Consider the following 72089-nt stretch of genomic DNA (forward strand, 5'->3'; position numbering starts at 1 on the left):
ACCATAGGAATTGACAACTCCCGTTCCTGAAATCCTGGGTTTGTTTGGATTGGAAGGAATGACCGAATTCGATATACATAACTTAGATAAACCTTTAATTTGTTTAAGGGTTTATCGCCACAGTCTCAAGGCTTGGATGTATGCATATTTCACAATACCGCATAAATGTTTATATCAGTAGAGCATGCATTGTTCCACAAAACATAACGTTGATTTAAACCATGTTTTACTTCAACACCTTGTTTTGTGCATTTTACATATGGTTTAGTTGATACATTTCACTTACCATACATGATATATTTTGGGTACACATTACATGATCTACATTAAACATAAACATTTTGACATTGTTATACACATTTGGTGGTTTACATTGAACATAGACATTTCGATGTGGTTTACACAATGACACTTGACATTTGATTTATACATGAACAAATTACATGGTGGTTGGTTTGGGTAAATGGTTTGAGTAACGTGGCGTATGTAATATGATACAAACATGGTGGATACGTCGCTGGTACTTCCTATATATAAATGCTTGTATAATATTACATATCGTAGCGTTATCTAAATCATTTCAATTTAGACATACTACGTTTTATACAAATAACATACTTTTTACAAGACATTGCTCTACAAACAACTTATCTTATTCAACTCATTTTACTTGGTTACTCGTTTAACCTTACACTTATCTATACATATCATCTGATATTATCGTTTTTCAAATGGTTTACAAAGCAAGACAAATTACAAGGTTCATGACTGACTGTTATTAAACACTTCTTTAAACTCAAGTCATGAATCCCACTTCCACAAAACCTATGTATCTCACAGGCATTTTTATGGTGACGTACCTACTTTCACATGTGTTTTCAGGAGCTGTTCCATAGGATGATGATCATGACACTAGGGCGCCTTAGAGACTAAAAATGAAGATAGACTAGTTTAATTTTGTCGCGAACTCTTTGTTTTCCTGTTTAAGACAATGTATTACGCTTGTTAAATAAATAAAATGTAACTTTGGTTTCCATGGTTATGAAACAATTTAATTCTGTCCCAACACTCCCCGGCGTTTCCGCCGCGGTTGCATGTTATACGCGGCCGGGGTGTGACAAAAGAGTTGGTATCAGAGCCAATGGTTATAGGGAATTAGGTTATTAGTAATGCTTTGACCTAGACTATAACTTTCTAGGACCCTAACACAAGTTATCTTGTGTTTAGATTTTAAAACATGCACATCACCTATCCTTAGGTGATAACCACAATGAGAATTTCGATTCCGAATCCACTTTGAAAATTAATCATCTGTTCTAGGATGATTGATTTCTAGGTTTTGAACCCTCTGTTATATGGTTTTGAACCCCTTTGAATTTTCAAAAATCTCGTCAAGGTTTTCGGGTTTTAATAGTGTGAACACGTGCGAATTGGAAGAGTGAATGCCTGTACCCTGAGTTTTCTGTCTAAGGCTAGAGTGTTCGTACAAATCCACATAATCGGACCAGTCACTCTTACCTGGGAACTCTTGGGGTGAGTGTTCACTTATAGGCGAACATGTCTTCGCGATACATTATTTTTGACCCACTTACTTTGACTAGACATATCGTGTCGCTTGTTTGCTTTGCGATGCGTAACCACCATCTTTGCTTTTGTTGATTCTGTTTCATCTCATTCTCTTCATCCAATCATCTCACTCGTTTCCCTTCATGTTTTCCTCTTTTAGAATGCCTCCTCGACGCGAACACCAGATAGCAACTGCCGAGCTGGCAGAAAATATTGCGCAACAGATGGCTGCTCAATTCCCAAATCTCTTTGCTCAATGGAACCAAGCCAACAACAACAACAATGGTACATGCAATTTCAAGAATTTTAACTCGGCTAAACCACTCAAGTTTAGTGGTTCTGAGGGAGCAACTGGGCTTCTTCAATGGTTCGAGAGCATCGAGAATACTTTTCGCCACGTGTAGTGTCCGGATAATCGCAAGGTCGAGTTTTCTTCGAGCGTGTTTCAGAAGAGGGCTCTTACATGGTGGAATGGGGTAATGAGAGACCGTGGTGCAGATGTTGCTCTAGCACAGACATGGGCTGAACTGAGAGCTCTTATGATGAGGGAGTTTTGTCCTCGTCATGAACAACGAGCGTTGGAGAAGGAGTTTGATGATTTGAAACAAGATAGTGGCGAACACAGGGCATATACTGATAGGTTTGAGGAGTTGAGTCTGCTTTGCCCGACTATGGTTGCCCCACTCGACAAGGCTATCGAAAGGTACATCGATGGCCTGCCTGACTCAGTACAAGACATCATTACTGGTAGTAACCCTACCACACTCCGTCAGGCGATCGAGTTATCAGCGACATTGACTGAGTCGCAGATTCGGAAGAATAAATTACACTGGAAGGGTGACAAGGGCAAGAAACAGTCGTCTGACAAGGAAGATAGCAAGAAAGGTCAAAACAAGAATGGAAAGGAGTCTGGTTCATCAAAAAGGGCAAAGAAGCATAAGGCTTCCCAAAATTTTGCTGTCACTCCTAAACCCTAAACCCTAAACCCAAGCTAACCAGGCAGCTCCCAACCAACCTGCACAGCCTCCAGCAAAGAAGCCCTACTCAGGAAGTGCACCTTTGTGCAATCGATGCAACAGTCACCATCAACCGCAACATCAGTGCCGTTTCTGTACTAACTGTGGGAAGTCAGGTCATCTTGCCGATGTTTGTCGGTTTGCTCAAAATCGCGCAGTTCAGAACCCTGCTCAACAAGTTGCTCAGCCTCTTGCTCAGCAACAGGGTCAAGCTGCACGACCAAACTACCTACCAGGTGCTTGTTATAACTGTGGGGATCTGACCCACTACAGAAACTAGTGCCCAAGGCTAGCAAACCAGAACCAGAATCAGAATCAGGCTCAGGCTCGAGGGCGAGTCTTCAACATGAATGCTCAAGAGGCACAAGCAGACAATGAAGTGGTGAACGGTATGTTCTTTATTAATAATCAGCCAGCATCTGTTCTTTTTTATTCGGGTGCCGACAAGAGTTTTGTGTCATTGTCTTTTAAGCTAATGCTTCGCGTGTCTAGAACGAAACTAGGTAAACCTTTGACAGTAGAAGTGGCAAGCGGTGAACCCATTGTTCTTGATTCTGTTCTCCGCAACTGCCAGTTGAACCTTAACGACCATATTTTTCCTATTGACCTCACGCCAACGCAACTTGGAAGCTTCGACGTTATAGTAGGTATGGATTGGTTATCTAAGCATCGCGCAGAGATAGTTTGTTCTGAGAAGATTGTTCGTGTGCCGCTGTCGACAGGCGAGATCCTACAGGTTCGTGGTGAGAAGCCTGCCGGTGGTCTCAAACTCATGTCTTGTTTTAAAGCACGGAAGTATCTACGGAAGAACTATGTGGCTTTCTTAGCACATGTTACAACAGATAAAGGCAAGGGTAAGTCTATTTCAGATATTCCTGTCGTTCGGGATTATTCTGAAGTCTTTCCTGAAGAGTTACCTGGTCTACCTCCAGCACGCCAAGTCGAGTTCCATATTGATCTCGTACCTGGTGCAAATCCCATTGCCAGAGCTCCATACCGTCTTGCACCGTCTGAGATGCAAGAGTTATCTAAGCAGCTTCAGGAGCTCTCTGACAAAGGTTTTATCCGTCCTAGCTTTTCACCTTGGGGTGCTCCCGTTCTTTTTGTCAAGAAGAAGGATGGATCTTTTAGGATGTGTATCGATTATCGTGAGCTTAACAAGCTCACCATCAAGAATCGATATCCCCTACCATGCATTGATGATCTTTTTGATCAATTACAAGGCGCTTCTTATTTTTCAAAGATTGATCTTCGATCTGGATATCATCAGCTTCGTGTGCATGAAGAAGATATTCCCAAGACAGATTTCCGTACTCGTTATGGACATTATGAGTTCACAGTCATGCCATTCGGTTTGACTAATGCTCCTGCTGTTTTCATGGACTTAATGAATAGGGTCTGCAAGCCTTATTTAGATAAGTTCATCATCGTTCTCATTGATGACATCTTAATTTATTCCAAGACGCGAGCTGATCATGAACAACATCTTTGTCTTACGTTGGAACTCCTAAAGAAAGAGCAACTTTTCGCCAAATTCTCCAAGTGTGAATTCTGGCTTAAAGAGGTTCAATTCTTGGGACATATTGTCAACGAACAAGGTATTCATGTAGATCCCTCCAAGATCAGTGCGATCAAGGATTGGGATACGCCTACTACTCCTACTGAAGTTCGTTCTTTTCTTGGTCTGGCGGGTTATTACCGCCGCTTCATAGAGAATTTCTCAAAGATTGCAGTTCCTCTAACTGCTCTAACACAGAAGAACAAGCCATTTGATTGGGGAGTCAAACAAGAGGAAGCGTTTCTGACTTTAAAACAAAAACTTTGCGACGCGCCTGTTCTAACTTTACCCGAGGGCAATGATGATTTCGTCGTTTATTGCGACGCATCTAAATTAGGTCTTGGCTGCGTCCTGATGCAAAGAAACAAAGTCATAGCATACGCATCGAGGCAGTTGAAGATACATGAGAAAAACTACACCACTCATGATCTTGAGTTGGGTGCAGTTGTCTTCGCTCTCAAAATCTGGAGACATTATTTGTACGGTACAAAATGTGTGGTTTTCACTGACCACAAAAGTCTTCAACACATCTTCAATCAGAAAGAACTCAACATGAGACAGCGACTCTGGGTGGAACTTCTAAACGACTACGACTGCGAGATTCGCTACCATCCTGGTAAGGTGAATGGCGTAGCCGATGCTTTGAGTCACAAGGAACGTACTAAGCTTTATTGTGTTCATATCCAATCTATTATTCAAGCTCAAACCGATATCTAAGCCCGTATTTCTCAGGCTCAGCAAGCTTGTGTTTCACAAGGTTTGATGGATAAGGAATTTCCTTATCACATAACTCCTGCTCTTGAACTGAAAGACAATGGATCATATTACTTCATGGACCGTTTGTGGGTCCCAAGCCAAGATAATCTTCGTACCTTGCTTATGGATGAAGCCCATAAGTCTCGTTATTCTATTCATCCTGGCTCAGATAAGATGTATAAGGATCTTCGTATTTAGTATTGGTGGCCTGGTATGAAGAAAGACAGTGCCTTATACGTATCCAAATGCCTTACTTGTCTTAAGGTTAAGGCTGAACATCAGCGTCCTTCCAGATTATTGGAACAACCAGAGATCCCAGTTTGGAAATGGGAAAACATTACTATGGATCTCATTACCAAACTCCCGCGCACAAAGAAAGGTCACGATGCCATCTGGGTAGTCGTTGATCATCTTACCAAGTCAGCGCATTTCTTGCCAATCCGTGAGGATTTTTCGGCTGACAAACTTGCTCAAATTTAAGTAGATGAAATTGTAGCTTGACATGGTGTTCCTTTGAACATCATTTCTGACAGAGATGCTCGTTTCACTTCTCATTTTTGGAGAACCATGCAATCTGCTATGGGGTCCCAACTTAATCTGAGCACAGCTTATCATCCACAAACAGATGGTCAATCTAAAAGAACAATCCAGACACTGGAGGATATGCTTAGAGCTTGTGTGATCGATTTTGGTGGTAGTTGGGATTCACATCTTCCATTGATTGAATTCTCCTACAACAACAGTTATCACTCCAGCATCAACATGGCTCCTTTCGAGGCTCTCTATGGTCGAAAATGTCGTTCACCAGTCTGCTGGAATGAGATTGGCGAGGCTCAACTTACTGGACCTGCCCTCATTTTAGAGACAACAGATAAGGTAAAGAAAGTTTGTGATAACCTTCAGACAGCTAGAAGCCGTCAAAAGAGTTACGCAGACCTAAAACGCAAGCCCTTGGATTTTCAAGTCGGTGATCGTGTATTACTTAAGGTCTCACCTTGGAAAGGCGTGATCAGATTTGGAAAGAAAGGAAAACTTGCACCAAGATACGTTGGACCATTCAAGATCGTCCAAAGAATCGGTAAGGTAGCCTACAGACTTGAGTTACCTCCTGAACTTGGAAATGTTCATCCAACCTTTCACGTGTCCAATCTCAAGAGGTGTTTAGCTGATGAGAACCTCCACATACTGCTTGACGAAATTCGTGTTGATAAAACACTGAAATTTGTTGAGAAACCGGTAGAAATCATGGAATGTGAAGTCAAGTGGCTTAAACGCAAGCGCATTCCTTTGGTCAAGGTTCGCTGGGAATCTAAACGTGGACCCGAGTTTACTTGGGAACGTGAAGATCAAATGAAGGCAAAATATCCGCATCTTTTTCCACGAGTTTCCTCTAAATAAATTTCGGGACGAAATTTCCACAAGTAGGGGAGACTGTAACATTTGTGCTTGTAATCATTGTGAACAGTTCAGTTATCAATAAAACAATGTTATTTGATCTGTTAGTGCACCTACGTCTGCTGACTACGTCATTCATCAAGTCTTGAAGACTGAACATATCAAACATGACACGGAATCCTAGAATTAGTCTGAATCGCTTATATGTACAATCTAGGATCGCTTTTATGTAAGTTTTAGTGTCTGGATCGCTTATAGGGTAACATGTATGGATCGCTTATACGGAATGGATCTAGGATCGCTTATATGTCATGTCATATAAGCGACCCAGAGCTTCTATATATAGGTGGGGCGATCCAACACACATAGTAACGGTGTATGCTTCCGGCAAGCCACGAAGTGCTGCCGAAGTGCTGTCAGAACTTGTAATTGTGCTTGAAATCAATACAACAGCAATATTAGAGTGAATACGGCTTCAATTGCACCAGATTATTAGTTTCCGCCTCTTAATCTGGACGAGAGCTTCTCTGAACGACTCAAACAGGTCGGAATACGATCCTACAAGTGGTATCAGAGCTCAGGAGGAGGAGTTCTTGCCATTGTAGCTGCTATTCTTCTGATTTTCTACACTTTTTTCACTTTTTCAAAATTTTTTACGGTGAAACCGGCTTAAATTTGCACAGTATGCTCGGAATCATGGACTAATAAAGCCTTGAAAGTTTCAGATTCAAATTCGACCTAGAAAGTTGATTTTTAGGTGAATCGCTTTTTCAGGATCGCTCAAAAGATGACGTAAGCCCTTGAACCGCTCAAAAGTGCATGTTTGGACCGCTCATTGAATCTATTTTTAGTGGACCGCTCGAAATTTTGTTTATGGACCGCTTTTAGTGACTAGCTTGAACCGTTCGAAAGGTTAATAGTTGGACCGCTCGAAAGACCAACCCTTGGATCGCTCAAATTGATTCTGTCTTGAACCGCTCAAATTAGAATTTGTGGACCACTCGAAAAGGTGTTGAACCGCTCGAATAAACCATGTGTGAACCGCTCGAACGAGTTGTGTGAGCCGCTCGAACGAATCTCGTGGACCGCTTATACAAACAACTTGTGGACCGCTCAAAGTAACACGGTTTAGACCGCTCGAACGAACAGCTGTTAGATCGCCTATTTGTCATTTAGTTGGATCGCTGATTTGGACATTGGTTGGATTGCTTATTTGGTTGGCTCGCTCGAACGAAGTGTGTATTGGACCGCCTATTTGAACATTTAGTCATTTCATTGGGCCGTTTTTGTGAACAGATTGCATAAATTTGAAAATCTTTGTGAATTAGTGAACATTTGAAAGATGGATACTGATTTTTATAATGCTTTTGCTACTCCGACCTCGATTACTCAAAGTGCTTTAATTGAAAATGAAACCGGAACGTCTCAAAAACCACCGAAACTCATGGATATTGATGATTACAATGTGTGGTCAGAACGATTCGGAAATTGGGTTGAAGCTTATCATCTTGATGCATTGGAACACACCGAGGAACCATATGTTAAACCAGTTAAAAATGGTGTGCAACTAACACTTCGAGAGATGAGTACAGATGAGAAAAAGAAGTATCGAGATGAGAAATTAATGGTCAGTCTACTTCAGCAAGCGATAAAAGAAGATATCTTGATTTTGCTTCAACACGATGGAACTGCATATTCGATTTGGACAGAATTGGAAGCAAAGTTTACAGGAAGTGATGACATGTTAAAGAACAAAATGTCTCTCATGAAGAAAGAATTTGACTTGTTTAGGGGATTAAAAAATGAAACCACCAAACAAATTATTGATCGATATTGTAATTTGGTGAGAAATATGACAAAGTTAGGTGTTAAGAAAGATACTGATGAATTAATTGAAAAACTTGCAGATGCACTTCCATATGAAATCTGGGGAACATTCTTGATGATGCTGAAGTCTAACAAAGTGGAATATAAAAAGATGAAACTCGGAGACTTCATAAAGCATTTGGAAGCTCAAGAGATGGAGCAGAGAAAGATCGCTAGGATGAAGAACTACGATGGAGAGCAGGATATCAGTCTGTACTACAAGCATGGTGCTACTGATTCAACAAAGTTCTCTCCTAAGATTGAAACTGCTTACAGTGTCAAAGATTCTGCTGAGAAGACGACACCCCAGGGATCAAGCAGCAGCACAAGATTTTCATCTTTTGATCCTAACATCTCTGTAACAAAAAATGGTAGAAAACTTCAGTGTAACATTGTGTTAAGCCTTGAGAATGATCAAGACTACACTGAAGATATTGCAAAAAATCAAATGTCTTTGTTAGGGATGATTTTAGAGTCTTATAGTTGTTTTGTTGCAGGAAAGATCGGAAATCCAATGCTCACGAAAGAGGATTACGATCAAATTGATGCTGAAGAAATGGAATTGATGGATATAAAATGGTGTATGGCGAGTGTGATGAGACGTGCTGAAAAGTTCAAACAAATTACCGGCCGTGATGATTTTCGTGATGCAAATGTTTCAGCTTTAGGTTTTGACAAATCTAAAGTTACATGTTTTCGTTGCAGGGAGAAGGGGCATTTCAAGAGGGAATGCAAAAACCGTGAAGCTACCGGTGCCCAGAATCCTTTCGGAAACAATGATTATCACAAGAAGGCCATCTATCATCAAATCACTCAACCAGCACAGCAGCATCAAGCACAAACAACTCATGGAAGAGATGTGGTTGATAAAAGGGCATGTGTTGTGAGTCAGGGAAAATATGATAATTTTACCTGGGAAAAGTATCTTCCGAAAGACAGCAAAGTATGTTTGGCTGAACAAGATGATGAGAAGTTGGTAGAAGGTTTTACTTGGGATGATTTTTGTCCAGATAAAAATCTTATGGCCAAAGAGATGTCTAAAAATACTTCTCATGCTTTCTTTGCTAATGCTTATGATCTAAAATGTGCAGAACGATGCAGAAAAGTCATGGAAGCTGCTGAAGAGAGACGAAGAAAGATTCAAGAGGAGGCTGAAGAGGAAGAGAGATTGAAGGAAGAAGCAAAAGCTGAAAAATTGAGAAGAGCTCATTTTTTAAATTCAGGCAGGACAGTGAAAGAAGTTCCTGAATTTGAAATTAAAGTGGATGCTGAACCGGTCATGGTCCAAGAAAAGTGCATGAACTGTGATTCACTAATTAAGCAGAACAATGAGTTGTTGCACAATATTCACAAGCTGAAAGAATCATATGATACTATGAACAGAGAGATCAACAAATACACAGATTCTGATGGTGAACAAGCTGAAGCTATGAATACTTTGAAGATAGCATATCTGAGACAGCTTGATACAGCGAACTATAACATAAAGAAATGTGCAGATCTCGAGCTTGAGTTGGCAACACAAAAGATAGAAACTGAGAAAGTTAAGAAATTATTAGACAGTTACTCATGTTCTACTTTTGTTGTTGACAGGATTTATCCAGTTGTGAAAGATTTGAAGACTTTTGAAGAAGTGAAGATATTTGAAGAAGAAAAAACCGTGACAAAAGATGAAGAAAAATTGAAGATTTCTGGTAAGAAACCGAGTGTATCTTACAACAGATGTCCGCCCCCAGTCGAAAATGGATATTCACCTCGAAATCCAAATTCAGAAAGAGTCAATCAAGCAATCAATTTGAAATGGGAGTCTGGGTCGTCGGATAACTTACCAGAAAGTATTGATGTCACATATACGTCATCAGACACTGATCATGAGTCAAAGTTGATAAAAAGTGTGGTCGATCAGGTGTTAGACACAGATGACAATGAAGAATCAAAACCGAAGTCAAAACCGGAGTCAAAATCTGAGTCCAGTGCGTCAAAGCCAACAGTCAAAAAGGACAAACGGGTTTATGATAAAGAGTTTTTACTTTCAAAATCTAATTTGAATGATGAATCAGTCAAAGTGGCATATACTTTGAAAGGTTCTGACAAATTATATTCAGATGAAAGTTTTCCAATAAGAAGTGTCAGAATTGAAATGATTCAAAAGGTTTTCAAAATCACAGAAATTAATATTTCTGAAATAAAAGATTTTAATCTTAATGGAAAACCTAAACAATACACTTCAAGAGATCAACAGAGAACTAACAAGAAAATGGGTTACAATTGTGGTTATAGTTTCCAAAAGAAACCAAACCATGATCGTAATTACAAAAAGAAAGGTCTTGGTTTTGCTCCACAGAAAAACTATAAAAATGAAAAAGTTTATAAACCAAAAACAATGTTTGTTACAGGAAAAACTACAGAAGCTGAAAAAGAAAAATCATTCAGAAATCAGACAAATCAAGAATTCCTTGCTAAGAAGCAAGAGGGCATGAAGAAAGAAGACCCGAAAAAGGTTGAAAAGAGATCTTGTTTTCAGTGTAAAGCTGTGGGTCATGTTGCAAAAGATTGTCCAAAGACATTTCGACCAAAACAAGAAGTCTCAAGAAAAATGAAAGAAAAAGTTGTTGAGAAGACTGAACTGTCAACCCGGAAGTTCACAGGCTTTGAGAATTCGACTTATGAGAAAGGAGAATGTTCAAAGAGTGCTTCCAAAAGAATCGACAATTCTACAAATCAGAAATGGGTTGTAAAAGGTTCAGGTAACAAGTCTGGTGATGAATCTGATTCCATAAAATCAGAGGAGCCACGTGTTGAGAAAAAGATTGAAAAGAAAGTTCCGAAAGTGGACGATGTGAATTTTCCGCCACTAAGTGCTAAAAAGTACAAATCTAAAATCGGAAAAGTTGACATTTCAAATCAGTTTTATTCTGACAAGAAGAAAATTGATGTTGAAAAAACTTTCAACGGAAATGTAAAATGCATCTTTGGAAAAATGGTCAGTGGTAAGGCCCAAAGCATTCAGGATTTTTATGCTTCCAAAGGATGGGTTTACAGGTCGGTTAAAAGAAACAATGAAAACGATGAGGTTACACCCAAGGAAGGTCAGGCTTGGGTGGATATATTTTTTCAAGAATGAACACCTGACTTGCCGAAGATCCCAAGATGGTATTGCGGATCATGAATCGGCATCTTTCTAAATCTGTTTGTGAAGTTGCAGGACTTGCCGGAACTCCTAGGTTTGTAAGCGAGGAGTAGGAATCGGCATCTTGAGAATTCAACCTAAAGATGGTAATTGGTTGAAAAACAGGTTTGAAGAGCTTGAATTGCTAAACTTACAAGTGGTTGTATGGTAGTGATTGGTGTAGATCTTACAAGTGGTTAAATCAAGGTCATTGAATTGGACTTGATTTAATTATCATTCATGAAATTGGTAAACAAAGTGATGATTTGAACCCCATTTTACAAAAGATAAAAACAACTAAACTTATTTTCCGGAAAAACCATTCTGATTAAAACAAACTTAAGTGTTTTGAAATCATTATGGGAAAATAGTTTGTTGTGAGGGGGAGTTCTGATTGTATAAGCCAAACGGATGGAGAATTGAAGTGTTTTGATATCAGTTGTCATGTTCTGTATAGTTTGTTTTCAATTTTCTTTAGATGTATTTGAATTTTAGGGGGAGTAAGAATTTTTAGATTTTTTAGAAAATCCAAATACATCAGAAAATTTGAAAAAGCCAAAAACATGATAAAATTGAAAAATGAGTTTTGTTGCATAAAAGAGGAAATGATAGTACATCAGTGAACTATCACGGCACGCTAAAGAAATGTAAAGTTTAAATGTGATAAACAATCTTACTGCGGATGTGTCAGTAGATTTTCGCACATTTAGTAAATTGAAACGAGATATAAATCTAAATCAAACTTACTTAATTCGTGGGTAACTATTCTTGGATATATGGGTAACCCCCGAAATCTTGTTTGAAAGGTCCCGTATTCTGAGATACTAGGTCTTTATGCTCAGTGATATCTGGGGTATTATTCCGGGACTTCTGCTGTATGGAAATACTGACCTAGTCCCCGAATAATACTTTCTGCAAAAAGCTTTGAAATATAAGCGCCGCCCTCAGCAAACTGATTAAACAATAAAATTGGTAATCTTTGCTGTTGTAACAAAAGATCCTCTAAAGGGGACCCACCAAAAGTCGAAGCCGTCATCTCTCTGCGTATACGGAAGTATCGACCTGAGCTCTCACGGCCCTCGCACATTACCCCTTTACAGATATCATCTGTGGTATACTCACCTGTAAGACTGAATATTTGGGATCTGGATACGGGAGTATATTCAAGTGGAGTAATACACAATTAAGTTTAAGTCTTTAAAACATTAATATCGTATCTCGAATCGATTGAAATCTGTGTTGAAAATTTAAGTGGACAAACATACTGACAATCTAGGAAAATTGTTTAGAACTTATCATGTAATCAAGCTTAATGGTGCTTGTGATATGTTTCAAAACTGATATGATCCTCTTGCACAAACTCATAAAAATATTGTTTGTAAATATTTCATTTCTGCATTTATCTTTCATTCAGTAAATCCAAAAAGATTTTCAGTATGTTTTAGCATAAATTTTGAAAAAATTCAAAAATATTTTCGACAACTGATGTTGAGATGCTGATTTTAGAAATTCAAAGTGCTAAACTTGAAGAACTGGTTTGGGGAGTGTTTGAGAGTTAAATGATGAAGTTGTTTTTGATAAAAACCAGTTATGTTCTTGCAAAATCATTATTGCTGATTGGTTCTATATAGTTTTAAAATTGTTGAAAAGTTTATCTTTATAGAAACTTATGGTTGGGTAGAGATTGTGCAGGTGTTAAAGAGCCAGGTTTCGATCTAGAACCTGATGAGAGCCTGTTAAAGATCTCAGAACCAGTGAAAGATTGACTTCCAGACTACGATCCCAGCTATGTGAGAGGGGGAGTCTGAAGACACCGAGTCAACATTCAAGAGAGAAGAGTTTGTTGATGATGAAGATAGAGAACGAGGATGCTTGAAATGACAAATATTTCAGAGGCAGATTGTCGACTGATGAAGCTTGTAGATTGCGGACTGGAATGAAGACATTGATAAAGACTCCGTCAACATCCGAGGGGGAGTTTGTTAGTGCACCTACGTCATTTGACTACGTCATTCATCAAGTCTTGAAGATTGAACATATCAAACATGACACGGAATCCTAGAATTAGTCTGAATCGCTTATATGTACAATCTAGGATCGCTTTTATGTAAGTTTTAGTGTCTGGATCGCTTATAGGGTAACATGTATGGATCGCTTATACGGAATGGATCTAGGATCGCTTATATGTCATGTCATATAAGCGACCCAGAGCTTCTATATATAGGTGGGGCGATCCAACACACATAGTAACGGTGTATTCTTCCGGCAAGCCACGAAGTGCTGCCGAAGTGCTGTCAGAACTTGTAATTGTGCTTGAAATCAATACAACAGCAATATTAGAGTGAATACGGCTTCAATTGCACCAGATTATTAGTTTCCGCCTCTTAATCTGGACGAGAGCTTCTCTGAACGACTCAAACAGGTCGGTATTCGATCCTACATGATCCCAATGTTTGTTTGATTGTGTTTTACATTTTTCATGTTTTGACTTTTGTTCAATTTCAAACTCTACATCGCTTTCTAGAGCTTTGAAATGGGGTTAACGGGGTTTAAACGTGTCAAAAATGCATCAAATACCAAGTTTTGGAGCTGCAGGGACCAAAACTGTAAATCTGCCAAACTAAGGGCTTACGGACCGTAAGCCATCACCCATACGGTCCGTAAGGCATCCCCAGTACAGCAGATTCAGCTTTAAATGCAGTTGCCTCTTCATGAAGTGAAAGGCCAAGCTTGCTCTTGTCTCTTCCAGCCAATAAGGGGCAAAACCTGCTGTACCATAACATTGTGACAAGTGTATGGACAAGATCATGGCACGATATTCGAGAAACGATCCTAACGGTTATGCTTTTCCTATAAATACCCCCCCATTCTTGCAAAAACCCACAAGAATCTGATCTAAAACTCTAAGTTGGAGCCTTTGCTTCATACCTGAGTTCCTTGGATCAAGATTAGCTTTCGGGGACCCTTTGTAAGTGTTCCTTCGTTGTTTTATCGCTTTTCGAGTCCGAAAGTCGAACTATGTTTGACTTTCTGCATTGACCAGTTTATGGTCGATGCGAAGTTCGTTGGAACTTCATAACGTGAGCATGATCACGATGGTTATAGTCCGTAGTGACTATACCTACTGATTACCACGTTATCTAGGCTCAGTGACGAGTCGTAGTTTCGGCCAAAATGCGCATTCTTGCGTATTTTGTAACCAAACTACTCGTGAGCATCAAAGCCGTTTGTTTTGATGCCAAACCTGTTTTCTAAACTTAGTTAAGCATGTTCTAACATGCTTAGCTCGTCACTTTTAGTATAGTGCTTATATAGGGTCGTAAGGCAAGCGATCTAAACCATCGCTTATACTTTCGAACCCGACCCATTTGGTCGATCATTAGGATCCGACCAAACACATTAGGTGACCATAGCTGTAACCTTCCGAGGTTATACCTTGTGGTCACGATGTTAGGCGTTCCAAACGCGTTCTACGCGAACGACGCGTTAAGGTAGCATAAGCTACCTAAACGGGTCGTAATAGGCCGTAAGCACTTAGGTTAGGTTTCATTTTAGTATGTAGGCTTTGTTAAACCATATTACACGAGTTTCCATACTCGTTTGGTTTACGAACCCGCATACTATCCGATCCTTCCGATTTTGGTCCGGTATATTAATATAGCTACCTATTAGGTGCCGTTTGATATTCCGTGATCTCTAGCATTATCTGGTTATTATACAAGAACTCCAAAGCAATCTCAGGTGAGTACATTGAACCCCTCTTTTACTGTTTTCCAAACTATTTTGGGGTGAAACACATGTGCCTACTTGTTACTTTCATGCTTTCCATGTTTTCACATCATATGCCTGCTATGTTCGTTAGTACATTATAGTACATGATTTCATTACATTTCATGCTATGTATGCCCATTGTGTGCGTACTTAGTACATTGCTTTACATTACATTTCATGCTATGTATGCCCATTGTGTGCGTACTTAGTACATTGCTTTACATTACATTGCATGCTATGTATGTGTTGGACTCTGTATGCCCAAGACACATATTAAATTGATGTGGCTAGTACGTTATGATCCAAGTCGAGTCATACCCAATAACAAGCTAGACAAACACTTATATTATTTATTTGTGATATGATCAAACAAATAAATATTAACACTTACAATATTTAGAAATTGGTTTTCTAAATAATTACACTTGAGAAACTAATAAATTATATGGATAATTTATTTTGAGAGAATATTTTATTTTGTTATTTAATGGGTTAAATAACATTATAAAAGATTACATAAAGTCTTGCAAACATATGGTGTATAATTTTATAAAAGTTATAAAATTAATCAAGACTTAAATTTATAAAAGAAAGATTTGAATTTTTTTTTATAAAAATACAAGTGGGCCGCCCCCCCCTCATGGGAATTCCCAAAAGATTTTTGCTCCAATAACATTTCATGCAAGATGTCATATTTAGATGACTCTTGATTGGGTGAAAATTTGGTCCAATAAACATACATGCAATTGCATGGATTTTGATTGGGCATGTAGGGTGGCAATTTCTCTCACTTCCTTTAAATGTATTTTGTATGACAAAATGGACAAGAGAGAACTTGGAAGACTTGTGTTATTTTGCTCTCAAAATCGGCCATAGAAGGGTTCCAAGGAGCTTTTCGGTTTTGATTCAAGTGTGAGAAATCCTAGCTAAACCCGTGGTGTTTGTTGGAAGCTTGGGGTATACAAGCTTGAGGTCTTCTACTCTTGAGGACAACCATTCTTGAAGCATCATCCATTTCATTCTCATTACTCCAAGAAGGTAGTTTTGCTAAACACCCTATGGTTATGTTTGATAGTATGCATCTTCATATATGGATCCGGGTTTTGGGACTTTGCATATAAATGGTTTTATATCTTACAAAAGTAACATGTTTTAAAACATTATTTCCGCTGCGTTTTTATTTCATATGGATGAAATTGCTTTGATAAACATGTCAAAATCCCATCAATGGCATCTAGAGCCGCTTATGTGAGTGCATACTTCAATAGATTAAAAATTTCGGGTTTCGGGTTTGAGGAAAACCCTATGGCCGAAAATTTTAACATGGTTAACCCTTTTGTTTTTCAAGATTATTTTCTTACATGCATAAGAGAATCTTGAAAAATTTATTTCATATGGATGATTTGTTTGTTTGGACAAAACTTACCTTTTCGGTTTTTTGAACATAGCCGAAAATGTTTATAAAAGGGAACCATTTTTTTTATGCTTCTTGAAATTAATATATATATATATATTTGGATATATATTTTGGTGCATATAACCTAGCCATGACCTTGTGTTGAATGATTGTGTTGTTATTTATTATTTCAATGGGTTGTAATAATTATTTTTTTTTTGTTCTTCCATTACAAGATATGTAATTTATTTATTTTCATTTGGTATGTAAAATAAATAGATTAGGTGCATTTTATTTTACTAGAAAAATGTATTAGGATATATTTTGTAAAAGAAGATGCACACAAAAATGAGCTTTTGGTTTGGACCATAATATTCGGTCCAAAGAACTTCATCGTTCTCAACGGGATTTTAACCCGATAACCAAAACTCATTTTTTTGAAGTCCAAAGGAGTTTGGAGCTGAATATAAAAGACTTTTGGAAGCCCAAAGAAGGTGTAGAAATCACAACACAAGAAGGAGACTTGAAGCATTTGGATGCGGGATCAAGTGGGAGTTCAACGACACATAACTTGTGTCATTTTTCACCCCTTAGGAAGGACCTTTTGGCACACTTGTTTCGGCTAACAAGTGTTGTCAAAATAGTTGGCTATGGTTATGCACCTATTATTATGAATGATGTGCTTGTTTGGTTGCTTATTTTGTTGTTTAGATGATATGTCGATATGCATGACTTAACAAACTAATAATCAACAACAAGCGTAAAATTGGTTCTTAACAAAATCATTAAAATGGTTAATAAAAGGTTTTATTAAAAATTAATGATTTTTATAATAAAATGGGTTTTATTAAAAGAACCTTGAAAATTAGTTTTCACCAAAGTACCATTAATTTGAATGCATGTAAATGTATGGTACATAATATTTTCTAACTAGAATTTTGAAATATTGAGAGCCCTTTTATAAAACAAGTCAAACACCATCCTTTTATACAACACTCGAAATACTTGGGAACTCTTATTGTGGGATAAAGGTCACCTAACCACATTTGAGGGAACTTGTATGTTCGAGGTGGGTTTACCATGTTTGTGGGATAAAGGTCACCTAACCACTTATGTGTATAAACTCACACGTGTGTGTAAGTTGGACGACTTGATTTGGAAACCATGAACTTAGGGTCACCAAAGCATGGGGAACAAAGATGTTGATGGGATTAAACATGCCAACTAAACATAAAGATGTTTAACCGATCCCATATGGCTAGAAATTGCAAAGAGTTGCATTTGTCAAACGTTGACTACCTTGTTAATTTAAATAGAGGGATAAAGGTCACCTAACCAATATTTAAATGTAACGTTGGATTCTAGATTTTAATTATTAATTGTCTTTAAGACACAAAAGGGTATTAATGATTAAAATATAATAATATCGAAAATACTAAAATTGAACTTGTTAAATTTTGTAGATGGCCGCTAACAATGCAAACCCGATTACCCAAACCGTCCGAAACCTATCACTAAGAACCATCCTTGAAAAGGATCGTCTCAACCATAACAACTTCATGGATTGGTTTCGAAACTTGAGAATCGTTCTCAAGCAAGAGAAGATATCCTATGTGTTGGATGATCCTATTCCTGATGAACCTAACGTGGAAGATGTGGAAGCCTATAACGATTGGGTTAAGTATACCGAGGACTCCATGCAAGCCTCATGCCTCATGTTGGGAACTATGATTCCCGAAATTCAAAAGGATTTTGAACACCACGGGGCATATGACATGATTACCCAGTTAAAGGAAATGTTCCTACAAAAAGCAAGGGTAGAACGCTTCGAAACTGTTCGGGCGCTTCATGCATGTCGAATGGAGGAAACCCAATCGGTATCATCTTATGTTCTCAAGATGAAAAGCCACATTGATCGCCTCGAACGGCTAAATTGTCCCGTCTCCAAAGAGTTGGCTACGGATTTGATCCTCAACTCTTTAACAAAGAAATTTGAGAGCTTTGTTATGAATTACAACATGAATGGATGGGACAAGAGCATTGGTGAGCTTCATGCAATGCTTAAAACGGCCGAAGCAAGTATGGGCAAAAAGGCTTTACCCGTCCTTGCGATCAATGAAGGAGGAAATAAGAAAAGGCCCCACCCCGAATCTAAAGCAACCTATGCTAAAAGAAAGGGACACGTCAAGGGAAAGGGAAAAGGAAAAGCTAAAGCAGAACCCGCCAAACCAAAAGAAAAGAAGCAAAAGGTTGCTACGAATGACCCATGTTTTGAATGTGGTGAGATAGGACATTGGAAGAGAAATTGTCCGACCTATCTCAAAGAGTTGAAAAACAAGAGGGATGCAGGGCAAACCTCAGGTACTATCTTTATGATACATGTTGAGCTTAATGTTATTTCTTTTAACACATGGGTACTAGATACCGGATGTGGAACTCATATTTGCAATTCGTTGCAGGGGTTCAAAAGAAATAAACATTACAAGAAGGGGAACACTAGTCTCTTTATGGGCAACGGAGCAAAAGTTGAAGTCGAGGCTCAAGGAGACTACGTTTTAGAACTTCCAAGTGGTTTGGAAGTTATTTTGAAGAATGTTTTGTATGCTCCTAGTTTGACTAGGAACATAATTTCAGTTTCCCTTTTAAAACAATCTGGTTTCAATTTTGAATTTGTTAACTATGACATTTATGTTTCTAAGAATGATGTGTTTTATTTTAAAGCTATGTCTTTAAATGGTATTTATGAATTAGATCATGATAGCGCATCATATGATAGCTCAATGTACCAAGTAACCAACAAGAAACTCAAAATGGATTTGAGTGATTCCTACCTTTGGCATTGTCGCCTTGGACATATAAGCAAGAATCGCATGCATACACTTCAGAAAAATGGTCTTTTGAATACAAATGAAGATAATTCATTTGATGTATGCGAGTCTTGTTTACAAGGCAAAATGACGAAGACGCCCTTTAGTGGAACATTTGAAAGGGCTAAGGACTTATTAGGTATCATACATTCAGATGTATGTGGTCCTTTTAAGCCGATGACTAGGAATGGTGAAAGATACTTCATTACCTTTACCGACGACTATAGTCGTTATGGTTATGTGTATTTACTAAAACACAAGGATGAAGCATTTGAAATGTTCAAAGACTTCAAAAGTGAAGTAGAAAATCAACTCAAGAAAAAAATCAAAGTCCTTCGCACCGATAGAGGAGGTGAATACCTTAGTGGTGTTTTTCAAGATCATCTTAGGAGTTGTGGGATTATCTCACAACTTACTCCACCTGGAACACCACAACACAATGGTGTATCTGAAAGGAGAAACCGAACTCTATTAGATATGGTTCGATCTATGATGGCTAGAAGCACATTGCCTCTATCATTTTGGGGTTACGCTTTGCTCTCCGCAGTCCGTATATTAAATATGGCCCCAACCAAGAAAGTGGAAAAGACACCTTTTGAAATATGGCATGGAAACCCTCCATCATTATCATTCATAAGGGTTTGGGGTTGTGAAGCTTATGTTAAGCAATACACTCCAAATAAATTGGAAGTCAGATCTACTAAGTGTATCTTTGTAGGTTATCCTAAAGATGATATAGGATACTATTTCTACGACCCAACTGAGCAAAAGGTATTTGTTGCTCGAAAGGGTAAGTTCTTAGAAGCTAAGTTCCTTATGGAAGGAACCAGTGATAGAACAGTGGAACTTGAGGAGGATCAAGAACCACAAGACGATACACGTTTGGTTGATACTAGCACTCAACAAGAGGTTGTTGAAAACGATCAAGAGGTTGATCGAAATACACAAAATGTTCGCAGATCTGGTAGAATTAGCAATCCACATGAAAGATATGGATTTTTCATGGATGGATGCTACGTGGTAGATTCAGATGAACCAACCACATACCATGATGCAATGTCAAAATCCGATTGCGACAAATGGCTTGAAGCCATGAACATAGAGATGCAATCCATGTATGACAACCAAGTTTGGGAATTGGTTATGCCACCACTTAACTCTAAAGTAGTTGGAAGTAAGTGGGTTTTCAAGAAGAAAACTGATATGCATGGTAACTTGGATACTTACAAAGCAAGACTTGTAGCAAAAGGTTTCACTCAAACTCAAGGGATTGATTATGATGAGACCTTCTCGCCTGTGGCGATGCTAAAGTCAATCAGAATATTATTTGCCATAGCCGCATATTATGACTATGAGATCTGGCAATTGGATGTCAAAACGGCATTTCTCAATGGATATCTTGATGAAGATGTCTATATGGTTCAGCCTGAAGGTTTTGCCGATCCAAAACATCCTGACAAAGTATGCAAGTTAAAGAAATCAATCTATGGATTGAAACAAGCATCTAGAAGTTGGAATCACCGTTTTGATGAAGAAATTAAGAATTTTGGATTCATCAAGAACGGCGATGAAGCTTGTGTGTATAAGAAGGCTAGTGGGAGCATCATCACTTTCTTAGTACTGTATATCGATGACATTCTACTATTTGGGAATGACATTCCAACCATGGAAGGTGTAAAAGCTTGGCTTGGAAGTTGTTTTTCCATTAAGGATCTTGGTGAAGTAGCCTACATTCTGGGAATAAAGGTCTATAGAGATAGATCAAGGCGCTTGATAGGTTTAAACCAAAGTGCATACATTGACAAAGTCTTGAATAGGTTCCAAATGGAGAACTCTAAGAGAGGCTTTGTACCTATTCAAAAGGGGACAATTTTGAATACATCTCAATGTCCAAGCTCAAAGGATGAGCAAGAGAAAATGAAAAGAATCCCATATGCGTCAGCTATAGGATCCATCATGTATGCAATGATATGCACCAGACCGGACGTCTCATGCGCCTTGAGCATGACGAGTAGATACCAACAAAATCCAGGTAACAGTCATTGGATGGCTGTTAAAAGCATATTGAAATATCTTAGGAGGACTAAGGATATGTTCTTAATATATGGATCTGGTGAGGAGGAACTCGTTGTAAAGGGTTACACGGACGCGAGTTTCCAAACCGGTCGAAGTGATTCTCGATCGCAATCGGGGTATGTCTTCATTTTAAATGGAGGAGCAGTCTCCTGGAAGAGCTCAAAACAAGACGTGGTAGCATTGTCCACTACAGAATCAGAATACATCGCCGCTTCATTGGCAGCCCAGGAAGCTGCATGGCTGAAGAAATTTATAGCCGACCTAGGGGTGGTCCCTACCATTCAAGATCCCCTAGAGATCTTTTGTGATAACGAGGGTGCGATTGCTCAAATCAAGGAACCTCGTGCGCACCAAAAGACTAGACATATCGAGCGGAGATTCAACTACATAAGGGATGAAGTTGAAAAAGGAAAGATATGTATCCGCCAAGTTCACACCGATCAAAACATTGCGGATCCACTCACGAAGCTCCTTGACAGAGGAAAACATGAGGGTCACACATGTTCCTTAGGACTTCGATATTCTAGTGATTGGATTTGATCAAATTTTGTATTTGGATATTGAAACAATTGTTATTTTAACTCATTTATGGTATTTTGAGTTACGTTTCATATTAGCATGTTTAAATCCGTGAATAACTTAATTATTCTAAATGTCCGTAGTCAATCATAATTGTGGGAACAAATATGAATGTAAGACTATTATGAACTTGGATTGGTGGATATTCATTTAGAATGAATATAGAGCAAAGTGTTGCTGCCAAAGTTCATAGATATTTGTGGGATACAAATATTGGACTGACTCGCTCTCAAATATTACTGCATGGAATCATTTGTGATTGATCATAAGTAAATTTTGAGTTAAGGCGAATATCATAGTATCCTCTGACCTGAGATACATATTGGGTCTTGATATTCACCAAATATTATGCCTTGACTCATTTCTTCGCTGTCAGTAATATGACAGTACATAAGGCTGAGCTCAGGTGTGGTACAAGGTGGTTGTGAGAGACATATGTAGTCAAGAAGGGATTTGTTCCTCTTATTCGTTGAGAGTAAGATGTCTAAGGCCTGATAAAGTTAAATCAACAGAGAGTGATCACTCTATGTCTCTGGATTTAACATGACATCTGTAACGAAAGGATAAATGATAGATTCACCTAAATCATGTTCAAGTAAGGGACTTGAAAGGGATGATGTTATTGAATGGCAAATATAGTCATACGTATTGGGGGTAGTAAACCGTAGTTAGGCGTCATTTACTGCTTGCATCAATCTTCTATGTATCTTGTGCAAGTGGGAGATTGTTGGACTCTGTATGCCCAAGACACATATTAAATTGATGTGGCTAGTACGTTATGATCCAAGTCGAGTCATACCCAATAACAAGCTAGACAAACACTTATATTATTTATTTGTGATATGATCAAACAAATAAATATTAACACTTACAATATTTAGAAATTGGTTTTCTAAATAATTACACTTGAGAAACTAATAAATTATATGGATAATTTATTTTGAGAGAATATTTTATTTTGTTATTTAATGGGTTAAATAACATTATAAAAGATTACATAAAGTCTTGCAAACATATGGTGTATAATTTTATAAAAGTTATAAAATTAATCAAGACTTAAATTTATAAAAGAAAGATTTGAATTTTTTTTATAAAAATACAAGTGGGCCGCCCCCCCCCCCTCATGGGAATTCCCAAAAGATTTTTGCTCCAATAACATTTCATGCAAGATGTCATATTTAGATGGCTCTTGATTGGGTGAAAATTTGGTCCAATAAACATACATGCAATTGCATGGATTTTGATTGGGCATGTAGGGTGGCAATTTCTCTCACTTCCTTTAAATGTATTTTGTATGACAAAATGGACAAGAGAGAACTTGGAAGACTTGTGTTATTTTGCTCTCAAAATCGGCCATAGAAGGGTTCCAAGGAGCTTTTCGGTTTTGATTCAAGTGTGAGAAATCCTAGCTAAACCCGTGGTGTTTGTTGGAAGCTTGGGGTATACAAGCTTGAGGTCTTCTACTCTTGAGGACAACCATTCTTGAAGCATCATCCATTTCATTCTCATTACTCCAAGAAGGTAGTTTTGCTAAACACCCTATGGTTATGTTTGATAGTATGCATCTTCATATATGGATCCGGGTTTTGGGATTTGCATATAAATGGTTTTATATCTTACAAAAGTAACATGTTTTAAAACATTATTTCCGCTGCGTTTTTATTTCATATGGATGAAATTGCTTTGATAAACATGTCAAAATCCCATCAGTATGCCCATTGTGTGCGTACTTAGTACATCGCTTTACATTACATTTCATGCTATGTATGCCCATTGTGTGCGTACTTAGTAGATTGTTTCACATTACATTTCATGCTATTTATGCCCATTGTGTGCATACTTAGTACAGTTGTTTACATCACATGCCTTCATTTTGTTATGACATTTGGTTTGTTTAACATGGAATAATACATTCATTAACATTAGCTACGCCGTTCGTTAGTAGGTAGTGGTACCATAGGAATTGACAGCTCCCGTTCCTGAAATCCTGGGTTTGTTTGGATTGGAAGGAATGACCGAATTCGATATACATAACTTAGATAAACCTTTAATTTGTTTAAGGGTTTATCGCCACAGTCTCAAGGCTTGGATGTATGCATATTTCACAATACCGCATAAATGTTTATATCAGTAGAGCATGCATTGTTCCACAAAACATAACGTTGATTTAAACCATGTTTTACTTCAACACCTTGTTTTGTGCATTTTACATATGGTTTAGTTGATACATTTCACTTACCATACATGATATATTTTGGGTACACATACATGATCTACATTAAACATAAACATTTTGACATTGTTATACACATTTGGTGGTTTACATTGAACATAGACATTTCGATGTGGTTTACACAATGACACTTGACAATTGATTTATACATGAACAAATTACATGGTGGTTGGTTTGGGTAAATGGTTTGAGTAACGTGGCGTATGTAATATGATACAAACATGGTGGATACGCCGCTGGTACTTCCTATATATAAATGCTTGTATAATATTACATATCGTAGCGTTATCTAAATCATTTCAGTTTAGACATACTACGTTTTATACAAATAACATACTTTTTACAAGACATTGCTCTACAAACAACTTATCTTATTAAACTCATTTTACTTGGTTACTCGTTTAACCTTACACTTATCTATACATATCATCTGATATTATCGTTTTTCAAATGGTTTACAAAGCAAGACAAATTACAAGGTTCATGACTGACTGTTATTAAACACTTCTTTAAACTCAAGTCATGAATCTCACTTTCACAAAACCTATGTATCTCACAGGCATTTTTATGCTGACGTACCTACTTTCACATGTGTTTTCAGGAGCTGTTCCATAGGATGATGATCATGACACTAGGGCGGACCTGTGCCTTAGAGACTAAAAATGAAGATAGACTAGTTTAATTTTGTCGCGAACTCTTTGTTTTCATGTTTAAGACAATGTATTACGCTTGTTAAATAAATAAAATGTAACTTTGGTTTCCATGGTTATGAAACAATTTAATTCTGTCCCAACACTCCCCGGCGTTTCCGCCGCGGTTGCATGTTATACGCGGCTGGGGTGTGACAGTTTATAAACACTCAACGAATGAATTATGCTTCCGCTGTAAACGGTGAATTATTTGTACATTGTAACACTTATTGTTAATAAATGAAAGTTTTATTTAAATTTACCTATGAGTTCAATGTGATTGGTGACTAAGATCTTGGTCAGTCACGCCTCCTGCGGTGATACTCCGCTTGTGGATTTTGGGGGTGTGACATGATTCATGAATAAGTAATCAGAAATTTGAACTGGATTTTGTGGATCGCACTGTTCGTAGTTTCATTTATGATTTGTCTACTTTTTACCTGTTACAGGAGGTTGGAGAATGGGGTGAAGGGTTATTGAGTATTTTGACTTTTAGGTGTTGACCGATGAAACAAAAAATAAAAAATACATATGCTTTTAAAAAGCCATACGACCAACACATGCAAAGCATGTGAGGTAACTCGACCAAGAAATTAAACGATGTTTGTGTTAAAGGTTGAGTCTTGTATCAAAACATGAATATAAAAGTTGGGTTTGACCGATTTCATAGTTAAAGGTGTAACGTGCAGTTTAGGTATAACATAAAGGTTGTTTTGTGCAATTTCGTCAAAGTGTAATAATGTCTTGTCAGGTTACCGTCACATAGGCTATAGGTTTTAATTAACGCAACCTTTGACTAGTATGTCGTGGTTTAATTAAAAGTAAATAAATAAATGTGTGTGTGTTTGCATGTGATTGGTGGAGGGTTATGGACGCCACCCACCTAATGGTTGATGTAGAGGAGGGTGCTACTCCACAACGCCAAGCCTTATAGTTTAAAAGTTACTAATTAGTTTTCAGTATGGTGTATAAAGTTAACAATGTTACTTGTTTCGTTTTGGGATATTTTGGTGATTTCATATATTAATAATTTAAAAAAAATAAAACAAATAAAACCCACCACCATTTTTCATTGGGCCCCATTGTTTTTTTATATAAAAAGTCAATGGGAAATTAAGATACTTTGGCTAAAATCATCTCCAACGACTCTGTTGTGGAGTCATCCGAATTTTGGATCACACATCTAAACACATCGCACCATTGGAGGCATTAAGTTGGGGCCATTTAAATTTAAGTTACTCCACTATATATATACACACTTTTATAGGTAAGGGTTTGTCTACAAAAAACATTTTTCCTACAAAGTGTCACAATCTATCTACGCATTGTGTTTTAAATTTTAGAGTAAACTGCAATTTGAGTCCTTGTGGTTGACACTTTTTCGCATGATGGGTCCCAAATTTTTATAAAACACTGACATCAACATCATAAATTAGTCTCTAAAATTAGTCTCTGAAATTCAATGAGGTGTTAGACGGGTCTGTGCCGTCATGCAGTTTTATAGTGAATGAGATATAATACAACCAAGGATACTATCTTGCAGATGAGATTTATCCGGAAATGGTCCACAATTGTAGAAAGCTTCTCATATCCAAAAGTAAAAAATAGACTCATATCCAAAAGTAAAAAAAAAGACAGGAGTTTGCAAGAAAGGATGTCGACAGGGCGTTCGGGGTCCTCCAAGCTCGATAGCACTATATACAAGGGTCAACAAGGATTTTTAGCCCAAGAGTTAAACCCGATATAATGTATGTATGCATAATACTACACAACATGATCGTAGAAGACGAAGGATACACCATATGCGAGTGGTCAGGTAAGGAGGATGGGGATTTGTCACCACAAAACCATGGACCAACAAATGAATTTACGACACACTTGGAACGAGTTAAGGATTTACATAATAGAGAAGCTTGTTATACGCTTCGACACAATTTTATCGAGCACAATTTCAGAAATCAGTTTTTGTTTGAGATCTCCTTGTTCTTCCTTGTGTGTCGACATACACAAATCCATAAAAACATATGGATTCCATCTTCCCCATTATTTTTATTTGAAGACAATAATAGCTTACCATTCAGCCCTTCATGTTTGCTTTCTACCCCTTTTTGTTTGAAACTTCATCCCTTCCTATTTAAAGTATATTCGAACTACGTTAAGTTAGTTATTTTATATCATGGCACAATGCAATGAAACATACTAATAAATATAAAAATCAAGTTTTTGGGGCATTACAATATCCTCGCAATTTCCCATTTATAAACACGACCTTCTTGATCCTTACGTTGGGGGGGGGGGGGTATTCCACGGTCCTCCTAACCGCTGGAGTGATCACACTCCACAAGCTAGCTTAGCCCCATAGCTGCCTGGGGTGAATACCCAACCGAGAGCGAAGAGTTTGGCCGTGGGTTGCGGACACCAAGATTCGAACCCGAGACCTCTAGAGAGAGGGTGGGTGAGGCTGGCCAACTGGGCTACCCCAAAAGGTTATCCTTAAATTGTGTTCCCTAGTTTAGTAAAGAAAATAATATAAAAGAAACCCTTCGCATTCTCTCCAAATCTCTTCAATTAGGAAGGAATAAAAAACTATGAAACATCTTTATTCTCTACTTCCTTCCGGATCATTTCTCTTCTCTCGTTAAATAACATTTGTTGTCGTCCTTAGAACATTCGCATCCAATCCACCATCTTTAACCTTATAATATTTTAAAAAAACCTTCCACATCCAATTCCCCATACCTATCTCTATATTCTTTTTTTTATTGTTATTTCTTCTCTTTCTCCAATTTACAACTTTAACTACTATCTATTTTGTCTTATTATATTTTCTTCTAAAATTTGTTCTAATAACTTTTTTTGATAGAAGTTATACTAATAATTATTATCTTTAGATTAATCGGGTCGGGTTGCTTTGAATACTAATGATATTATCATAAACCAACATAGCCAAATGTGTGATCTGTACTATCTGACCTATAACAAAAATTTTCCAAACTAAATGGCAATCCCCAGGTATGATTTTGAGAAGCAACACTATGATTACATTTTATAAAATTCGACAGCTTTAATTTAGCGTTTAAACGGCAACAAAATAACTGCTTTTTTCAACAAAACACCCTAGAAAACAACATGTTTTTCAACAAATAAAAGTTAAAAACCTGCAAGTTTTTTCAGCAAAACCCCCCAGAAAACAACATATTTTTTCAGCAAATAAACGCTAAAAACCTGCAAGGTTTTCCAGCAAACCCCCTAGAAAACAGCATGTGTTTTTAGCAAATAAACGTAAAAAATGCAGTTTTTTTAAGCACCCGTTTGGCCAAAAAACTGCAGTTTTTTCAGCAAAAAAAATGCAGGTTATACTGCAAAAAAATCTCGAAGAAACATAGTTTTTTTCATCGAAAAAAACAACCAACAGCAGCGTTGCTGCAGTTTTTTTGGACCGGCGAAAAGAGCAACCAACAGCAGTGTTCAGCAGTTTTTTTGACCGACGAAAACAACAACCAACAATTTAAGATGGTAACACATTACAAGTCAATTGTCCAAATAGATGCAAACTTTAACAAAAGTTGAGCTATATACATATATAATTCTAATGATCATCACATAACATATTTCTAAATCCAACTCATAACATCCACAAAACAATCTAATATAACGCGACATAGTTTATTGTTGGGGATAGTGTAGCCATTGATGTTCAATTAGGTCTTCTTGAAGCTGATGATGTGCTGAGCTATCTTTAATATGAAGACGACGTTGGATGAAGTCCATAAACTCATTTGTTTGAGTGTGCGACAGTTCAGGAAGATCATCATCAAGTCGATCATACTCAATGTTAAGACTATCACCATTATCACGTTCGTCTTCAATGATCATGTTATGAAGAATAACACATGCTTTCATTATATTTGTTAGTACCTTCAATTTAAACATTCGTGAAGGTCCTCGAATGATTGCAAATCGTTTTTGAAGTACTCCAAATGTTCGCTCGACATCTTTTCTTGCAGATTCTTGTGCTTTTGCAAAATGTTTATTCTTGTTCCCTCTTGGTGATGGAATCGCTTTTACAAAAGTTTGCCACTTAGGATAAATACCATCTGCAAGGTAATACCCCATAGTATAGTCGTGGCCGTTGACTATGTAATTGACTAGTGGAGCATACCCTTACGCAAGTTCCATGAAAATAGAAGACATTAATGTCGTTATGTGAACCGGGCATACCAAAAAATGTATGCCATATCAAGAGATCATATGAAGCAACCGCCTCCAAAATAATAGTAGGTTCACGAATGTGGCCAGAGTACATACCTTTCCAGGCTGTGGGACAATTTTTTCACTTCCAATGCATGCCGTCAATGCTTCTGAGCATTCCAGGGAATCTTCGTTGGTCCGCAACAACAAGTAATCTAGTAATATCATTGGAGTTTGGTGACCGTAGATATTCAACTGAAAAAATACTTACTATCGTCTCATAGTTTCTTGAGACTCTCCATTGCAGTGCTTTCACCGATGCATATGTATATATCCATAAAATCAGCACTAACCCCATAGGCCAACATTCTAAGTGTCGCTGTTATCTTTTGCATAGAAGATACACCGAGTCTTCCAATATTATCTCTCTTTGGACGAAGTATGGCTCGTTAGCCACTACCTCATTTAGAATACGGAGAAATAGAGGATGACTCATCCGAAACTCCGTCGAAATAGATTCGAGGGATATACCGGATTTTCTGAAATATAATCACGATATAAACTCTCATGTCCCTAAATATGATTGCGTCGAATAAATTTACGACGTCTGCGAGTAGATTGTTCTTCGATATCCTCATCAAGATCATCATCGCTATTAACTTGCGAAAGAATGTACGAACCATTTGATCAAACGTGCAATTAACTCAACCTGTCATCATACATGTTATAAGTCAAAAACTGTTATAAACGCCAAAAAGTGCCGGTCTTTCTGTGAAAACATCAAAACGGGCAACGTTCTGCGTCGTTTTTCAACACTGGACGTAGCAACGTTTCTGCAGGTTTTTGGATCGGTTATTATCGGTTTTTTGGACTGTTTTTCAGCAAAAAATGACAAAAAACGGCGTGTTTATTTCAGCAAAAAACGATACAAAAGTGCCCTTTTTAAATAATAAAACGCCAAAAAACTGCACGTTTTTCGGCATAAAAACCTTAAAAAACTGCAGCGTTCTGCAGCGTTTTTCGGCCTGAGCACCCCTAATATTAAAAAATAAGTCGTGAAACAATACCGTCAACAAGTAATCATCGTTTATCGGGAACACCCCTAATATTAATAAATGGTCAAATCAAACCAAAATATCCTTGTGCTAACTGCTAACAAACATGCTTTCTATAAACTCTACAATCAAATTCAAGAGACAAACTCTACAATCTTTGTCAAATTCAAACCAAAATATCCTTGCTTACTTCTTCAGCAACCCTTTGAAATCTAAAACCTGAGTTTTATACACTTCATGAATTAAGACTCAAAACTTAAAATCCAAAAAAGATTGAGCAAAAAAAAAAAAAAAAAAGCTTGCATGGAGTGGAGGGATGTAGATGTGAAGTATGAATCGGTTGATACTTTAACTGATAGCAAAATCCTTTTCAAATCGGAGCCCTAGTTTCCAATAGAAGTCTATGTTTACAAATCGGAACCCTCCACATTTACAAATCCGAACTTGTGAAGTGGGAATTTGTTGATTTTGTTGCTGGTAGTTGCCCAAAGGAGTGGCCTATGCAGTTAATGCAGAAAAATATTGGTTATCGGTCAAGGACCGATATTTGAGATATCGGTTATCGCGGTGAGATATCGGTGGGATATCGGTAATTTATAATATCATATATATATACACACAATTATATATATCTTATAAAATAAATAAATTTTATAGTAATAATGAATAGAAGATAATTAAAATAGATAAAAAAATATGTAAAGGTTAATTTAATAAAGTGGAGTAACTGAGCAAGAGAAAAAAAAGACTTTAAAAGACTGAAAAACTTAAATTAAAAATTAGAATATCAGTATATACACCCATTTCCCATAGACTTTATCACTTCCCCACATGTAACCCTAGAAACAAAAACTGCCGCCCCAACATATCTTCTTCTACAAACCCTAAAAATCAAAACTACCGCCCCCAACATGTCTTCTTCTTCAAAAGCTCCGGTTCTTCTCCTCCCTTTCTGCTCTTCAACAAGGTTAGTTTCAGTCCTTTTTTATGCTCATGGAACGCCAATTTCATCTTTTGAAACGCGTTAACACCATAAAGCTATTTCGCCGGAGCTAACAGCGCCACCGCCGGACCACCGCATGTTAGTCGGGACCGAGATTATCAGTGAGACAACCGATATCATAATTACAAAATATCGGCGATATATCGGTATATATCGCCGATATTATCGAGACCGAGATTATTACCAGATTTTAAACCGATATTCTTGTGGAGGTCCGATAACCGAGATATCGGTGATATATCACCGAGATATCGCCGAGATTAACTGCATAGGGAGTGGCAATGTGTATGTGATTGATATTTTGAAGGATAATCCAAAGTCTGATGCATGTCTGTTCTCAGCTGCCTCTACCAGAGAGACAAAACTATGGCACAGAAGACTTGGACACACAAATCTTAAAACAATCACCACACTCTCAAAACAAGGCCTTGTAAGAGGCCTTCCACCAAAACATTTTACTTGTGATGAGCATTGTGTTTCCTATTTAAAGGGTAAACAACATAAAAGTTCATACAAGTCCATTGAAGAGTCCAACACAAGCCAGTGTTTACAATTGTTGCACATGGACTTGTTCGACCCTGTAAAAATCATGAGTTTGAAAAAGAAAAGATAGTGTCTTGTTATTGTTGATGATTTTTCAAGGTTTGCATGGACTTACTTTTTGCACTCCAAAGACGAGACTGCAGGTATTTTGCAGGACTTTGTAAAACAAGTTGAAAAGTAATTTGATCTACCAGTAAAAGTCTTTTGGAGTGACAATGGAACAGAGTTTAGAAATAAGGAGTTGGATGAGTTCTGTGTGTCAATAGGGATTGTAAGGCAATACAACATCCCAAGAACACCAGAACAAAAGGGGGTGGTTGAAAGGAAAAACAGAACATTGATTGAAGCCGCCAGAACATTGATTGAAGCTGCCAGAACAATGCTTGCAGACTCAGGTTTACCTTTAACGTTTTGGGCAGAAGCTGTAAACATTACTTGCTATATGCAGAACAGAGCTTTAATCAACCCCAGACATCAAAAGACTGCTTATGAAACTCTGTTCAAGATCGAGCCACTGATCTCATACTTCAAAATCTTTGGCTACCCATGCTTCATTTTTAATCTAAAAGATTCAATTTCAAAATTTGCAGCCAAAGTGGATTGTGGTTATTCTTTGGGATACTCAACCGCTGCCAAGGCCTACAAACTGTTTAACATAAGGACTAGGTGTGTGGAAGAGACCTTGAATGTAAAGTTCAATGAATTTTCTTCATTAAAAATCCCAGCAAAACCCTGCTGAACTATTTGACTTAGATAAATTTACATTTGAAGATGTGTCTGTCAAGGCTAACCCTGCAGGTACATCACAATCTTTCCCTCAAGATCATGGAATTGACATTGTGATTCCACAATAAAAAGTCACTTCCACCACCAGAGAAGTAGATGTTCAAAACAGCTGTCAAAACTCTGACACTGCTGCATCAACAATTGTTGATCAAACCTCGGCCACTACATCAAGTCAAACCTTTGTTGACAAAAGTACATCATTTGTGGATAAAAGTTAACACAGTTTCACACCCATTCTTCCTACTTCTCCACCTCGATCTCCAACAGATGTTGGCTCTTCAAAATTGCCAACAGATGTTAGCTTAGATGATTTACATATGCAACCTTCACCTCTCAATGCCATTGTTCCATACAAGGGGGATCTAATCTTCCTTAAATCTCATCCACCAGATTAAGTTATTGGCAACATCAGTGAAGGGGTTCTCACAAGAAGTCAATCCCTAAACATTTGTCTTTTTGCTGGCTTTCTATCACTCATCTAACCAGTCAAGTACCATGACGCACTTAAAGACAATAATTGGGTAGAAGCTATGCAAGACGACCTCCAACAGTTTAAAAGACAACAAGTATGGGAACCTGTACCACTGCCAAAGGATGTATGTCCAATTGGCACAAAATGGGTCTTCAAAAGCAAAACTGATGAACGGGGCATTATTGTAAAAAACAAAGCCAGGCTTGTGGTTCAAGGCTTTAGACAAGAAGAGGGCATTGATTATAATGAAACCTTTGCTCCTGTAGCAAGACTTGAAGCCATCATATTGTTCTTATCCTTTGCTGTCAACCATAACATCAAGGTGTACCAGATGGATATAAAATGTGCATTCATGTATGGTAAGATTCAGGAAGAGGTATATGTGTGCCAACCTCCTGGTTTTGAAGATGCCATTTATCCTGATCATGTCTACAAGCTCAACAAAGCTTTGTACGGCTTGAAGCAAGCACCTACAGCCTGGTATGAAACTCTTTCCACCTTTCTCATTTCCATAGGGTTTACAAGGGGTAACATTGACAAAACACTATTTTTAAAATGGAAAGGAAAGGACTTGATGATTGTCCAAATTTATGTTGATGACATTGATGTGCTGAATATGGTCTATAAAAACTAAACCTAATCTAGACACCCTAGTTTTAAATTTATAAACTAAGACTATCCTAATGCTAGACCACAAGACAGGCAAGTGTACATATCGTATGTAGTAAAGCTCAATGAAGTCCGAGTATCGAACCCACGAGACACTAGCGACACTGACCTAGACTCTGACTCAACTATTTACTTAACTGTTTTTTTATTTGTTTTGAGTTTTCGGATTAAACTAATACCTAAAAACGAGCAATTAAACAGAAGAACGAAGCAAGCAGGCAAGATGGTGAAGTAACCGGAAGCAAACAATGACGAAAGCGAACTACCAAGGCTTCGAATCCCTATGACCGGCCTATAAACTCTAGATAATGACCAACGGCTAAAGCTCCGAATCTACCCAGAAAACCTCCCGCTAGGGATGATCAACCAAAATAGAAGATGGAACAGAGCGATGAAGTGCTAAACTGAAAACGGCTCGACCTATCGATACCGAATCCCACAACTGTCAGATACAAGGCAACTCGGGTGCCAAAATCCTCCAATCACGAAGGTAAATCTGCTAAAATAACGGAGAACCTAGGGAATCTAAACGCGAATAAGTAGCCGGATCCGAGCTATCGGTCACCCAAACAACAAACAACGCCCAGCTAATAACCTAGCAATCCTGACTCGTCCCTAGAGTCGCCAGGAAAGGATGCACACTATACTCGGTTGATTTTAATTAGTTTAGTTAAACCCGAATTATCTCTAATCTAAGGCTCTAGACCGAAAACCTAATAGGTTAACGAACCTAGAATGACCTAAATAGTTCCAGACCAGACTAACAAGATCACGAAAGCAAATAATTAATCACAACCAAGACAAGCACACAATTTCATAAACCGAAACCTAGCAGAAATACGTAAATCATCACAATTTAACCAATAAACAAAATCAATAGTTAAAACACCGAATCAAAGTTCATCTAACCTAGGTAGCGATAAGTTTAGCCTAGCATAGTCAAGTTCAGTACATAAACAATCTCAAAACCAAGTCTAAACATAATATCAAGTCAAAGAATACGAAAAACGAAAGAACCGTATTGTGTGTTTCTTCTAGATGCGATCCTGCGCCTTCGATTCTTCAATCCCGCTTCGTATGCGCTCCACAAATCACCAAATCACTGCCCCTTTTCGTCCTTTTGCTTATCGTCTGATGTTTTTTCACTTCTGCCGTCAAAATATGCCTTCTGTCTTCTGATCTTCGAAAATAAATAATTAGCAATCCTCCTGTTCGTCCAAAAAAATAAGGCCGCCTTCCTTTTTCCATTTAACCCAATCAGTATTTGCAGCCACCCAATCCATTACACAAGCGAGTCATGATAATGGCCCATTAAGGTCTCGTGATACATTACAGCCCAAATCCTATTTGCATCATTGGGTCCTCTATTGTCCATAATTCAGATCACCCTTGTGCCATTATAAAAATATAATAAAATTGCTTTCACTTCTAAACTTGCGTTCATTCCCAATTGAGTTAATTGCTCGGATGGTCCCTGTGGTTTTACGTTTTTTCATGTTTAGTCCCCATCTTTTGAAAATAGCATGTATGCTCCCAATGGTTTGTCATTTTGTTACTCGGATAGTCCCCCAACATTTACTCTAGGGACTATCCGAGTAACAAAATGACAAACCATAGGGAGCATACCAGCTATTTTCAAACTAATTGACATCTACTCAGGGACTATCCGAGTAACAAAATGACAAACCATAGGGAGCATATCTGCTATTTTCAAAAGGTGGGGACTAAACGTGAAAAAACTTGAAATCACAGGGACCATCCGAGCAATTAACTCATTCCCAATTCTATACATTAATTGCCATTCAAACTATTATTTTCTTTTGATTAAAATGCATGGTGTGGTTTTGCAAAATAACACCTATAGTCCCCAACTTTTGAAAATTACACCGGTGCTCCCTGTGGTTTGATAGTTTGTTACTCAGATAGTCCGTCCCTGGAGTGGATGTCCGTTAGTTTTCTCCGTTAAGTGGATGTTAAATGACAAAATTACCCTCCATCTTCTCCACTCTATAAAAACAAACAACCCCAACCACCCCCACATTTCTCTCTATTTCCCCCACCATTAACCACCAACCACCACCATTGTTATTACCATTCTCACCAGCGTTGGACTCTTCAGCAGTAGCAACCAAAGGAGTTCCAGCGAAGAAATCCTTCCTATTTCTATCTCGCCCAAACTCTCGGTCCCCCTTATCCCGGTGTAACCAGCCTGAAGCTCAACGATGTTCGGTCTCAATCTATGGACACGATCACCAGAGTCATTTGTATCCCGGTCTTCCTCATTCCAAATTGAAATAGCCTGAGGTATAAACTCATGTGCCCATCTTTGGATATGATCACCAAACTCGCCGAGTTCGTTGTGGTGGAAGTAAACAAACCATGTGAAACGACAGAGATAATATGTGATGCAACAAAGAAGAAAACATATGAGACAACAGAATAGAAGAAAACATAGACCAGAAATAAAACTTCTGATGAACTCTATGAATCTATGAAGATAATCATCGAAGTTTTTTAGCTCATTGCTTTCTTGCTTTTTAACATTCTTGTCACTATCAGCATGTAACATGTTTAATTGTCACACCACCATGGTGAAAATGGTAATAACAATGGCGGTGGTTGGTGGTTAATGGTGGAGGAAACAGAGAGAAAGTTGGGGGGTGGGTGGGGTTGTTTTGTTTTTATAGAGTAGAGAAGATGAAGGGTAATTCTGTTATTTTACATCCACTTAACGGAGAAAACTAACGGACATCCACTCCAGGGACTGTCCGAGTAACAAATTGTCAAACCACAGGGAGCACCGGTGTAATTTTCAAAAGTTAGGGACTATAGGTGTTATTATGCAAAATCTCAGGGACTATCCGTGCATTTTACTCTGTTCTTCTTTAAGATCTACGAATGAAAGAAAAAAAAAACATTAATGCATCAATTAATTTCAATGTTAATTAAAACAAATATCAATGACACAATTAATTTCAATCTAAGTGTCAAATTTATTTTGATATAAAATATACCCCGTTGTAGCTCGTTTTCTCTTAAAGCCATCAAACTACCAATGTGAGCTAAAAACGAGTTAAATTTAATTCAAACAACCCTAAAGCTACACAAAAGTGAAGGAAATATTATATAAAAATTATGCATACTTTAGAGTATATCAGACATCATCTTTGGATCCACATGTACCTCCATGTGTGAAGAGTTCAGAAAACTCATGACAGCAGAGTTTGAAATGAGTGCTATGGGTGAACTTCAATGCTTTCTTGGTCTCTAAGTTAAGAAATTGCAAAATGGAACATTCACTCATCAAAGCAAATACGTAAAAGAACTTTTAACAAAATTTGATATGAATGATTGTAAACCACGTAGATGAAAAGGATGACTTGGTTGATCAAACATTGTATAGAAGCATGATTGGGCCTTTATTGTACCTAACTACATCTAGGCCAGACATCATGTGCAACATGTGTTTGTGCAAGATCCCAGTCAGCACCTAGGAAGTCAAATCTCATTGTTGTAAAAAGAATATTGAGATAAATAAAAGGTGTTCCCACACTTGGTATCCGGTATCCTGCTAATGGGAATATTAAGCTTTCAGGTTTTTCAAACAGTGATTTTGCTGGTTGTAACACCACAAGGAAGTCCTTATCAGGTGGGTGCCAATTTCTAGGCAATTGCTTAGTGTCTTGGCAAAGCAAAAAGTAAGAAGCTGTTTCAACATCCACTACTGAAGCTGAATACATTGCTGCTGCAAGATGTACAGCCCAACTTTTGTGGCTTCAAAATCAATTGTTGGATTTTGGTGTACGCTCTAAAGACTCCTCTCATGCTGGATAGTCAAGCAGCTGAAAACATCATTAAAAATCCAGTCTCTCACTCCACCACCAAGCATATTGACATCAGACATCACTTTGCGAGGGATAGCTATGAAAAAAGTTTGATTTCTCTTCATCATGTTCCAACTAAAGATCCGCGGGCAGATGTGTTAACAAAAGCTTTAGACACAACTACCTTTGAAAGCTTCATCTCTAGGATTGGCATGCTAAACATGGATTAAAAGGCAAAACTTTGTTTTCCATGAATAAAAAGCAATAAAATGGTTTTAGAAAATAAAAAAAATCCATCCTTAAAAATAGATTTAATTGAAAATTTTTCAAGAATCCTTAAAAGTATGTCCACACCACTGTTTTCAAAACTCTAATTGGCTAAAAATTCATCCACTGCTGAAAGGTATCCTCTTTTTCCATTTACCACTGCTCATGGCCACTATTGATCAAACAACTGTTGGTCTCAACCGCTCATGTCTATCCACTGATAGACTAAAATCAGCCACTGTTCATTTCACTGTTCCCAATCTCTGTTGTCTAGGAACTTGTTAGAACCGATTACGATCTGCTCGAATGTACAACTGGTTACGATTACTTCGTATCTCATGCAGAATCCGAGTACGAAGGTGACTTGAACAAGAACAAGCTAATTAATAAGGTTCCTATTGATGATTTAATAGTACAAAACCGTGAAACCAAATGGACGGAGTTTCCCCTTTCTAGTCCACCAAGATTACAAATGACAAGATAACATTCCTATTTATAGGCAGCCCTGATCCGCGCAAACCAGATAATCACGGATGCGTAGTGTATGCGCGGTTGGAACTATGTGCGGATGCACCCCATTCGCGCGGATGGGCCATCCGCACGAATCTACCATGTGTACTAAAGTGTTCTACAATTTAATCCCTGTCTCGTCTAACCTATTAAATACGACTCGATACTCTTGACATTAAAACACATGATTGACGTAAGCGATTGACATAGTGCATTCACAGACTCCCCCTTGGATATTGCCGCAGTCAATCTTTGTCGTAGTTAATCTTCATCATCTCCGAGTCTCCAAAAATCTTTGACAGTTCTGAATCATAGACTCCTCTTTAGATCTTGATTCATCAACTCCCCCTTTCATCAAACTCCCTCTCAGCAATCTCCCCCTTGCTTTGATCTTTCAGGATTGTTACCTGGCTCTTTGAGACTCTGTTCATTTGACAATCTAAAAACAACTTATTAGAACTACTTGCAATTTCAAGATCATAACCTGGCTTTCCACAGATTTCATTTGACATTAAAAACCAAGCTTCCCCTATCAATTAACTTTCATTCACACACCAATTAATATTATATTTGACTCTAAAGTACCCAACTTCATAAACCCTCAAAGATAATCAAGTTCAACTTAATGACCTTGATTTATCGAATTATCTACCAAGTCCAACTTAATGACCTTGGTGACATTTTTCAAACCATTTTTAAAATTTTCAATTTCAAAACCAAGTTTCAAATTAATGAACTTGTTATTTTCTGAGACATGTTCAGCATACTTAGATTTTGAAATTCAACTTCCCAACATCGATTGTCAGAACATAAAGTAGAAATACAATCTTTTTGTGAGTTTAACTCTGATGAAATGCAATAACAAAATATCTACAAACATATTTTTGTTGAGTTTGAGTCAGAGGATCATATTAGATTATGACACATCATAAGCACCGTTGATCTATATAAACTTTAAGCTTTAAACAATTCACTTAGATTGTTAGTATACTAATCCACTTAAATCTTCACACAAAATTCAATTGATTCAAGGTACGAGATTAGTGTTTTAAGAACTAATGTTAAACGCGTGTCCCACCTCTGTAATATACTCCCATATCAAGACTCCCTAGATTTAGTCTTACAGGTGAATATACCTAGATGATATCTGTCTCTGGGTTAGTGCGAGGCCTCGAGAGCTCAGGTTAGAACTTCCGTTCAGACAAAGGGATGAAGGCTTAGGGTGTGTTCCACTTAGGAATCTTCTCAAACTACACTTGATATATATCTTTCGATATTTTCTCAACTTTTATGCAGTGGGGGATTTTAAGCGCAAAAGTATTATACAAGGTCTAGGCCATTGCTGACGCGAAATCAGAAGACCAAGTATAATACCCCAGATATCAATAAGTATAAAGACTTAATATTCAGAATCAGGCAACCTCTCAAACGAAATTTCGGAGTACTAAGTCCATATATCCGAGAGATGTTCCATACGAATTAAGAAAGTTATTGATTTTAGGTTTATATCTCGAAATCAATCTACCGAGTGTGTAAAAACCTACTGGCATATCATCAATGAGACCGTTTAACACTTTTTAACTTTCCAATTCTTTAGCATGTTATGATTGTCTACTAATATACTATCATTTCCTCTTTTTACACAAAACTCTTTTTTTCATATTTTTGACATTTTCGAATTTTCAAATGTTTTTGAATTTTTTTTCAAATTTAAAACTTACTCCCCCTAAAATTCTAAAACATTTGACAAACCGATGTGAATAGCTTTATCTCACCATCCGTTTTGCTTTACATTCTCTGTTAGCATTTTTCACACATCCCCATGATCTCAAAAACATTGATATTTTAACATTTACCATTTTTCAATCTTATTTTATCATGTTTTGTTTGTTCAGCCGTGAGGGTTTCAGCGTATTCCTTTTTTTAACAAACACTCCCTGTTTTCAATCACATGAGTCCTCCTCTTGTCCCTCCTCGTGTGCCAGGCTGCTCCATTGCCCATTTTGAACTTCGGTTGACTTCTAGAACACCTGCACATACAACAACTCAATTACTTGAATAATTCAACCCATGCGTGTTTGACCTTGGGTATTTTAACACAATACGATTCGTTCGGCTTAGGAAAAATCTTTTTCGTTTTTCACAAAAAACTTTTTCATTCTTGACTTCAACATTTTCGGTCAAATCAATTTTCCTTTTCTAATCTACAGAAGTGTCTTTTCTCTCTACCACTCAAATTTGTCCTTTTGAAATATTCTTCATAAAATCTTGAATCATTTTGAATATTTCTTTTTGAGAAATCAACCTTTGGTTTCCAAATTTGCTTTGGCTCAAACTTGGGTGACTTCTGCTTCACAACATCAGATTTCTTTTTCTCAACAACAACAGCTTCAGATTTTGTGGACATTTACGACCAATGTGCCCAACTTGTTGACATTTAAAACATGTTTTCTTCGAAACATCTTTGGCCTGTTGTTGTTGTTGTTGTTGTTTTTTCATTAGTCTGTCGACTAAATCTGAGTTCTTTTTCTATTTCGGAACTTGTTTCGTGAACAAAGTTCATCTTTTTCTGAAAATTTGTCTTGTCAAACCTTTTCTTTTGATTTTATATCTTTTTATAACCCAAACCAGCCTTTGTGTTTTTCTTTTTGTAATCTAGTTTGTTATAAAAAGCTTTCTTGCCCTTTCCAGCAAATTTCTCAAATTCAGTTTTCTCAATTTCCACCAATTTAAAAACTTTATCAATCTTTTCCGCAATCATATTTTAAATCGGAACTTCAACATCTGAGAACAATTTGTCAGATCCAACCATATAATATGCCAACATTATTGAATCATCATTCGTGTTTGTCTTAGATTTTGAATTCTTTAGATAATTTTTAAGAAAACTTTCTTCATCTTCAATCTGTGATTCGGAATTATCATTTTTGGTAGAATTATTTTGATTTTCTTCTTTCAAAACACTTTCAACAACCTTACTTACCTCCTCTGATTCACCAACATCGGATTTGGTGTATGTCACATCAATGTTTTTAGGTAATTGATCAACCATATTTATTGCCTTTGCCACCTTTTAAACATCATAGAAAGTATGTTTTTTCTCCAATGGTGGTGGAACTTGATGATATTCTGATCCAATCCCCTTTTTATTCTTTTCAGAATCATTAACATCTGGGGTAATGTTGAAAATACGTTCGAGAATATATGAATAAGCATGATAACTTCACAGTTTATTTTTTTTTCTTTTCCTTGTCAGCCAATTCTCGTTTTAGCTCAGCATTTTCATCAATATATTGATTTAATACCAATTGTTTACCTTTATACTTGGCTTCAAGAAATTTTTTAGTTTTAGCATATTTTACAACTTTTTCTTCAAGACGTTTAACTTGACTTTTCAAGTTATCATATGCTTCTTTAACTCTATGATGTGAATATTTCATCCCATCATATTCCTTTTGCAACTCTCGAATGATATTGTCTTTTTGAAAACATTCGTTGCAGTTTGCTGAACACTTTTGCTTTAAAATTTCATTTTCTTTTTCAAAATCATTGCATTTCAGTGTCAACTTGTCACAGCCCCCGACCCCACCCTGGGAGCGGGAGCCATGAACCAGTCAAGTGGTACCGGTGTTTATTAATTACGTAGCGGCAAAATTTTTCATCAGTGAAGGGGTAAGGTCCCAAAAACCTTGCTTCGAGTACTTGGGATCATACTGCATCCTCATTCTTCTAACCCTCTTTAGACCTTGCGCGGCCGCGCACCGGTCCGACAAAGAGAACTTAGAAGAAAATAATAAACAACATCTGGGCGCCAAAAGGAAACTAGCTAAACCTTGCTCCAATCTCCATAACAGCTAGAATAAAAATCCTAGCTGATACTTCCACATAATCAATATCCAGACTTGGATAAAACAACTTCTCTGATACCACAAAATTAACATGAAGAAGAGCCACACAGGATTACAACTGTATCCTTCTAGAAGTGTAACACCTCGAATTTTTGTGTCCAATAATGTGTTAACACGCGTCATTTGTTTACACGTGGCATTGATATTAAATAAAGGACTGATTTTGACAAACCTTGAAAGTATATAAATTCGAGGGTTATAAATGTCAACAAGGGTAAATATACTGTATAGTAACCCTAAATAACGCTTGTACCTTCAAACGAATAAATCATAAATCGTACGGAAGCAAAACACGGAAGAAAGTGAGGGATTACGAGCTACAGGGGTTAGCTGTGTCAACATGTTTAATTATACCTCTGAGTGACCCTTTAACGTTCCCAAGGCTTCGTAACAGTATTATACGCTCACTAGAATATACTGTATAAATTCCGCGAAGTTCCGTCTTAAAACGAGAGAGTTATACTCAAATTCGTATGAGAAGGGTTAAAAGCGTCAACAGTGAAAGTTAAGGCTTTCCAAATAATTAATAAACTAACCGGGGACTTTATAATGCGGGTGAATAACACGAGGCCCCTATCGGTAAATAACCGAGGGCCAAACCGCAAAGTTACCCCTTCAGACCCGAAAGGTCAGGTGAATCATTGCGAAAGATTTCGTTATTAATTGCAAGATTCTGGTAATCATTTCAAAAGATTTAAAATTTCAGGGAAATGAGCCTCTCGCGACCCGCGTTAAGTAACCGGTTAAGTGTAGGCGGGCCGCGAGCCTCCTGTAATTACGTTTCTGACATTTAGATTTAGGCGACCCGCGTTAAAGGGAGCCTGAATCTCCATGCGGGCCGCGTGGGACGCCCAGATGCAGAAACTTTGTAACTACATGCCTTTTGGAGCTTTTGAACGACCAAACATCAATCAATGAGGCATGGGTGCCCCCTACTCGACCCATATCACTCAGGGGACATCTACCCATCATCATGACCAGTATAGGTTGTTGTGTAGTGATCTAGAGAGCTTTCTTTGGCTATAAATAGCCACATTATGTGCATAACATTCACACAACACAAAACACATTCATCTGATCATTCCAAGAGCTCTCTAGCATCCATCTCTGCTCTATAAGCAAGAACACACTTTTGTAAGTCGTTCACAACCATTTTGGTCATACATTTCCATAGTTTTAGCCTATAAACACAACCGTCGTAACTAACGGTTGTCATTACAATAACTTGCAAATGGTTCAGTCTTATGACGGATCAAAAGTGGTTATGAGTTGGTATTTATGTGGGTACTAAACCCCTAAAAGGGTTCCCCCTGATCATCACTCTAACTATGTCAAATATCGAGTCAAACGTGCGGTTAAAAAGTCAACAGAAAGCTATTTTAGCGATTTATGCATAATCTGTAATGTATATGTTATGGAACCTGTTTTGACAATCATAAAATATGATAATAAGTATATAAACTTGTTTGCGCTCGTTTGAATCGATCATTTGCTATATTGACCCGGTTCGGAGCCGAATGTCGCAAAAGTTTGACTTTTGCTTTGACTTCAGTTCTGACCCGTTTTAGTGAGGTATAGATATACCTTAGGACTCTCTTAGGACCAGGTCACATGTCGGTATAAACCTCTGTGATCGGTTCATGAGTTATCCGAGTCTTTTGCGCATTTCCGTCATTCGCCTAAAAGTTGACCGTAACGGCCTTTTGAAATTAAAACGAGTATTTCGTACACGTGAACGGACCAGAACCTTGCTTATTAAATTATAAGCATGTCCGTAAAGTTTCACGTCAATCCGAGGTCTAGAATGAGAGTTATGCTAAAAGGCGCATTTAAAGTAAACTTTAGTAATTAACGGCGCAATTAGCATAACACCTATCTAAACCAAGATTTCGTCACCAAAACTTTTACCCACTGTATTAAAATAATATTTTGGGAATTTTAAAGATTTTTAAAAATTTTTACCTCGCTCATAACCTGCGGTTATGGCTACGGTTCGGTAAATACCGAATATGCCCTTTTTGGCCAAAACATGAGTTCTATAAGGTCTTTTGACCCGATTCCAGTTGCTACTGGTTTTAAATAATAAATAAAGTATTTTAAGCTTTATAAGCTGTTCGGGAAACTCAGATTTCCTGTAGAACTCGAAAAGCCCTTTTAAAGTCTTTAAAATGACCGAAAAGCCCCTACGGGGCATAATATAAACTTAAACTCGTTACGGGCATCACGGAAGGTATCCTACTGATACCACAACCCATTTAAGGCATATTGACTTAGGAAATAAGCGTACGACTCTCATGGTTAACCGTTTCGCCTTTTGCGCGCACGGTTCGGCTTATGAAACTAGTTTTCATAATTTAGCCGATACGGGTCAAATTATATTATTTGAACCCCAAAATCCAGAGTGTGAACCATAAACCCACTCGAAACAAGTCTCTGAACTTGTTGGTTCAGAATCACACTCCATTCTCGGTTTTCGCCTTTTCGCGCGATTAAACCATATCTATATATATCGGAACCAACCGGTCTAGGCTACGGCCATTATAACGACCCGTTAGGATTCTAAGAGGTTAATTAAAACCTTCGTTCCAGATTAGGAGCCCTAGTAAAAGCTATCGGTGATTTAATCCAAATTAAGGAAATATACTTGCAAAGGTAAATACTTTAACTTATTTCCCCTATGTGGGCTTGGGTTACGGTATATTAATACCGCTTGATTGAGCATTATATTCTTCAATCGCTTAGGTGGTTAATTAAATAATATGATCGGCTCATTTAAACAGTTTTGTTGCTTATAAGCCTTTGGGGGGTTTAATGACCGTTGTCCCGGATATCCTTGGCATCATTTTACGAAATGGCCACGACCATCGACATCCCGGTGTAGGCGTACACCCAGTATAAAGTGTCGACATTAAATTAAAAGACGTAGCCGTTGGTTTTTATACTACGGTTTTACGCAAACGTGGTGTGTCTATAAATCTTTAACCCGGCACGACCCGGGCTACTCAACGCATAAAAGAACATGTAAAACGTTCACAAGATTTTATTATAATTTTCCCAAGTTATAAAAGAGTTTGTGCCTTGTGCATTCAAATCAAATTTTAATAAACATTTTCAAATGTGTCAGTTGAACGTATTTACCAGTGTAAACTGACGTATTTTCCCCAAAAAGATTAAGTGCAGGTACTGTACGAAATTGGCTGGTATTAGCTGCCTAAGCATCATGAATAGTCTCGCAAACTCGATGCCGTATCTGAATGAACAACTTTTTATTATTTTGATCCGCTGTGGATATATTCGACTTCTGTAATACATTTGATATTACAATCAGAGGTTGAGTTTATATATTTATCTTATGCTTCCGCTGTGCATTATATAATTGTGTGGTTTGACTATATTGTTGCCAACATCGTCACGGTAATCCCCCACCGGGCCCACCGGTGAGACACGTGGAAATCGGGGTGTGACAGGTTGGTATCAGAGCCAACATTGAGTGAATTAAACACTATCCTAATGTGTTTAATCTCAATGACACAATTGCACATACTTGAGTCTAGACAAGAACTTAGGACAAATTCGGATTAATGCTCCTTTTTGTCATTACTTTCATTTCGATTTTTAATAAGTTTTGGAGCAGGGAAATGCCACCTGTTATATTCCGAGGAAGAGGAAGGGGAAGAAGAGGCAGAGGAGAAGTCGTGACACATCACGATAGCGAAGCTGGACCATCAGGTACAAGACATCCTTCGATGACACGGAGCGAAGAGCCACAACGACGAAGAGATCTTTACGAACCCGCGAGGCATTCCACCTCGCACAGCTCGACGCCATCTTACCGGCACTCCTTTGGCCCAAATTCAGAAAATGATCCCAACAACCCACAACCTTCCTTCATACCTCTACAACGTTCGGTATCGCACCGAAACTACGACGACCCTACTCCATACTACATAGGTCAGTTTAATCCAGCTGACTACATACAGGAACCTTCAGGCTTCGTTCCTCTAGGTCCACAAGACCACTTTTCTGAAGATCCCATGGAGGAAGATGAGGATCCTACTGAACCGGCTCGTGGTACGCCCACGCATCCGATAGAAGTCTCTGATGGGTCATCCTTCCATGGCACACCCTATCAGGGACCAGACAGTTTCCAAGCGTTGTTTGACCGACATGAGTGGTACTACACGCCACCTCAACAGACATCTCAACAACCGAGACATCCACAGGATCCCTCTGAGGATTCACGCTTTGAGGCAGTTACGCCACCACCTCCGCTACCGGCACAACCAGTAATACCTGATCCGCCAAGGCGTAGGAGGACAAATGCTCGTATGTCTACACGAGGAGGAGGGGGTATCCACTTCAGCACTCCTCGACATTCTAGTAGTAGCCACTATGCGCCACTACAAGAAGAAGGACCTTCAAGTCCTATACAGGAGGCGAACTCCGCACCAGCTGCACGAAATTCGCCACCATTTGGGTATGACCAACCCATACCTGCTTATACGGGTCCGACGGCTTACAACCCGTTCGAACCGTCACAAGCACAATACAACTACGGCTATGAGCGCGACCCATATGTGGTGTCGGCAAGATATAATGCGCGCTACCCTGACGGAGCACAAAGAAACATGGGACCACCGGACTACTCAGCTCATGGGTATCCAATACCTCCCAGACCTCCAGTTCCGCATCAAGCGCCACAACCACGTTTCTCTCCTCCTGAACAGGAAGAAATACTCCATCGACTAGATCGTGTGGAGAGAGAGTTCGAGGAAGAGAAGAAAAGCCACCGAGGATTTCTCAAGGGCTTGGCGAACCTACTAAAGGGCAAAAAGAAGAAACGTGACCACTAGCCCCTAATAGTTGTACTAATGTAATTTCTACTATGAAATAAGTCCCTGCGTGGACACTTATCGTATTTCAGTCCCTACGTGGACTTATCTTTAGTCCTTGCATGGACACCTATCTTGTATTAGTCCCTGCGTGGACTTGTCACTTATTTTAAAACCTCTATGGAGGTATGTACTATTTGAAAGACCCGTTTAGGGCAATATGTAATTGTATTTGAGATTATGGAATGTATGTTATGAGTTTTGTTTTAATATATATAAAATAAATCAAAACCATTCCTTTTATATTGATCTGCCTAAATAAAGAATCTTGAAAGGTGAAACCTAGCTTGGTGTCTTTTAAGATCCAGTCAAGATGGTACGACCTAATTGAAAAGATTCTTATTCCCTGTTAACCTCTGTACGCATGTTAACAATCATGGCAGATGTGATTCGTTAAAATCACGCACGTCATTCTTGTACGATAATCCTTTAAGGATTTCAAAACCCAACTGAATGATTTATAAATCGTGGGTTAAATCACCAATAAAAGTGATCAGTATTATAAAAACATCCATTAGTGATGTAGTGCCTACGGGCCAATATTATTAAGACATCCATTAGTGATGTAGTGCCTACGGGCCAGTATTATAAAAACATCCATTAGTGATGTAGTGCCTACGGGCCAACCATATTAAAACATCCATTAGAGATGTAGTGCCTATGGGCCAACCTTATAAAAACATCCATTAGTGATGTAGTGCCTACGGGCCAACCATATTAAAACATCCATTAGAGATGTAGTGCCTACGGGCCAACCTTATAAAAACATCCATTAGTGATGTAGTGCCTACGGGCCAACCTTATTAAAAACATCCATTTGAGATGTAGTGCCTACGGGCCAACCATATTAAAACATCCATTAGAGGTGTAGTGCCTATGGGCCATAATAATTGTCTTATAAAGACAAAAGGCAGTGGTAGTCTATGACTCTCTGTCAGAAAGAGATAAAAGAACTACGGTTCAAATCTCTATGCCTTTGATTCTCTGAAATCTCGGCTAATATTATAAAACATCCTCGTGATTAGGCTTTATGCCGCCAATACTATTTATATAGCTGAAATAGGATATGTTCAAATCCTAAATGAAATAATAAGTTAACCAAATATGGTCTCTGTACCACGGTTGACAAATTGTCATAAAAGACAGTTATATAATAATCCCCTGAATAAAATTTTGTTATCTTCTGTAACAGATTCAAGTTACAATGGCGGATCCTAACGGAGAGAATAGCCATACTAATGAAGATGACTACGACGATACGCCAGTGCAATTGACAGGCGCACAACTGAAGGCTCTGATTGACAATGCTGTTCAGGCAGCTATTGATCGTCAATATACTGAGTCCCAAGGCAGAACCGTGTCAAAACCACCCTCTAAACCAAAGACACACTCCGAACCACCCTCAGAACCCAAGAAAGATGACGACAAACACTCGTCCACTGAGAACAGTGTTCATCGCGATAGAGAATATACTGATGCATCAAATGCTAAGGGTTGCACCTACAAATACTTTGTATCATGTAAGCCCCGAGAATTTACAGGGGAGAAAGGTGCTGTTGATTGCATCACCTGGCTAGATGAGATGGACACTATTGTGGACATCAGCGGGTGTGCAGCGAGGGATGTGGTGAAGTATGTGTCCCAGTCTTTTAAGGGCGAGGCCCTGGCATGGTGGAGGGCGTTGGTGCAGGCATCTGGTAAGTCTGCTTTGTACAAGATGACATGGGAGGAATTTATTGCTCTCATTAAAGAAAACTACTGCCCTCAGCACGAGGTTGAGAAGATAGAGGCTGATTTTGTCTCACTGGTGATGATGAACCTGGACTGCCAGGCGTATTTGACGAGTTTCAATACCATGTCTCGTCTAGTTCCATACCTGGTGACACCAGAACCCAGAAGAATCGCCCGTTTCATTGGGGGATTAGAGCCTGCAATAAAGGCTAGCGTAAAGGCTTCTCGGCCGACGACCTTCAGGTCAGTTACTGACCTCTCCTTGTCTCTAACTTTAGACGCTGTCCGTCCGAGGACACTAAGGAACAAGGAGGCTGAGAAGAGAAAACGTGAGGATGATACCTCACGAAGATCAGGGAAGAAGCACCGTGGAAGCGGTGAAGGCAAAAGAGGGTCGGAGGCAAAGAAGGATGGGCAAACTGGTGAAAGGCCCAACTGCAAGATCTGCAAGAAACCCCACTCTGGGAAATGCAGATTTGCATCGAACTCACAGTCGCAATCAAAGACTCCTTCCTGTGGACTATGCAAGTCCAAGGATCATAAGACTGTGGAGTGTAAAAAGATCAAGGATGCAACCTTCTACGGTTGTAACGAAAAGGGGCATATCAAGAGTAACTGCCCTAAGTATGCCAAGAAGGCGGAAGAAACAAAGAAGTCAAATGCGAGAGTTTTTCGCATGGATGCAAAGGAAGCGGTCCAGAACGACAACGTGCTTACAGGTACTTTTCTCGTAAATAATATATTTGCAAGAGTACTATTCGATTCCGGCGCTGATAAATCCTTTGTAGACCAGAAATTTTGCCAACTACTAAATATGCCTATCAAAACCCTTGATGCGAAATACGAAGTAGAGTTAGCAGACGGCACGATCGAAACCGTCTCTACTGTTTTAGAAGGATGTGAAATGTCCATTAGGAACCATTCTTTTCCTTTATCTCTACTTCCTTTCAAATTAGCGGGTTTTGACATTGTGCTAGGCATGGACTGGTTATCCCGTAATCAGGCCCAAATCATTTGCGGCAAAAGGCAGATAGTCTTAAAGACTCCGAGTGGTGAATCTCTTACCATTCGAGGGGATACGCAGTACGGATTGCCCGAAGACGTATCTATGCTGAAAGCTTCAAGGTGTTTGAACAGAGGCTGCGTAATTTACATGGCTCAGGTGATAATTGAAGAACCAAAGCCGAAGATCGAGGATCTTCCTGTCATTTCTGAATACCCCGAGGTTTTTCCTGAAGAACTACCTGGTTTGCCACCAGATAGACAAGTGGAGTTCAGAATAGACATCATTCCTGGAGCGGCTCCGATAGCAAGGGCACCTTACAGGCTAGCTCCAACGGAAATGAAAGAACTGAGGACCCAGTTGGATGAACTGCTGGCGAAAGGTTTTATCAGACCTAGTTCATCTCCCTGGGGAGCTCCTGTCCTATTTGTAAAGAAGAAGGACGGATCGATGCGGTTGTGCATCGACTACCGAGAGCTAAATAAAGTTACCATAAAGAATAGATATCCTTTACCAAGGATCGATGATCTATTCGATCAGCTGCAAGGAGCAAGCTACTTCTCAAAGATCGACTTAAGGTCGGGCTATCATCAACTAAGGGTCAGAGATGAAGATGTACATAAGACAGCATTTAGGACTCGCTATGGTCATTACGAGTTCCTAGTGATGCCTTTTGGGCTCACAAATGCACCGGCTGCGTTCATGGATCTCATGAATCGCGTTTGCAAGCCGTACTTAGACAAATTCGTCATAGTCTTCATCGACGATATCCTTATCTATTCCAAGAACCAAGCTGACCACGAGAAGCACCTCCGTTGCATTCTCGAATTACTACAGCGTGAGAAACTCTACGCCAAATTCTCGAAATGTGAATTCTAGCTACGAGAGGTTCAATTTTTAGGACACGTTGTGAGTGAGCGTGGTATCCAAGTGGATCCCGCTAAGGTAGAGGCGTTCATGAACTGGCAAGAGCCAAAGACGCCTACGGAAATTCGTAGTTTCCTGGGGTTAGCAGGATACTACCGGAGGTTTATTGAAAATTTTTCAAGGATTGATGCGCCCTTGACTTCCTTGACCAAGAAGAAAGAAAAGTACATTTGGGGCCCAAAGCAGCAAGAGTCCTTCGAAATACTGAAGCAAAAGCTTAGCAACGCACCTGTGTTGACACTACCTGAAGGTACAGATGAATTCGTAGTTTACTGCGATGCATCACACACAGGCATGGGATGTGTGCTTATGCAGAAGGGCAAGGTGATTGCCTATGCTTCAAGGCAATTAAAAGTGCACGAAAAGAATTACACCACCCATGATTTGGAGTTGGGTGCCGTTGTATTTGCACTGAAGTTGTGGAGACATTACCTTTATGGTATTAAATTTGTGATTTATTCTGATCACAAAAGCCTCCAGCACCTGTTTAACCAGAAAGAGTTGAACATGAGGCAGCGCCGTTGGATGGAGACCCTGAATGACTATGATTGCGAGATCAGGTACCATCCCGGCAAGGCGAATGTAGTCGCCGATGCCTTGAGCAGAAAGTAAAGGGTAAAACCCATTCGAATCAATGCCAAGAGCATTGAAGTCAAGAACAATCTAATTGAAAGGATATTAGCTGCACAGCGAGAGGCTGTGTTGGAAGCTAATTACCCTAATGAAAAGCTAGGAGTAACTGAGGAGCAGTTGACTCTTAGCAAGGATGGAATCTTGAGGCTGAATGGACGTATATGGGTTCCGATTTATGGAGGACTACGAGATGTTGTTCTCCAGGAAGCCCATAGTTCCAAATACTCAGTCCATCCTGGTGCTGACAAGATGTACCAAGACTTAAAGGCAAATTATTGGTGGATAGGCTTGAAAAAGTCTGTAGCCGCCCATGTAGCAAAGTGCTTGACTTGTGCTCAAGTCAAAGCCGAGCACCAAAAGCCGTCTGGCTTGCTACAACAGCCTGAACTTCCCGAGTGGAAGTGGGAATGTGTAACTATGGACTTCATAACCAAGTTACCCAAAACCAGAAAAGGAAACGATACAATATGGGTCATAGTCGATAGGCTGACTAAATCAGCTCATTTTCTACCCATCAAGGAGACGTATAGCTCCGATATGTTAGCCCAACTCTATGTTGATAAGATTGTAGCCTTACACGGCATACCTGTGTCTATTATCTCCGACAGGGATACTAGATACACATCACACTTCTGGAAAAGTTTCCAGCAATCTTTGGGCACGCGTTTGAACTTTAGTACGGCTTACCATCCACAGACGGACGGTCAAAGTGAGCGTACTATCCAAACGCTAGAAGACATGCTTCGTGCATGTGCGATCGATTTAGGTGGTAACTGGGATAAAAACCTACCCCTGATCGAATTCTCCTACAATAATAGCTACCACACCAGCATAAAGGCTGCGCCTTTTGAGGCATTATATGGTAGGAAATGTAGATCGCCTGTTTGTTGGGCGGAAGTAGGAGAGGTCCAATTATCGGGACCAGAGATTGTTTTCCAGACGACGGACAAGATTGTCCAGATCCGGGAACGTCTCAAGGCTGCCCGCGATAGGCAGAAGAGCTACGCTGATCCAAAGCGTAAGGATTTTCACTTCGAAGTGGGTGAAAAGGTATTACTTAAGGTATCACCCTGGAAGGGGGTGATGCGTTTCGGCAAGAAGGGCAAGCTGAGTCCGAGATACATAGGGCCTTTTGAGGTCATTGAACGAGTCGGATCAGTTGCCTATAAACTGAACTTGCCTGAAGAGCTCAATGGAATTCACAATGTGTTCCACATCTGCAATCTCAAAAAGTGCTTCGCCGATGAATCATTGGTGATTCCACACACAGATGTGCATATAGATGAGAGCTTAAAGTTTATAGAAAAACCTTTGTCGATTGAGAATCGACAGGTAAAGAAGCTTCGCAGAAAGCACGTACCGATTGTAAAAGTCAAATGGGATGCTCGTAGAGGTCCCGAATATACGTGGGAAGTCGAAGAAACAATGAAAGAAAAGTACCCCTATTTATTTGAGTAAATCTCGGGTCGAGATTTATTTTAAGGGGGTGAGGATGTAACACCTCGAATTTTTGTGTCTAATAATGTGTTAACACGCGTCATTTGTTTACACGTGGCATTGATATTAAATAAAGGACTGATTTTGACAAACCTTGAAAGTATATAAATTCGAGGGTTATAAATGTCAACAAGGGTAAATATACTGTATAGTAACCCTAAATAACGCTTGTACCTTCAAACGAATAAATCATAAATCGTACGGAAGCAAAACACGGAAGAAAGTGAGGGATTACGAGCTACAGGGGTTAGCTGTGTCAACATGTTTAATTATACCTCTGAGTGACCCTTTAACGTTCCCAAGGCTTCGTAACAGTATTATACGCTCACTAGAATATACTGTATAAATTCCGCGAAGTTCCGTCTTAAAACGAGAGAGTTATACTCAAATTCGTATGAGAAGGGTTAAAAGCGTCAACAGTGAAAGTTAAGGCTTTCCAAATAATTAATAAACTAACCGGGGACTTTATAATGCGGGTGAATAACACGAGGCCCCTATCGGTAAATAACCGAGGGCCAAACCGCAAAGTTACCCCTTCAGACCCGAAAGGTCAGGTGAATCATTGCGAAAGATTTCGTTATTAATTGCAAGATTCTGGTAATCATTTCAAAAGATTTAAAATTTCAGGGAAATGAGCCTCTCGCGACCCGCGTTAAGTAACCGGTTAAGTGTAGGCGGGCCGCGAGCCTCCTGTAATTACGTTTCTGACATTTAGATTTAGGCGACCCGCGTTAAAGGGAGCCTGAATCTCCATGCGGGCCGCGTGGGACGCCCAGATGCAGAAACTTTGTAACTACATGCCTTTTGGAGCTTTTGAACGACCAAACATCAATCAATGAGGCATGGGTGCCCCCTACTCGACCCATATCACTCAGGGGACATCTACCCATCATCATGACCAGTATAGGTTGTTGTGTAGTGATCTAGAGAGCTTTCTTTGGCTATAAATAGCCACATTATGTGCATAACATTCACACAACACAAAACACATTCATCTGATCATTCCAAGAGCTCTCTAGCATCCATCTCTGCTCTATAAGCAAGAACATACTTCTGTAAGTCGTTCACAACCATTTTGGTCATACATTTCCATAGTTTTAGCCTATAAACACAACCGTCGTAACTAACGGTTGTCATTACAATAACTTGCAAATGGTTCAGTCTTATGACGGATCAAAAGTGGTTATGAGTTGGTATTTATGTGGGTACTAAACCCCTAAAAGGGTTCCCCCTGATCACCACTCTAACTATGTCAAATATCGAGTCAAACGTGCGGTTAAAAAGTCAACAGAAAGCTATTTTAGCGATTTATGCATAATCTGTAATGTATATGTTATGGAACCTGTTTTGACAATCATAAAATATGATAATAAGTATATAAACTTGTTTGCGCTCGTTTGAATCGATCATTTGCTATATTGACCCGGTTCGGAGCCGAATGTCGCAAAAGTTTGACTTTTGCTTTGACTTCAGTTCTGACCCGTTTTAGTGAGGTATAGATATACCTTAGGACTCTCTTAGGACCAGGTCACATGTCGGTATAAACCTCTGTGATCGGTTCATGAGTTATCCGAGTCTTTTGCGCATTTCCGTCATTCGCCTAAAAGTTGACCGTAACGGCCTTTTGAAATTAAAACGAGTATTTCGTACACGTGAACGGACCAGAACCTTGCTTATTAAATTATAAGCATGTCCGTAAAGTTTCACGTCAATCCGAGGTCTAGAATGAGAGTTATGCTAAAAGGCGCATTTAAAGTAAACTTTAGTAATTAACGGCGCAATTAGCATAACACCTATCTAAACCAAGATTTCGTCACCAAAACTTTTACCCACTGTATTAAAATAATATTTTGGGAATTTTAAAGATTTTTAAAAATTTTTACCTCGCTCATAACCTGCGGTTATGGCTACGGTTCGGTAAATACCGAATATGCCCTTTTTGGCCAAAACATGAGTTCTACAAGGTCTTTTGACCCGATTCCAGTTTCTACTGGTTTTAAATAATAAATAAAGTATTTTAAGCTTTATAAGCTGTTCGGGAAACTCAGATTTCCTGTAGAACTCGAAAAGCCCTTTTAAAGTCTTTAAAATGACCGAAAAGCCCCTACGGGGCATAATATAAACTTAAACTCGTTACGGGCATCACGGAAGGTATCCTACTGATACCACAACCCATTTAAGGCATATTGACTTAGGAAATAAGCGTACGACTCTCATGGTTAACCGTTTCGCCTTTTGCGCGCACGGTTCGGCTTATGAAACTAGTTTTCATAATTTAGCCGATACGGGTCAAATTATATTATTTGAACCCCAAAATCCAGAGTGTGAACCATAAACCCACTCGAAACAAGTCTCTGAACTTGTTGGGTCAGAATCACACTCCATTCTCGGTTTTCGCCTTTTCGCGCGATTAAACCATATCTATATATATCGGAACCAACCGGTCTAGGCTACGGCCATTATAACGACCCGTTAGGATTCTAAGAGGTTAATTAAAACCTTCGTTCCAGATTAGGAGCCCCAGTAAAAGCTATCGGCGATTTAATCCAAATTAAGGAAATATACTTGCAAAGGTAAATACTTTAACTTATTTCCCCTATATGGGCTTGGGTTACGGTATATTAATACCGCTTGATTGAGCATTATATTCTTCCATCGCTTAGGTGGTTAATTAAATAATATGATCGGCTCATTTAAACAGTTTTGTTGCTTATAAGCCTTTGGGGGGTTTAATGACCGTTGTCCCGGATATCCTTGGCATCATTTTACGAAATGGCCACGACCATCGACATCCCGGTGTAGGCGTACACCCGGTATAAAGTGTTGACATTAAATTAAAAGACGTAGCCGTTGGTTTTTATACTACGGTTTTACGCAAACGTGGTGTGTCTATAAATCTTTAACCCGGCACGACCCGGGCTACTGAACGCATAAAAGAACATGTAAAACGTTCACAAGATTTTATTATAATTTTCCCAAGTTATAAAAGAGTTTGTGCCTTGTGCATTCAAATCAAATTTTAATAAACATTTTCAAATGTGTCAGTTGAACGTATTTACCAGTGTAAACTGACGTATTTTCCCCAAAAAGATTAAGTGCAGGTACTGTACGAAATTGGCTGGTATTAGCTGCCTAAGCATCATGAATAGTCTCGCAAACTCGATGCCGTATCTGAATGAACAACATTTTATTATTTTGATCCGCTGTGGATATATTCGACTTCTGTAATACATTTGATATTACAATCAGAGGTTGAGTTTATATATTTATCTTATGCTTCCGCTGTGCATTATATAATTGTGTGGTTTGACTATATTGTTGCCAACATCGTCACGGTAATCCCCCACCGGGCCCACCGGTGAGACACGTGGAAATCGGGGTGTGACAAGAAGGCTCCATCGTGCACCACCAGTCGGTTATAACCGAATGGCCACGTGGCATCATACCAGGCTCCCTTGAAGTGACCGTGATGGCACAGAATTAAAGAGAGATCTTCACTTGTCCACTTTCCACGCGGCAATACCCCAGCCGTTGATCAAGATCATGATCCGTGTGCTCTAACACTCGTTAGTGATTAACGGAAGGAAAGAATAACCGCTTATGGAAAAGCATCTTCCGTCAATATTTCACCAACAAGTTTTCCCGCCCAAACTTCGGCTATAAATAGAAGGATAATTCAGGTATAATTCTCAAGTTACATTCACTTCACTCTCAATACTTCTTCTTCTTCTTCTTCTTCATAAACCTATACTTATTCTCACGCCGGAGGGTGGTCACAGAGAGAACCCCCATTCTCCCCGTGGCGAGTCTAACAGTGGTTGTTTTGCAGTTATTGTAAGAAGAAGGAGAACACTCACCCACGAACCGAATGAGAGGAGATAAACCCTTTTATCCAGATTCAAAACCCCTGGTTCAGTTGATTTCGGTCAATTAAACCAGTGTTTCTTCATTGGCGCCCACCGATTTCTCAGTTTTATTCATCTCTTTTCGTTTCGATTCACTTTTTTATCTACATTTTTCAAATGGAAGAAACTCTGACGAACCGTCAATCTGGCCCTCGGCCAAATTTCCCTCACAATACCCAAGTTGAAGGGATTGTGGAAGAGGCTTCAGATGATAACGAAGTTCAATTCAACGACAATCATCCGAACGATCCTGTCACTCCAGGAATGCAGCCTGAAATTCCAATAAGCTCAATTCTACCTCCTGGAGAAACCCCTATCTCCTGGTATGTCAGATCCCAAGGAGCGATAAATGTTGTGTATGCACAACTCTGTGCACAAACTGCTCCTCCCACTCGGTCACGGAGACCTGTATCTCGTACTCGAGTACCATCGGTGCCTCATGTTTCCCATCATGATGCATGATGCGTGTTAGGTGTAATATATATTAGGTGTGTATTTTAAGCCCTTTTACACTTTTTAGCCAAGTTTTAAATTTATAAAACACGATATTTACTAACACTAAACACACATATAGGCAAGTGCACCCATCGTGGACGTAGTATAGTGTTGGTAAGATACCGAGGTCGTCCAAGGACAAAAGAGCTTTTAGTACAGCTTTATCCTCAACGTCTAATCAAATCAAAAGGTTAGAAAAAGGTTTTTAAACTAGAAAAAAATAAAACTAACTAAAATGCTGAAAATAAAAATAAAAGTAAAAACAGATAGACAAGATGAATCACTTAGATCCGACTCGTGTGTAGTGTAACCTTTGATTATTTCCGCACTTTTGCACATTTTAAGAGATTATCTTAGTTATTGTAGTAGGCCCCTCTTTTGAAGGTGACGTTACCCTCAACCCAGTAGTTTGAGTTAGCAAGGATACAATCCTAAAGGGTCGGATTATTGAAAGATAATTAACTAAGTTATTAATGCATAATGTGGTAGGCCCCTCTTTTGAAGGTGACGTTACCCTCGGCTAAGTAGCCTGAGTCAGCAGGGATACAGTCCTAAGTAGCCGGGTTAAAGTTGATGGGATTTTAATATGTTTATCAAAGTAATTCAATCCATATGAAATAAAAACGCAGCGGAAATAATGTTTAAAAACATGTTACTTTTATGATGTAAACTTCATTTATAAGTAAAATCCCAAAAACCCGGATCCATATATGAAGATGCATACTATCATACACAACCATAGGGTGTTTAGAAAACTACCTTCTTGGAGTAATAGGATGATGAAAAGGATGATGCTTCTTGAAATGGTTGTCCTCAAGAGTAGAAGACCTCAAGCTTGTATACCCCAAGCTTCCAACAAACACTACGATTGTAGCTAGGATTTCAACACTTGAATCAAAAACCGAAAACCTTAAGAACACCTTATGAGGACCAATTTTTGGAGAGAAAAAACACAAGTCTTCCATCTTCATTCATTTGACATCTTGGTATTTATAGATGGAGAGAGAATCTTGCCACCCATCTTGCGCAATCAGAAGGCCTTTAGTTATGACATTTGCATGAAATGTCATTGGACCATCATTCTTCCCCAATCAAGGTTCATGCAATTGCATGTAAAGTAATTGGCCAAAAATGTCTAGGGAAGAATACCCAATCAAATGCCATCTAACATGTAAGAAGTGCATGTAAGTTGATTGGCCATTTTGTCTTGGGAAGGGGGGGACGGCCTAGCTTATTTTTATAAAAAAAAATTCAATTCTTTTATAAAATTTAAGTCTTGTTTATTTTATACCTTTTATAAAATATAACATCATATGTTCACAAGACTTTATACAACTTTTTATCATGTTTTTTAAACTCATTAAATAACAAGATAAAATATTCTCTCAAAATAAATTATCCATATAATTTATTAGTTTCTCAAGTGTAATTATTTAGAAAACCAATTTCTAAATATTGTAAGTGTTAATATTTATTTGTTTGATCATATCACAAATAAATAATATAAGTGTTTGTCTAGCTTGTTATTGGGTATGACTCGACTTGGATCATAACGTACTAGCCACATCAATTTAATATGTGTCTTGGGCATACAGAGTCCAACAATCTCCCACTTGCACAAGATACATAGAAGATTGATGCAAGCAGTAAATGACGCCTAACTACGGTTTACTACCCCCAATACGTATGACTATATTTGCCATTCAATAACATCATCCCTTTCAAGTCCCTTACTTGAACATGATTTAGGTGAATTTATCATTTATCCTTTCGTTACAGATGTCATGTTAAATCCAGAGACATAGAGTGATCACTCTCTGTTGATTTAACTTTATCAGGCCTTAGACATCTTACTCTCAACGAATAAGAGGAACAAATCCCATCTCTACTATATACGTCTCTCACAATCACCTTATACCACACCTGAGCTTAGCCCTGTGTACTGCCATATTACTGACAGCTAAGAACTAGGTCAAGGTATAATACTTGGTGAATATCAAGACCCAATATGTATCTCAGGTCAGAGGATACTATGATATTCGCCTTAACTCAAAATTTACTTATGATCAATCACAAATGATTCTATGCAGTAATATTTGAGAGCGAGTCAGTCCAATATTTGTATCCCACAAATATCTATGAACTTTGGCAGCAACACTTTGCTCTATATTCATTCTGAATGAATATCCACCAATCCAAGTTCATAATAGTCTTACATTCATATTTGTTCCCACAATTATGATCGACTACGGACATTTAGAATAATTAACTTATTCTCGGATTTAAACATGCTAATATGAAACGTAACTCAAAATACTATAAATGAGTTAAAATAACAATTGTTTCAATATCCAAATACAAAATTAGATCAAATCCAATCACTAGAATATCGAAGTCCTAAGGAACATGTGTGACCCTCATGTTTTCCTCTGTCAAGGAGCTTCGTGAGTGGATCTGCAATGTTTTGATCGATGTGAACTTGGCGGATACATATCTTTCCTTTTTCAACTTCATCCCTTATGTAGTATAATCTCCGCTCGATATGTCTAGTCTTTTGGTGAGCACGAGGTTCCTTGATTTGAGCAATCGCACCCTCGTTATCACAAAAGATCTCCAGGGGATATCTTTAATGGTAGGGACCACCCCTAGGTCGGCTATAAATTTCTTCAGCCATGCAGCTTCCTGGGCTGCCAATGAAGCGGTGATGTATTCTGATTCTGTAGTGGACAATGCTACCACGTCTTGTTTTGAGCTCTTCCAGGAGACTGCTCCTCCATTTAAAATGAAGACATACCCCGATTGCGATCGAGAATCACTTCGATCGGTTTGGAAACTCGCGTCCGTGTAACCCTTTACAACGAGTTCCTCCTCACCAGATCCATATATTAAGAACATATCCTTAGTCCTCCTAAGATATTTCAATATGCTTTTAACAGCCATACAATGACTGTTACCTGGATTTTGTTGGTATCTACTTGTCATGCTTAAGGCGCATGACACGTCCGGTCTAGTACATATCATTGCATACATTATGGATCCTATAGCAGACGCATATGTGATTCCTTTCATTCTTTCTTGCTCATCCTTTGAGCTTGGACATTGAGTTACATTCAATATTGTCCCCTTTTGAATAGGTACCGAAACTTTCTTAGAGTTCTCCATCTTGAACCTTTTCAAGACCTTGTCAATGTATTCACTTTGGTTTAAACCTATCAAGCACCTTGATCTATCCCTATAGATCTTTATTCCCAAAATATAGGCAGCTTCTCCAAGATCTTTAATGGAAAAACATCTTCCAAGCCATGCTTTTACACCTTCCATGGTTGGAATGTCATTTCCAAATAGTAGAATGTCATCGACATACAATACTAAGAAAGTGACGGTGCTCCCACTAGCTTTCTTATACACACAAGCTTCATCGCCGTTCTTGGTGAAGCCAAAATTCCTAATTTCTTCATCAAAACGGTGATTCCAACTTCTCGATGCTTGTTTCAATCAATAGATTGATTTCTTTAACTTGCACACTTTGTTAGGATGTTTTGGATCGACAAAACCTTCAGGCTGAACCATATAGACATCTTCATCAAGATATCCATTGAGGAAAGCCGTTTTGACATCCATTTGCAAAATCTCATAGTCATAATATGCAGCTATGGCAAATAATATCCTAATCGACTTTAGCATCGCCACTGGCGAGAAGGTCTCATCATAATCAACCCCTTGAGTTTGAGTGAAACCTTTTGCTACAAGTCTTGCTTTATAAGTATCCAAGTTACCATGCATATCTGTTTTCTTCTTGAAAACCCACTTACTTCCAACTATTTTAGAGTTAAGTGGTGGCACAACCAATTCCCAAACTTGGTTGTCATACATGGATTGCATTTCTATGTTCATGGCTTCAAGCCATTTGTCAGAATCGGATTTTGACATTGCATTATGGTATGTGGTTGGTTCATCTGAATCTACCACATAGCATCCATCCATGAAAAATCCATATCTTTTAGGTGGATTACTAATTCTACCAGATCTGCGAACGTTTTGTGTATGTTGATCAATCATTTGATCATTTTCAACAACCTCTTGTTGAGTGCTAGTATCAACCAAACGTGTATCGGCTTGTGGTTCTTGATCCTTATCAAGTTCCACTGTTCTACTAGTTCCTTCCATAAGGAACTTATCCTCCAAGAACTTACCCTTTCGAGCAACAAATACCTTTTGCTCTGTTGGATCGTAGAAATAATATCCTATATCATCTTTAGGATATCCTACGAAGATACACTTAATGGATCGTACTTCTAACTTGTTTGGGGTGTATTGCTTCACATAAGCATCACAACCCCATACCTTCAAATATGATAATGATGGAACCGTTCCATGCCATATTTCAAAAGGTGTCTTATCCACTTTCTTGGTTGGGGCCATATTTAATATACGAGCCGCGGAGAGCAAAGCGTAACCCCAAAATGATAGAGGCAATGTGCTTCTAGCCATCATAGATCGAACCATATCCAATAAAGTTCGATTCCTCCTCTCAGACACACCATTATGTTGTGGTGTTCCAGGTGGAGTAAGTTGTGAGATGATCCCACAACTCCTAAGAAGATCTTGAAAAGCATCACTAAGGTATTCACCTCCTCTATCGGAACGAAGAACTTTGATTGTCTTGGTGAGTTGATTCTCTACTTCGTTTTGGAAGATTTTGAACGTTTCAAAAACTTCATCTTTGTGTCTTAGCAAGTACACATAACCATAACGACTAAAGTCATTGGTAAAAGTTACGAAGTATCTTTCACCATTCCTAGTCATTGGCTTAAAAGGACCACATACATCCGAACGTATGATGCCTAATAAATCTTTTGCCCTTTGGTTTGTGCCACTAAAGGGTTTCTTGGTCATTTTACCTTGTAAACAAGATTCACATGTATCAAATGAACCAATTTCATTTGTTTCTAAAAGACCATTCTTTTGAAGTGTTTGCATGCGATTTCTGTTTATATGACCAAGACGACAATGCCAAAGATAGGTCTCACTCAAATCCATTTTGAGTTTCTTGGTGTTTGCTTGGTACATCGAAGTATCAAATGATGTATTATCATGAATCAATTCATAAATACCATTTGAAGGCGTAGCTTTAAAGTAGAACATGTCATTCATCAAAGCATAAATTTCATTGTTCACAAACTTCAAATCAAATCCATATTGTCTTAAAAGGGAAACATAAATAATGTTCCTAGTCAAACTAGGAGCATACAAAACATTTTTCAAACATATTTCCAAACCACTTGGAAGTTTTAAAATATAGTCTCCTTGGGCTTCAACTTTAACTTTTGCTCCATTGCCCATGAAGAGACTAGTGTCTCCCTTCTTGTAATGCTTATTTCTTTGGAACCCCTGCAATGAATTGCAAATATGAGTTCCACATCCGGTATCTAATACCCATGTGTTAGAAGAAATAACATTTAGATCAATATGTATCATAAAGATTGTACCTGAGGTTTGCCCCGCATCCCTCTTGTTTTTCAACTCTTTGAGATAGGTTGGACAATTCCTTTTCCAATGTCCTATCTCTCCACACTCAAAGCATGGATCGCTTGTGGCAACTTTTGCCTTCTTCTCTTTTGGTTTTGGTGGTTCTGCTTTTGCCTTTCTTTTTCCTTTCCCTTTGACGTGTCCCTTTCCCTTGGCAACATTTGCTTTGGTGTCGGGGTGATGCCCTTTCTTGCCTCCCTCATTGATCGTTAGAACGGGTAAAGGAATTGCATGAATGCTTCGGCCGTTTTGAGCATTGCATGAAGCTCACCAATGCTCTTGTCCCATCCGTTCATGTTATAGTTCATAACAAAGCTCTCAAATTTCTTTGTTAAAGAGTTGAGGATCAAATCCGTAGCCAACTCTTTAGAGACGGGACAATTGAGTCTCTCGAGGCGATCAATGTGGCTTTTCATTTTAAGGACGTAAGATGAGACCGATTGGGTTTCCTCCATTCGACATGCATGAAGCGCTCAAACCGTTTCGAAGCGTTCTACCCTTGCTTGTTGTAGGAACATTTACTTCAATTGGGTAATCATGTCGTATGCCCCATGATGTTCAAAGTCCTTTTGAATCTCGGGAATCATAGTTCCCAACATGAGGCAAGAGGCTTGCATGGAGTCCTCGGTATACTTAACCCAATCATTGTAGGCTTCTTCATCTTCCTCGTCAGGTTGGTCGGGAATAGGATCGTCCAATACATAGGATATCTTCTCTTGTTTGAGAACGATTCTCAAGTTTCGAAACCAATCCATGAAGTTGTTATGGTTGAGACGATCCTTTTCAATGATGGTTCTTAGTGATAGGTTTCGGACGGTTTGGGTAATCGGGTTTGCATTGTTAGCGGCCATCTACAAAATTTAACAAGTTCAATTTTAGTATTTTGGATATTATTATATTTTAATCATTAATACCCTTTTGTGTCTTAAAGACAATTAATAACTAAAATCTAGAATCTAACGTTACATTTAAATATTGGTTAGGTGACCTTTATCCCTCTATTTAAATTAACAAGGTAGTCAACGTTTGACAATTGCAACTCTTTGCAATTTCTAGTCATATGGGATCGGTTAAACATCTTTATGTTTAGTTGGCATGTTTAATCCCATCAACACCTTTGTTCCCCATGCTTTGGTGACCCTAAGTTCATGGTTTCCAAATCAAGTCGTCCAACTTACACACACGTGTGAGTTTATACACATAAGTGGTTAGGTGACCTTTATCCCACAAACATGGTAAACCCACCTCAAATATACAAGTTTCCTCAAATGTGGTTAGGTGACCTTTATCCCACAAAGAGTTCCCAAGTAATTTGAGTATTGTATAAAAGGATGGTGTTTGACTTGTTTTTTTAAAAGGGATTTTTATTTTTTTCAAAATTCTAGTTTAGAAAAATTTTATGTACCATATATTTACATGCATTCAAATCAATGGTACTTTAATGAAAACCAATTTTCAAGGTTCTTTTAATAAAACCCATTTTACTATAAAATCATTAATTTTTAATAAAACCTATTATTAACCGTTTTAATGATTTTGAAGAACCAATTTTACGCTTGTTGTTGATTATTAGTTTGTTAAGTCATGCATATCGACATATCATCTAAACAACAAAATAAGCAACCACACAAGCACATCATTCATAATAATAGGTGCATAACCATAGCCAACTATTTTGACAACACTTGTTAGCCGAAACAAGTGTGCCAAAAGGTCCTTCCTAAGGGATGAAAAATGACACAAGCGATGTGTCGTTGAACTCCCACTTGATCCCGCATCCAAATGCTTCAACTCTCCTTCTTGTGTTGTGATTTCTCCACCTTCTTTGGGCTTCCAAAAGTCTTTTATATTCAGCTCCAAATTCCTTTGGACTTCAGAAAATGTGTTTTGGTTATCGGGTTAAAATCCCATTAAGAACCATGAAGTTCTTTGGACCGAATGTTATGGTCCAAACCAAAACCGCATTTTTATGTGCATCTTCTTTTACAAAATATATCCTAATACATTTTTTCTACTAAAATAAAATGCACCTAATCTATTTATTTTACTTACCAAATGAAAATAAATAAATTACATATCTTCTAATGGAAGACAAAAATAATAATTATTACAACCCATTGAATATATTTGGATATATATTTTGGTGTTCATAACCTAGCTCTGATACCATTGATGGGATTTTAATATGTTTATCAAAGTAATTTCATCCATATGAAATGAAAACGCAGCGGAAATAATGTTTAAAAACATGTTACTTTTATGATGTAAACTTCATTTATAAGTAAAATCCCAAAAACCCGGATCCATATATGAAGATGCATACTATCATACACAACCATAGGGTGTTTAGAAAACTACCTTCTTGGAGTAATAGGATGATGAAAAGGATGATGCTTCTTGAAATGGTTGTCCTCAAGAGTAGAAGACCTCAAGTTGTATACCCCAAGCTTCCAACAAACACTACGATTGTAGCTAGGATTTCAACACTTGAATCAAAAACCGAAAACCTTAAGAACACCTTATGAGGACCGATTTTTGGAGAGAAAAAACACAAGTCTTCCATCTTCATTCATTTGACATCTTGGTATTTATAGATGGAGAGAGAATCTTGCCACCCATCTTGCCCAATCAAAAGGCTTCTAGTTATGACATTTGCATGAAATGTCATTGGACCATCATTCTTCCCCAATCAAGGTTCATGCAATTGCATGTAAAGTAATTGACCAAAAATGTCTAGGGAAGAATACCCAATCAAATGCCATCTAACATGTAAGAAGTGCATGTAAGTTGATTGGCCATTTTGTCTTGGGAAGGGGGGGACGGCCTAGCTTATTTTTATAAAAAAAATCAATTCTTATATAAAATTTAAGTCTTGTTTATTTTATACCTTTTATAAAATATAACATCATATGTTCACAAGACTTTATACAACTTTTTATCATGTTTTTTTAACCCATTAAATAACAAGATAAAATATTCTCTCAAAATAAATTATCCATATAATTTATTAGTTTCTCAAGTGTAATTATTTAGAAAACCAATTTCTAAATATTGTAAGTGTTAATATTTATTTGTTTGATCATATCACAAATAAATAATATAAGTGTTTGTCTAGCTTGTTATTGGGTATGACTCGACTTGGATCATAACGTACTAGCCACATCAATTTAATATGTGTCTTGTGCATACAGAGTCCAATAAAAGTTTTAATAGTCGTTTAACTTATGAGGGGGTCAAAGAGTTTGGACCCCCGCCATCCAATACCGTTGGGTATTGAAGGAGGTCCTACTAAATTTGACCCAGGTCCTTTGCAGGATCTATACACTGAATAATGGCAAGACTCTTACCAAACCGTTCCCTTAACCCCCGACCAGGTAGCCAATATATCTCTATATAGACCGTGGAGATATGAATGGTGAAAATCTTTCATTTTATATAGACAGTAAAATAATGCTAAGACACCACTAACAAACGATAAGGAAGAATTACCTTCAACATAAGAAACTAGTTATTAAAGTCATTAATACATAATCAAATAAAAAGTGCGAAAAGATTAAAAATAAAAAGTATTACACTAAACACTTGTCTTCACCAAGTGACGTAAGAGACTTAGGCAAACATGGCCTTTGATTGTCAAGAACTACTATGATCAATCTTGGATCCCCAGACGACTAACACACTCTATGATGGACAATGGATGATGGTGGTGGATGATGGTGTTGTGATGGTGGTGGGTGGTGGGTGAAGTGTGAGAGAGGTGGTGTGCCAAGGGATGAGTTGCAGGAGCTCCAAGCACTCCTATTTATAGGCTGAACAGAAGCTCGGGAATGGCCCCGTGTCCATTGGGCACGACCCCGTGTCCATCCTCCTCTCTTTCTTCATTAAATGCAGTTTGTCTGCATTAGTTGACCACGCCTCCGTGTCCGCTGAGCACGGCCCCGTGTACAGAAGCATATCTGTACTATCAAGATTTGCCTGGATTTTGCGAATCTTATAGTTGACCACGACCCCGTGTCCGCTGAGCACGACCCCGTGGTGGGCAATAGAAGCTTCTACAACTTTGTCTTTTCTGCTGACACTTGGGCACGCCCCCGTGCTCATTGAGCACGGGGCGTGTTCAGCCCTCTGTTTCCTTGTTTTGCTTGGGAAGATGCTGTCGGGAGGCCGGGCATACCACGTTTGTTCCTTTTCTTGTATTTATGTTAGATTTAGCTGCCTTTTTGCTTCTTTTGTTTATTTGAGCTCATTTAATCCTGAAAATACAAAAGGAAGACAAAAGCACATTTTTTCCAACATTAGTACTAAAAAAGGGTTAGTTTTATGCCACAATTGATGTAATTTATATGTTGCATTTTGTGCACATCAAATACCCCCACACTTGAATATTTGCCTGTCCTCAAGCAAAACTCCTTATAATGTGGATTTTTCACTCCCAAATGAAATGGGTAGAAGAGAAGGTTTTTGGGCTTGTCATAGAGTGTCGGGATTTCCAACATTCTTTATTTAGTTTTATTTATATTTATTTACAATCCTATTCGTCATGATTTATTAAAAACATTACATAAGATAAATTACATATTAGGGCATAACATGCCTTTTTAAAATTCCATTTACATACAAGTTCACATACCTCACGGGGGATCACTCAACACTCGGCCGAAGGTGTATTTTTAGTGAATCACTCGAGAGCGGCATGGAACTTACTCCTACCATAAGCTTGCCAAGCAATCAATCCTCCTCCTTTTTAACTATATACCTTTGTAAATATCAAGATGACTTTTTGGGTCAAGGGTTAGGCTTGGGCTAAAGGTGGGTGGTTGGGTTAGTGGTTAGTAAAAGGGCGAAAAGCGTAAAAAACATCGGTTTTTGAAAGACTTTTTATTTTTGACAATTTATTTTATTCTGATGAACCATTTCTTTCAAACAAAGTTATTTTTGATAAACTTGTTTGTTTATTTGGTTTCATCATATATATATATATATAGGGGATGGTTCAAATGAAAACCACTTTTATTGTGAAAACTCGAAAACTAACTAAAAAATGCCTAAAAAACCCACAATTTGTTTTTCAATTTTTTTTTATAAAAATCGCTGGTTTTTATATATGAAAATTTTTTTTGTAGTACACATGTGTAATACTATACATGTGTATGTGTACACATGTGCACTACACAAATTTTTTTTTATATAAAAAAACCTACGAAAATTATTATGCAAAAAATAAAATAAAAATTTTGGTATGTTTTTTGGCTTTTTTAGTTAGTTTTCGAGTTTTCACAATAACTAGTGGTTTTCATTTGAACCTTCCCCTATATATATATATATATATATATATATATATATATATATTCTCATAGGGGAAGGTTCAAATGAAAACCACTTGTTATTGTGAAAACTAGAAAACTAACTAAAACCCACTAAAAAGGAGGGAGGGAAGACTTTTAATGAAGGAGGGGTAAAATTGGAACAAAAAATATATAACTTTTCAAACATTTCTCATTTCTCCATACGTTATCATTTTAAAACAAAAATGGCACCATAAGATCACAAATTTTCTTATCTTTCATTCAAGTATATTCGAGCATATTTTTTATGACATAAAAAAAGATTTATGGTGTCGTCTTGTTTTCAATACTATTATTATAGTAGTGCACATGTGCAATATAACATGTACTACAATGTGCATTACATGCTTAAAATTAGTTTTTTGATTCTAGTTTAGCTTTTAGGGTTAGTTTTTTTGGAGGTTTAGGATTAGGATTAGGTTTTTGGGTGTGGGGGGGAGGGGGGTTTAGGTTTTTGGGGGGTGGGGGTGGGGGGGTTAGGTTTTTTTCGGGTTTATGTTTAAGGTTTAGTTTTAGGTTTTCGGGAGGGTGGGGGGTGGGGGGTTTAGGTTTTTTTTTTTGGGGGGGGGGTGGGGGGTTTAGGTTTTTGGGGGGTGTCGGTGGGGGGTGGGTTAAGTGGTTTAGGCTTTCCGTATTAGTGCACATGTGCAGTACAACCAAAAAAATTTTTTTTTTTTTTTGAAATTTTTTTTCCATATATAAAAAGTAGCGATTTTTCTAAAAAAAATTGTAAAAAAAAAATAAAAATTTGTATGTTTTTTAGGTTTTTTTAGGCTTTTTTAGTTAGTTTTCGAGTTTTCACAATAAAAGTGGTTTTCATTTGAACCATCCCCTATTCTCATAAGGCATAAGAAAAACCGAACTTTGTTACTAAAAGAAAGGGTTAAAATGAAAAAGGGTTTAGGTGGGTAAAAAGGGTGTTTGTTTTGGGTTAAAAAATGAAAAGGTTTAGGCTCAAATGGGTTAACTAGGGGAATTTTGGGTAGGTGGTAAAAAAAATGATGGTGTAGAAAGAAAAATGGTTAGTCCTACTGCCTCCATCATTTACTTACTCGAGTTTAAGTTGGTAAGGACCGGGAATGCATTGTCGTGGCAAGTTCTAGAGTTGTAAGAACCAAGCAGCTATTCACACAAGAAACGAAAAATGAGCATTTAGTTTAAAGATATGTATTTGTATGCTCAATAAAGGCTCAAAACTCACTTTTGTGGGAATGGGTTTTATGTGATCAAGTATATATAATCAAATTTTAACTAAGTTTGTCATGCCGTTTCATAATTTTCTTACGCTGGTTCTTTTTATCACAACGCTGTCGGTTGTAAATTTGTAAAAATATAACCTTGTTAGAACTTGAAATTCCCAAATTAAACCTAGACAAGTAAAAAGAATATGAAAATTTTTGAAAAAATTTGGGGTGATTAGCGGTTACAATAGAGTTTTGTGTAAGGCTTGTTAATTAGGACTTATAAGATTCAAGGTTTTAGCATCCCCCCCACACTTAAATTACACATTGTCCTCAATGTGTCCCAAACATAAGTTTTTAGGTTGATTGAATGTGTAAAAGGGTGTTAAAAAGCAAAATTTTGTGTTACTGGGCGCATGGACATGGCCCCGTGGTGTCCACGCACGGCCCCGTGTTCAGGTGCCAGTAACAAGAATTAGTAAAAAGAAACAGAAGCCTGGATACGGGGTCGTGTTCAGTGAGCACGGCCCGTGTCCAGTTACCTGAACTGGGCATTTTCGCAGATTGTGCAGCACGGGGCCGTGTCGGGGGGACACGGCTCGTGCTGAACTTGCTGTAACGAAGAAAATTTGTCAGATGACCCTGTTTTCATGCATGGGGCGCTGGTGTAAGTTTCCCTTATCATCCTTCACCATCCCGAGTGTGTTTTATTCATTAAAACATCATCCAAACAACAAATTAACTCAAACCATCATTCATTAAACCATAGAGAGAATTACATAATTTTCCTAGTAAGTTAATATTCTAGATAGATAGGTCAAATAAAAACATTAGAAGTCTAAACCAAGAAGTTCTAGCCTAAAATTTATTCTATTAGCAAAATTTCCGAAAAGATAATTCTCTCGGTTGGAAACGGCTTGAAGAACTTCCTCCTCCGGATTATGGGTTCCTTAAACGTCGGCGAGCCACTCTTCTATCTCCCTTGGGAGAAGGAAGGCGGGCTCGTTGGCATCGGTTTGAGGGGGTGTAACTTCCATCGGGACTTCTTGCAAGTTTTCAAAAGAGGGTTCCGCGGGGATGTCATCCCATCCGGTGGGGTTGTTGACTCCTAATGCTAGGTTCCAATCCTCTTGAGGGAGGATTGGTTCCATAGGAGGTGTTACAAGAATGTTTAACCTCTGGTGCAAGAGGTTAATCTCTTGCAAACCGTTTTCCAGCCCCACCGTAAGATAGTTTATACGGTCTATAAGGACCTCCTCCACCGAAGTCATCTCGTTAAGAGCTTCACGCAATGCCATTACGTAGCGTACGAGAGTTGCTTCAATTGAAGACCTTCTTTCCCTTCGACTGTTTCGGGAATGTGCAGAAGAAGTTCCACTGTTTTGACTTGACATTCTAAAACAAATCAAAGAAATAGTTTATTTTGATGAAACAGTACATTGGACACGGCCCCGTGCTCAATAAGCACGGCCCCGTGTTCACCTTTCTGCAGATTTTTGGAGCAAGGAACCTTGTAGTTTTAAATTATTTTTCCAACTTATGAAGCATTTTTGAGCAGAAATAACTTAAAACAATGTTATACAACTTACTTTTAACAATATTCCTTGAACAAAACTCAACAAACATCACAATAAAGCTTGAAATCTTAAGCTTCAATGGAGGTTTTGGAGCAAGAAAGATGAAGAAGAAGGTAATAGATAAAAGAGGAAAGGACAAGATGGTTGTTAGAACCTTCTTTTAGCAAATACCTAGGATGGTATGTGAGAAGATTCCTCCCAAATCTCTATCCCTGGATGGTCCAAATGTGCAGGATTCTTGGCTGCATTTATAGAAAACGACAACATGCTGGACACGGCCCCGTGTCGGCTGGACACGGCCCCGTGTGCAGGCAAGATCCTGACACACTTTGTCTGTATTCTGACTGAAAGTCAGAAGGGAATCTTTTGGTGGACACGGGGGCGTGTTGACTGGGCACGGCCCCGTGTCGAAAGGCTGTTTATGAAGTTTGTCTATTTTTAAGGAATTTATCCGTATCGGGGGGTTCCTTACTGGACGGAACAACCTTAAAGTGCCTAAGATACCATAATTGCTCTAGATTAAGACAAGAACGCAAGAGGTTGTCGGTGAGGGTGATTCCTATGCTAAATGTAGGTGGACAAGTCCAACCCTTTCTCGGGCTCTCATTAAAGAAGGTGTATGCCGAATCGCTCAGGTCTATGTATGCACCGAACGAAGTCGATGGAGAGTCCTTCATGGCACAATCGGCACAGGGACAACTATCGATCAAGTCCTCGCTAGAGTTGGAGGTATCATCGGGAATATCAGAGTTGTTTGAATGCGATCCCAACAATTCTTCTTTGGTATCGTCTTGAGATGAATCACTAAAATCCATCCTAAGTTCTTTTAACCAATTAAGAATTAGATCTTCTAGTTGAAATAGTTCATCAAGAAGCATTTCTCCTATAATGTCCGTTTGGGCGCATTCGAGGGAGAGATAGGGATTATTTTTACTTTCGCCCCTCTTAAGGCTATAGGAAAACAATGGGTCTATATAGTGGGGCTTATAATTTAGAAAATAACATTTTAATTCTTCATGAGAGCCTCCACATATTTGACACCACGTACCATAAGAGTGCCGAAAGTAAAAAGTATCAGTATCACTCATGTTTATGTCATAAATTACCAACCGTCGGGATCTTACAGTTCTGTTTTCAGTAACTGAATCTTGGGGATGGGGGCGTGTTGAGTGGGCACGGCCCCGTGTTCAGCTTACTGTCTGACTTAAA

At 38.3% G+C, this 72089-nt stretch overlaps 1 protein-coding gene across 1 annotated transcript; it reads right to left on the reverse strand.

Annotated features, from left to right (window-relative positions):
- Positions 1–28444: 28444 nt before the first annotated feature.
- LOC110868118 lies at positions 28445–29228 on the reverse strand. Its single transcript, XM_035975553.1, has one exon. It carries the CDS (start codon positions 29051–29053, stop codon positions 28604–28606), a length of 450 nt encoding a protein of 149 aa, XP_035831446.1. The 5' UTR covers positions 29054–29228; the 3' UTR covers positions 28445–28603.
- Positions 29229–72089: the final 42861 nt, after the last annotated feature.

The sequence above is a fragment of the Helianthus annuus genome, chromosome 7 (assembly GCF_002127325.2).
Source record: "Helianthus annuus cultivar XRQ/B chromosome 7, HanXRQr2.0-SUNRISE, whole genome shotgun sequence".
In the NCBI taxonomy this organism is placed as follows: Eukaryota; Viridiplantae; Streptophyta; class Magnoliopsida; order Asterales; family Asteraceae; genus Helianthus; species Helianthus annuus.

What these genes read in the sequence shown, in the direction of transcription:
- LOC110868118 (XM_035975553.1), bottom strand. Translation starts at nt 29,053, where the DNA reads ATGGGGTATTACCTTGCAGATGGTATTTATCCTAAGTGGCAAACTTTT.